This window comes from Lycorma delicatula, chromosome 1, assembly GCF_047948215.1.
Source record: "Lycorma delicatula isolate Av1 chromosome 1, ASM4794821v1, whole genome shotgun sequence".
NCBI lineage: Eukaryota > Metazoa > Arthropoda > Insecta > Hemiptera > Fulgoridae > Lycorma > Lycorma delicatula.
In genome coordinates, this window is record NC_134455.1 from 211,202,289 (window position 1) to 211,274,377 (window position 72,089).

Below are 72,089 nucleotides of genomic sequence, written 5' to 3' on the forward strand. Positions count from 1 at the left end.
GTTTGTGACAAAAGAAAGATAAAACTATCAAGTTTTTTTTACCGTGACAATAAAGTTCAACATGTGGACCTTTTGTCGCTCGTAGAATGTCCAACTGATATTCATTTTCACGCCAAGTGTTGGTCAACATTTCTTCGGTAATAATAGTAACAGCTTCAGTTATTCACTCTGTATAGAATCTGTCCTTAACATAACCCCAGAGAAAAAACTCTAAGGGTGTTATGTCTGGTCATCGTGGTGACCATAGAATGGGACCGTCACGCCCAATCTATCTGCCATGAAATGATTCATTCAGAAAATCTCAAACTTATAATCCCCAATGTAGTGGAACGCCATCCTGTTGAAAACCACCCCAGGTTGCAAGTCATTAAGTTGAGTTATAGCAAAGTGTTGCAGCATATCCAGGTAAATGTTAGCTGTTATTGATTGCTCAGTGGAAAAAAGGGACCAATGATTTTGTTGTGCAACTAACCGCACATTCACTTTAAGGGAGTATCTCATTTTTTCCCTGGTAAAGTACGCATTTCCTGAGCCCCATATACTCACATTATTTCTGTTTACTTTCCCTGAAGTGTGGAAAGTAGCCTCGTCTGAAAAACACACACGCTGCAGGTACTCATTGTCGTTATCAATCCGTTGCAAAATCTCGGTCGTAAAGGCAGCATGACAAGAGCTGTCATCTGACCGTAGATGTTGAAATATCTGAACTTTATACTCTTGCAACCTTAGTTTCTTGTGTAAAATTTTGTATACTGTTGACCGGGGAATCCCTAGTTCACGAGATACTCGACGGGTAGATTTGAAAGGGCTGTGTTGAAATGCTCGCTGCAGAACCTCAACCTTCTCTTCACTAACGGATGGCCGCCCTGTTCGCGGAAGGTCCACTAAATTTCCACTCTCCTTAAACTTTGCATACCACGCAACGATACTCTTGCTATCAGGTCCTGGTCGTCCACATTCCCTTCTAAAATTTATCTGTACAGAAAGTCGGTGATTTCGACTCGTGATACCACAACACACATTGCTCATTCTCCTGGATTGACGGTATTTTATAAAAATTGATCACAGTGCTCCCAACTCTCTACTTTGCCTCTACCCTTTTTTTTTTTGTTTTTTTTTCTCTCAGCTCCCCTGGGCCGGACCGACTTGTTGGTATTACGCCACCCAGGGGAGTCTTTAAACTCAAATAGGCCTCCCCACCTACCGGCATGGCAGGTCGGCCTACCGGTTAGCTCTTTTTGAGAGTATTGCCCTTTTGGACACCACGCCATACCTAGTGTGTCGTGACGTGGTGCCGGGTCTTTTCGGTATTCAGTGTGCTGTTAACTGACTGTTACCCATGGAGTCCTTGGTGGCTAATCAGTGCCAACACACCGCAGCATGTTGGACCTCACCAGCAAGGCTGTCCACCCAGTCCTATTCTAGCCAATACCTTGTCTTCTCTCATCGGAGTATTTCTGTAGTACGACTTGTCTAACAAAACTAGCAATATTATTCCAGTTTAACTCGCTTCTTAGCATGTATTCAATTGTTGTCTCTGGAGTTATACCTGTGAGTGCCTTACTCTGTCTAAGTGTGTCCCACCTATTGCACTCAAAAAAGGTGTGCTCAGCATCATCTATCTCGTTGCAGTAATTGCAAATTGGCTCTTCTCTCTTGCCTATTTTGTGCAGGTAGTTATTGAAGGAACCATGTCCTGTAAAAAACTGCGATAGGTGATGATCAACCTCACCAAATCTTCTCGACAACCATGGTTTGATGTTGGGGATGAGGGTTCTCGTCCATCGACCCACACCTTCCTGCGACCATCTTTCCTGCCAGATATTATAAACACCATCCCTGACTTCCCCTGGCTTGCCTTGTGCCCTCTCCACCCTCTTTTTTGCGATTAGGTCAATAGGAGGTGCACCCGATAACACGCACAGGACGGCATAGGACACAGTCCTGTATGTGGACACGACAACTAGGAGCATACACCTGTGCGTTTTCGCTAGTCTCTCCTTGTTGCGCCTGATGGCGATAGAGCACCACCAGGCCGGAACGGCATACATAAGCGAAGACACGACGGTGGTCGCCAGTAAGCGGCGCTTTGAGGTCCTGGGGGCAATCTGCGATGACATAATGATGTTTAAACTTTTTATCATCCTTTCTGCCTTGTTGCATACACTGTCTATGTGCTCAGTGTATCTACCGTTTATCTGGAGGATGACTCCTAAGTACTTGATGTTATTCCCTTCTTCTATAGCATGACCGTTGATAGAAATATTAAACGGTTCTAGCACTCTTCTACCCGTAAAGGCAATACACCGGCATTTTTCCGTAGACAGTTGCAGACCCCTGGACCTCAACCACTCCTGCATAGTGTCGATGGCCGCATACACCCTTTCCCGCACCTCCAAGACTGTCCTTCCCTCTACGAGGACTGCAAGGTCATCTGCATAAGCCAGGACCTGGAAGCCGACAGGAAACTCCTTCTGAAGGAGTTCATCTATGATCACCAGCCACAACAACGGTCCCAGAACAGAGCCATGCGGAACTCCACCGTGCATTTGAAAATGTACTGTTTCCTCCTGTGCTTCCACCAGACATCCTCTGTTGGACAAGTAACATTTAATTTGTCTACGTAGGTATGGGTTGAGGCCCCTAGCCGCAATTGCGTCATTAATGTGACCCCAACCAATAGCTCCGAACGCGTTTTTCATGTCTAGTGACAGCATCAGTGGAATTCTCCTGGTTCGCCAAGTGCCTCTCTTCACCTCGTCGGCCCATCCCGAAATTCGGCAGATGACCTGCACGGTGGATCGCCCCCGCATAAACCCGTAGTGGTTAGGACTGATTCCGGCTCCCTCTTCTAGTTTTTTGATGATGCGGCCAGCCAGCATTTTTTCTACTAGCTTCCCCATCATGTTAAGGAGGCTCAGGGGTCTATAGGTTATATCTTCCTCCGAATATTTAACTTAACTTTGCCACTACCTGCAACAAACCAATATAAAAAAACTTGATAATTTTTTTCTTTCTTTTTCAACAAACTGCACAGATGTAACTGTAATAGTTTTTTGTAATACATTTTTGTATCCATGTAAAGACTTCATGGACTTCCTTATTTTAAGTATTCTATTATATGGTAAGTTTAAACTAATTTTGTGGAATAAGTATGCTTTCATTTCCAATGAGTTTGCAAAAACCGAATCATAAAATTAGGTACTGTAATGGATAAAACAGATTTTATAAAATATTTAACTAACAAAGGATAGAGTTTAACTGATTGAACTCATAAAAAGACATTATTTTATCTTTTCAGACAATTTGAACATTTTTATTTTTGAACTGTCAGCACAAAATCGAAGAAACACTTCTTTGAACAGGAAAGGAACAGAAAGAAGTATTGTTTGTTCTTAAGCACAGATTCTTCGTTACCTAATGTATCTTTGAGGTAGTTATTTGTTTATGAAAAGACTAAAAACAAAATGAGTTGCATTAGCTCCCACAAATAAATCTATTCATGCCTTCAGTACTTAAAAAAAAAATAAAAATAAAATTTTCTTAGCGTATTAATGGAGCAGTAAAATGTGGTGTACTATTATATTGCATCTACACGAGTTGAACGATTTTATTTTAATTATTACAAAAAGTTCTGAATAGATTAGAAAACAAGAGGACTGTCCATACCAGGTAATCTCGTAAGCCATTATTAGAGGCCCAACCCTTCCATAAGAAGCAGGGTCCTTGGACATTCCAATCCTGTAGGGGGAAGACACCCACCTTGTGACGTTACCGCTCGCCACACCACTTCTTCCGTTCCGACCCGTGAGAGGCTTTACCGGAGGTCGTCTTTAGACCCTCTAACTGATTGCATCACACAATCATCAGCCAGGCCTCAGTCGGGATGCCACCGATGTAAAAACCTCGGCAGACATTTGCTTTAGTAAAATAAATATCAAATTGTGCCTTCACGTAGGCATCAAATGGACATCGTCACATAAAACCTAACATGATTCCCTCAAACTAACTGACCGAAACTGCGGAAGCGCGAACCCCACAAAATCAAGGCCAGATTTGAAAGTACCGTTCGTGACTGTGAATGCCTCAGAAAACAAACAAGTAGAAAGTTAAATCTGTAATACACTCATGCCAATCAAAATGATGTTTTACACAATATAGAAATTCAGATCTACACCCAAACAAATTGACCAATCAGGTCACCTAACAAGGGGAACGTAACCTCATTCTGGTCCCCGCAGAAGCCGTGGACAAACATAGCAAGTAGTACGGAAATGAGCATACGGCGCCAAAATCCAAGATGGCAAACAATTCGCCACCTAAGATTCCAAGATGGCGGACGTCTCCATGTTAGAATGACGTAACGAATTCAAGATGACGGTGGTCTGTCATCTTTGATTGTGACGTCAGTGACGCCGTAGCCTGTCAGTGATACCAACTTTTTTTGTGTTAGTGTTGCAAACCTGATTATTTATATGTATTAAATTATTGAAATAATATTTCGAAGGTTGGTAGCAAGTAGTAGGGAAATGGGGGTACGGGTGCCAAATCCAAAATGACGGACAGACCGCCATCTTGGATTCCAATATGGCGGCGCCCACCATCATGGAATTTACCGTTTTCCCAGTGGAAATTTCCCTTTTCCCTTTTTCCCCTGTTAGAATTTCTAATAATCATTACTATAAATCCGATAACCTTTGCACAGAATCAACATGTCTTTGTAACCGTCCAATGTGCGATTCTATCGTCTACCTTGAACTTTTAATCCAAAAACTTACGCTTACCTATTATACTCGCTCACAACAATCCAATCGATGATGCTCGGTACCTCGCATTCGACATCCTCCACATTAGACATCATATCAATCAGCGAAGGTGAACAAGAAGAAGAACCCGATACCCAAGAACTACAACCAGCAGTTAAGGTAATTTTTAACACAAACAATGCTAAAACACAGCAATAATTTTAAAAACAGGAAATAAAATAGACTATAATAAATTTGATTGGTCAAGTATATTTAATTACATAAAATACATATACATAGCTAAATTAGAATTTGCATTTCATCCTGAAAATAACTATGCATTTTATATAGACAACCTTGTGTTCTTAAAATCATTCATTACTTAGAATCAGCTTGTAAACAACTTGGTTTAAAATATAAAGTGTCGTACGTTGAAAAATGTGTTCATTTGAATTAACTTATTAGTATCAATGCCCTTCGTGCACAATACAAAAAAAACAAAGACAGATCCGATTATGAACAGTTTATTTTAAATCAATTAGAATTCAAAAATATTAATGATAGTATACAAGTCTCTCTCTCTCTCTCTTTATTTTTTGATCGTGGTAAATTTTTGTAGTAAACAACATAATTTTTAATTTATATTTTAATTTTGTACGAATGTTTTGTAGGCCTCTAGGGGAGAGATTTCACTCGCTAAAAAAAATCTCAACGCGCCACTGTTGCTAGCTCCTGGGTGGTGTGGAAATGCAACAACACTATAATCCATCATACGATAATGGAGGGCTGATTTGGTTTTTATTTTGAATTGTATAGGACTTTTTTTTCTTTATATTTCAGTTAGATGGTGGTGACGACAACGTTCGGGACCGCCGCTTGTATAACGGCTGCAGTGACGGTCTACGTGTTGCGCATGCGCGATCGCTTTGAATCCGGCGCTGCGATCGGTAGTGTGTGCCGTTTTCGCGCCTACCACTGTACCGGACGTTCAACACTGTCAACAATTGCGCGCCGCTACGTCAGCGCACACACGCGAACACACACGCAGTTGCGACTGCCATCGCCGCCTCCAGGTGAACGAGCCACGTCCGGGTACTGGAGTAACGAGTGACGCTTCCCGGTGCAACGGCCACGACGACCAGGATCATCCTCAAGGTTCGTCTAAATTTAAATTCACACACACACACAATGGTGAATGAATGTTTACGAGATATATTAGTGGAAGTTTACGAACACACACACACACACACAGAGGGAGAGATGATTTAGCACATTCCTATGTTTGTGATTAGTATTAAATTTGAATTTTCAAAAAAAAAAGAAAGGAAAGGATAAATTCCCCCGGAGAAAAGGGAAAACGGAAATTCCCTTAGGGAAAACGGGAACATCCAGGATGGCGGCCGCCGTCATATTGGAATCCAAGATTGCAGACTGTCCGCCATTTTGATTTGGCGCCCGTACCCCATTTCCCGACTACTTGCTACCAACCTTCGAAATATTACTTCAATAATTTAATATATATAAATAACCAGGTTGACAACACTGAACACAAAAAAAGTTGGTACCACTGTTATGGCTACGGCTCACTGCCGCTACAATCCAAGATGGCCGATCACCGCCATCTTGAATTCGGTACGTCATTCCAACATGGCGACGTCCGCCATCTTGGAATCCAAGATGGCGGAGTGTCCGCCAGTTTGGATTTTGGCGCCTTATGCCCAATCCGTACTACTCCCGCACCAACACCCGGTCCCATTGTGGAGTCTCGCGCGGCATTACCAAGTCACAATTAGAGCCGTCCCAGGCGAAACGAAGCCACGCCCTACGTCTCATGGGCTACCATACCCCGGCAGCGCGGACCCTCCCACAGCGGGAAATCGAATCACAAACAATACCAATATAACCGTGGCACGATGTCATCGAGCCTACCTCCAACCAATCCAATGCCTTGGCCGGAATCCTAGCCACCCGGGATCTTACCACGCCAAATACCTTGGTTAAACTTCCTCTGCAGACCTACACACCGCAAGGGCGCGAATAAAACCAGCCATATAGACCATTCCTCGTGGATCATCTAGTTAATACAGAGATCCAGAAAGGAATGTATTCTCTCAAGTTTCCTGACAGCTTGTGAACGTTCGACCTCGTATCAAGGACAGACGTAGAGGACGTGGATCACTGTATCGTCAATCCCACAATCCGGGCATTGACTCGAATCTGCCAAACGAAACCTAACCAAACTCGCCCGAAAGGCACCATGCCCGGAGGGAAACGGTGTGATATACTGATTTGGGGAGACCCATGTAATCGCATCTAAATCAGACACTATACTAAATATACCATGCGTGTAGCGACATGTGGGAGATTCGTCCCAAAGTCCTGCAAAAAACTGAATTGGACAAAACACTGCACTTGGAGGCAGAAGGAAATTAATTTTCTTTCTCATGCTTTTATCTCCTCTTCTATTTTTGTTTTTATTTTTATTTCACATTTGTATTTTAGAAATAATGATATTATGCCATTTATAAAAAGATTATAATAGAATGGAAAATAAAGAAATAATATTATGAGAGATGACAGATGAAATAATATTATGAGAGAAAAAATCAGAAAATTGCATTTTTAAATAAAATTTTTATTTAATTTATAGTATAAATCGTTTTTTTTATTACATCGTTTTATTTATGGAATACCTTGTGCCATTTTGAGGATGATAATACAGAGTTTGGCAGAAATAACTCCCTGATTTTCCATTGCTGCTGGCTGAATGCTAATAGCGCAGGGCGTGGTGTTGGTACGCCAATTTTTTTTTTTGCGGATGCTTGCTGTTGATGCTCACCACTCCACACCAGCATCGCACTTTTGTTATTGAAACGTATTTTAAAAATTGTGATTATGTTATCAACACGCAATGATTATTTCGCTCACCCTTTCGGCTAGGTCGACAGGCCGCGATAAGAACCCGATAAGAACATAATTCGGTTATGGGTGTCCAATTTTAGAGCTATCGGTTTAGCTTTGAAGAAAAAACCACCAGATAGGCCACGAAGCGTTCAAACACTCGAAATTAGTGAAGCAGTGAGATATGCAGTTACACAATCTCCTCGTCGCTCAGCTCTTAAACACGCCGACTTAAAGTTTCATCCTTACAAAATGGTGGTCGTACAACAACAGCTACATGAATGTGATTGGATTAGCCGTATTGCTTCTTGTCAGTCTAATCTGGAAAATGTTTCAGTGAACTCGATTGTGCTGTCAAGTGCGAAGCCCATTTTCATTTATCAAGTCGTGTTAACTAAGAAACTTTCGAAACTGGGCAGAAAATAATCCTCTACAGTATCATGAACGCCCTCTGTACTCTGAGCTTGTTACAGTTTGGTGCGCGGTGGCTGAATTTGGAATAATAGGGCCATACGTTTTTGAGGAATAACGGCAGTCAGTTACAGTAACTTGCGACAGTTATGTAAAAATGTTACCCAACTTCTTGCTTCCCAAATTTAATGAACTCCGATATCAAGCCAAAAATTTATGGTTTCAATAAGATGTAGCCACTGCTCACACAGCAAGACAATCAATGAATTTCCTGAGAGAAATATTTCCTGGACGTTTATGTCACAACGAGGAGGCATCCTATTGCCTGAACGATCACCCGATCTTTCAGCATGTGAATTTTTCTCTGGGAACATCTAAAGGCAGAAATCTTTAAACAGAAGCCAAGAACGCTTGGTTTGCCCAAGGCTCACTCGATTACTATCTCACACAGTTTCTAGCGGGCCATGGGGGACTTCAGAGAATACTTTTTTAGGTTTAAGATTAAGCTAGATCACTCAGTTAGTTTTCCGGTGTATGTAGACAAGGAAGATACAGCATATCACGTCTTCTTTCGCTGCCCCCCGATTTGAGGATGCCAGGAGGGAAATATTGAACCCCATAGATAAAAGGGAAATGTTCCTCTTAGAGGAAATGCAGCAGATCATGTTGGAAAGCGCAAATGGATGGCTGTAGCAAGGTTTGCTAGGAAGTTCATGGAGGAGCTGTACGTCTGGGAGCAGTCTCGCAGGGGTAGAAGAAGGGGTCGTTGGAGGGAGCAGGGAAGAACAGCCACCTGGCTGAGAGACAGGGGGGTTCCCCGTACTGTGGGGATCACCTGGGTGTGATCAGGTCGCTGCTCCCGAATCTGATGGTGACCCATGTGGTAAATATACTGCAATATTCAATTGTCTCTGAGGTGTTTGTTTACGTGATTGGATGTGACTGGCTTTGATGTGAGGTGTGGAGTGTGCAGTGTGAGTTATGTTTTCTGAGTGGTGATTGAATGTCATGGAGTGTGTGGTGAGATTTTAGTTTGATGTTTGGTATCTTGTGGGTGTGAGGTTGGTGTCTGTTGACTGTGGTGTCTGAATGTGTGTGAGGGCATATTTCCCTCTTCCTGAAGTAATGCACACAAGCTGTATCAGGAAGGATGGGTAGCCAGGGGTGGAGGTTTAGTCAGTAGTGCGCAGGAACACATATGCATTTAATAACATCTTGCGGGAGCTGTTAGCCAGCCTGACACTGCCCGGGTGCCCATAAATGGGGTTCCTTCACCTCTTTAAAAAAAAACTCTCAATCTTTTAAAAGGTTCTATCCATCAAAAAATCATTGCAAATGATACCATTGGAAATGACAAGAAAAGTAATACAGAATTTCTGGGAGCGGTTAAAGACCTGTACAGATAGTGAAGGTCGGTTTATAAACGACATAATTTTTAAAAATTAATAAAACGTATGTGAAAATAAATGGTAAACACCGTTCTTTTAGAATATATTTAATTTTTTTCATAATTTTCTTATAATGTCTATTTTATTTTTCCATTTCAAATCTGGAAGTTTTTCTGTTGGACTTTGAACTACTATACTAAACTCATGTATTAAAACTATTTTCCTGACAATACACAAAAATATTTTTACTCTTAATTTACTGAATAAAGTTGTTATATAATATTATATCTATATAATTACGCTATTTTATAAAATAAATCTTTCAGTTTATCATCATCATCATCATCATCAAGTTTGAGAAGTTCAACTTTAATTAGAAACATATCGCACAAACTAGATCGGAAAAGTGATACAATTTTAAACAGAAAGATTTTCATCAATGTTTGAACAATTTAATGTAAATGAAAACAAATAAAAACTTATCAATAACAGAAAATAATGAATAAAAAAGATAAAAATCACATACTTTGTGGTTTTTTTTCTAAAAATTATTAAATATCAAAATGGTAAAACTTGATAAATCTGCAAACGTTTCTTCAAAGTAGTTGCTCAGCCCCCATTCTGTTCAATGCATAATTTAGCTCGGCCAATCCATGCTATCCAGGCACATCTAATAGCATCATTATTATTCCTAATAGTAGTTCCAGCTTCTATTATATGATGTCTCAATTCTTCTTATGTGTCAACACAAGTGGAATAAACCAATGACTTCATCCAACCACAAAGGAAAAAAGTCCGTTGGCGTGAGATTGAGGTAGCCATTTTATTTTCAACCAATCCATTGCTTACTAAATGTGTTATTTAAGTGACTCGTTACATCATGACAGTAGTGACCAGGTGCGCCATCTCTGGAAAACCACATCTTCACTCAATCTGCAAGTGCAATATCTTCCAAGATTTCCATCACAATTGTTAACAAAAAATGCAAGTACTTCTCTCCATTGGGTATTGGCAGTAAAAAAAAGAAGAGCTTATGAGATTATCACAAAAAAAACCTCATATTAAATGAAAAAGTGCATTGGAAATGACTTGTAGCAGTCTCATGGAGATTTTCTTCTGCCCAAGTCTAAATGTTTTGATAATAATTTATAATTGCAATTTCTTCATGCATGAGTAATTAGAATATTACTTAGGAAATCAGGATGATGTTAACATTTTCTAATTAACCATTAACAGAATTTCATCCGTTTATCAAAATTAGGTGTTAATAACTCTTGTATAGAATGGGTATAATTGTTTCTCCTGTGCACTCACCACACAATTGATTGAGAAACATGAAAGCAATGTGACAACCCTCTGGTTCCAGAGTTGAGAGATACTTGTACCGCATTCAGTATAGCTTCTTCAGTGTTGACATTTCTCACAAAACATTCATCTATGTTCATATGAACTTTTTTCTTATTTTTAGCTGTAGAATTCATTTCCTGAGAATTTGCAATGCAATTTGGAGTCACCTTGTATATTGATGATGCCTAGACCCATCACATCACTTTCAATAATGATTTGAGAAGCTGAATACATGCAACTAACCATTTTAATACAAATAAATATATAGTTAAATTAAATTCACACATGATAATATATAATGTCAAGTGAATCCTCCAAAACATTAATAAAAATTAAAAATTTTTTTTACTTTAGAATTGTAAAAATATGTTATTGATTATATCACTTTTCTCAGTTTTAAAGTAATTACTACAACCAATATTAAAAGAATAATCAATATATCATGATTATAAACAGTCCTTGTTAATTTATAAATTTTATGTAATGTAATGCTGGTCAATTGAAATTATGTGATCCCTACATTACATTAAATTGTGCAAATTGTTACTCAATAATCAGTTGCTTGTAAGATATTTATCTGTTATGTTTATAAATGTGATATTAATCTATTTAATTTCTTTATTACTTTTCATCTATTATTAAAATATTGATATTTTTCAACACCGAATGGTATAGTTACTTTTTTTAATGTTCAACTAAATTTAATATTTTGTTTTTAAATGCTCTTATTTGTTAAGTAAACCTAGTGTTACCTATACACACATCATCTTGTAGATCACATTTTAATTGAAAAAAATTCACATTCTTTGTACTTACTTTCATTAACATGAATGGTTTGATATGCTAAATTCTCCTTTTTTTGTTTGTACTAAAGGTGAAAATACTTTGGAACACTCCTTATACAAATTTAAGGTAAAATAATATAACATTTTTATGTCAGTTTTGGTTGACGGACTAACCAGGTGAGCAGATTAAAACCAAATCCAGCCTGCTCCCACTTCACTTATTTGAGTGTCATCTTTATCGTTGTTATGTCGCTGCTCCTATTTGCCCCATTACTGGTTGTGTATATTACTAGTTTTGCATATTGTTATCAGTTGTAAACTGTTCAGTACAGTACAGTTTTCTTCTTTGCAGTAGTTATCTTTTTATAAAAGTTTTATTTGATTGAGAAAAGGGTTGCTACAGTGGAAGCTTATGTGTGTTCTGAATCCTATTAAGAAATACTCCAAATATTCACCAAAAAATTCCCCAATGCCAGTATCCTAGGAAAGAGCAGCATATACAATTTATTTTAAAAAATTCATATGACGAGGTAATTTCAAATGCAAGTAAGCAATCTTTCATTAAAATTCCAAAGGCATAGTCGATATCAAAGAAGAATTTTTGCCAATGCAAAAAATCTATACATAAGTTATCACAACAAAGTGTTGTAAAATACACATCTTACCATAAGATTCTTCATGATTTAAATCTAAAATATATTGTGTAACAACTTAAATGAACAAACAAACCGAAATGACCTATTATTGTGATTGGCTTCTCAAAAGTTTATTGATGGACAGATACACCTGATGCTGTATTTCATATCAGACGAGGCACAATTTTATTTATCTGAGCATATTAATTCATACAACACCAGATATTGGATGACTGATAATCCTTACCAGATGTTTGAACATCTACTTTACAATGAGAAAATCAATGTATGGTTTGCTGATAATCATATAGTGAGGTCAATATTTTTTAACTGAACTACAATACAGACGTGTAATATACAATTTTTGAAGATTTCTACATTCAATTAACAGATCATGATAAAAAGCTTCTTTCAACAAGATGAAGACCTGTCATACATCAAACAGTTCACTAGTGTGTGTTCATGAGGCTTTTACAAAAGAATGAACTGGTGGTGTCCTCCGTGTTCCCCAGATTAGCCTAGTTGGAATTTTTCCTGTGAGGCTGTTTGAAGAATAAAGTTTATGAATCAAATCTCCTTATTATTGGTGAACTGAAGATGAACATTCAATAAGAAATCGACAACTTTGACAACACACTTTGTGTCAATAGTAACTCTCAGTATGGTCACTTTATCACAATAGTGCACTGCTACTCGGAGGACTCACTTCGAACATATTTTATAAATATATATTCTTTTGTTAATGTAAATACAGAATTTACTTTAATTTACATTTTCATTTAATCATTCCATTCATAAAATGTTACATTGCTGCAACTGTGTTTAGTCTGTAGTGGTTTGATTTTAAGTTGCTCCCTGGTTTATATATATGTTTATTTGTTTGTTTGTGTGTGTGTGTGTGTGTGTGTGTGTGTGTGTGTGTGTGTGTGTGTGTGTGTGTGTGTGTGTGTGTATGTGTGTGCGCGCGTGTGTGTGTGTTTAAGTGAAATGATACTTAAAGTAATTATATTTAACAGCAACAGATTCAGAGAATACAGAACTCATTGTAATTGTAATTTTACTGCAGCCTTTCTTTATAATTGTTTTGTTCAAATCTGCCCAGTTTGGAATAGTTGACAGTATATTGCCAGACTGATTGTAATGTACTTTTGAACTTTACTGTACCTTTCCAACAAGTTTTATGATGTTTTTATAAGTTCACTGTAAAATAATATGTTTTAATGCAAACAAATTTGGCAGTGAAGTAATAATAATGAACAATTAATTATCAAACTAAATACTGTTAAAATTGTTCTTGTATCCTAAAACAAATTTTTACATATGCATAAAAGACAAGCATCTGCTTTTATATAAATAAAAATTTTTCTTTTAATACATTTAATAACTTATTTAAATAAATTATTGAGAGTTTTATTATTTTCAAATGTCAACAATCTTGTTATACTACATGAAACAATGTTATTGCTAACCTAAAAATTTGGTAAATCAGTTTAATAGATTCCTTTTTTTTACATGAGAAAATTCAAAAAAATAACAAAACCATCTATTATGAATGAAGAATTGTATCAAAATCAGTTACATGATTTCTGAAGTTGTAAAAACCAAATTAACAAACAGATAAAAAACATTAATTGAGTCATATATTTCCAAAAGCAGCCATCTTCTATATTTTCATAATCTTGTTTTATTATTTAATCACAAAGTCTTTACTAATGTGCACCCTAGAAAGTGAGCTTTTGTTTCAAGAGTGATCTTTCTCATACAAAAATGTGTGGCAATTAACTTTTAGTTTTAAAACTGGTCATTTTCAGTAGTTCATATTTCTGCCATTTCTTGCTCCATTGTAATCTAATTACAATAGCTACCTAATTAAGATTATGCTACCTAATTTTAAGATTATGGTACTTTGTACTGTGTGCTGTAACACATCAGAAATGTGATAAGTGTTGTTTTTGTGAAGAGTGCTCTAATATTTTTAATTCTTCAGTTTCAGGGATTTAGCTAGAAAAAATAAATGTGATCCTAGTAAATGGATTGAAAAAAGGAAAAATATTTTGCTGATGTTCTACCAAAGGTACTTAACTGTACGCACAAAGGCCTTTGGCTGTAAATTACTTACAAAACAGGACATCGATCATTTTCATTATTATTTTTATGAATCTGGAAATAAAATAAAACAGGTTGCTTTTTATTAAAGTACAATGGCAATATAAAACCAAATAGGTTAAGAAAGTCTGTTTGTGTGAGAGAAAATAAAAAAAATGTTTCTATCAAGTACTTTGTGAAACGGTATGATTTCAAAGAAAAAGTTCCAGTTTGTAGAACTGCATTCTTACGCATACTTAAAATAACAAAACACAAGAGTTCAAGGTGTAATTCAGAGGTTTAATGCTACTAGTTTCATGCCTTAAGAAAACCGTGGAGGTGGTAAAAGATCAAACCATTTTAAAATCAAATTAGATGCAGTTAAAAATTTGTTTCTAGTTTCCCAGCAGTAAAAAATCACTACTGTCAAAGTAAAACTTCTGAAAGGATTTATTTAGATTCAGAACTAAACAACTAAATGTACACAAAAAATTATAAACTAAATGATACTATACATAAATTAAATGAAAAAAATTAGTTATTTTATCTTTTGACTTTCAAAAGAATCAGTTATTATCAAAAATGTCTTACCAGAGTGCATATTAATCAATGAAGCTATATCAGTGCAATTTAGCAGGTGTTGTTGGGGGACTTACAATGCTAACAAACAAAAGAGAATGTGTTTATTTATCAATGAAAGGAGGACTGACTTCTTAAAAGTGAAGTAGTATTAGTTGTGCATGATTGTCTTTGCAAAGAGAATTTTTCAGAAACCATCACAACTGTCAGATTACTATCTGATGGTTTTGGAGGCCAGAATAAAAACAGTACTGTGGTTGCTCTTTTACTGGCTATCAGAAAGTGCTCCAGGACAGATTAAGGTAGTTGAATCGATTTTCCCCTATAGTTGAACATTCATTTTTGCTACTCGATTAGGTATTTGCAAGAATTGAAAAATATGTTAAGAAAAAAGATATTATTGTTAATCCAATCAATCATGTTTAAATGTTTTTGGACTTTTTGTGATACCTATGGCTGACATTTATTTGTATGGAAATCAGCTGCAGCAGCAGTTTTGAAAACTTCAGGAAAGTGACATTTTCTATTTATACCTTCAAAAAGGTTTCTTTATTAAAGGAAAAGCAATACGGATTTTAGAAATCAGAGGCGAAATACAATACAGAAACAACTTGTTATTGTCAAAAATCTGATGATCAGTGTTTAAAAAAGTGGGTTAGTTTCATTTAATTGAAATTATTATTTTTCTTTTATCAAACCTCACAACATTTACAGTATTATCATTTTGCTTTCAGAAAAGAGGCCCATATCAATGAACCCTAATTCTAAGAGGAAATGTTAAGGTCAATTACCTAAAACTGAATGATGTTGAAAAATTTTTAAGTAAACATTATGGATCAGGAAGAAAACAAATTGAGGAGCTTAATTTTTACAAAAATCCTCTATTGAAAGATAGTGAGACCAACAATTTTCCTGAAGTTTTTCATGAACATCGTGGAAATACTGATGAAAGTTTTTTCTACTCAATTTAAAATTTAAAAATAATATCCAAGAGTCAATTTTTATAGTATTTTAAAATGTTATTAGGTTTTTTTTTATTTAAGAGTTTTCATTTTTAAATCTCTTTTATTGCTAAGTATTTCAGTGGCAGGTATTTTTTTTTTCTATTGAACAGAAGATCACTAATTTAAATTATAAAATGTAGCAATATTAAAAAATTATTACTAGAAAAATTTACATTGATTTTACATTTAATATTTAGTTTTATTATGGACTGCAATAAATTTGTGTTTTGATAAAGAAGTGTTATTCCAAAACTAGCCAAATCCAACTGGCCATCTCCAAAATGTTTTTCATTGTACAACCTTTATAAGAAAATTTCAAATAATGATATTTTCAATAGAGTAAAAGAGTAAGAAAGCTTTCAAATAATGTCAAAAAATTGAAGTGATTACTTAAAATTAATTAGTTAAATGTTTTTTACATTTCCTGAAAAATTTCTGAAATTGGAGATGGCCAGCTTAGAAACTATATGACTCAATTAGTTGAATAGAAATCTCCTTTTTGAAATTAGCTAAAAAGTTTACATTAAACTAAAAGTGGAACATATCTCAAAATTAAATTTTCTTCTTCTACTTGTTTTTAATATTAATAAAGGATTCAAAGTATTTTTCTTTGAATTTGGCTAGCTTTTTGCATTTTTGTTACTTCTGTATTTATGGACATTTTAATTTTTATTTGTATTTGTTTATTTTTTTATAATTTTAATTGTTGATTTTTCAGCAGGTGAAAACTAATGAATCTAATAAAACTTATAAGAAGTTAATGTCAGATGTAAGTTGTAAAGACATTTTCTGTTTAAAGAATCTTATTAATTTTTTGTAAAAACTGAATTCTGAAAAGTGTGATGAACACTGTATTCATTTTGAATCTAAAATTGCAGGTCAACTGTTTTGAATTCTAGTGCATGAAAATTAATTTATCCTCCACCCCCACCCCCTACAAATACATATGCATGTAGGTACTTTATCCTCATTAATTTTATTTTTAGAGGATTTGGAACATAATAGTTTAGAGAAAGATTACACCAGTCAGTATTTTTTTGTAATGTTGCCATTGTTTTGTGACAATCATTAAATAACATCAAATTTAAATTTTCTTCACAGTTAAATTAACATATTTTTATTTTCTACAATAAAATATTGCTTGGTTTAGTATGAAATGAAAACAACAAATTCACGGTGGCAAATGTATCTTTTTTATTATTTTTTTCTAATTTTTTTGTATTTTTTTTAAAAAATGTAAACGTGATATGATTTTATATTTTTTTAAAAAAACATCAATGATATAAAAAAACAGATTACGAATCAAGTTTGAGCAAAAGCGGAAAACACTGTGGAAAACGATGACAGATACAGAAAGATAAAGAACTAAAAATACATAACAATAATAATAAAATAACTGGGAAATACAGGTCCGGTTTTGCTCAAACTTGTTTCATGAAACAACGATGATGGTGGAGATGAGTATGTACAATGAGGTGATACGCGCTTTTACGATGATCTTTGTATTTAGTATGGTACTCCGTAGGAGCCGGATGGACGAGATGGTGCACCATATGAACCAGATGGGTAGCCGCCAGCATATCCACCACCAGAACTAGCCTGTTCAAACTGAGCGACTTGGAGAGCTTGTTTCACTCCTTCGAGATCAATGCCGACAACTCTGCTTATGTAATGTTGTGGTACTCCGTAACTTGAACTTGGTACTCCGTAGCTTGAGCTTGGTACACCATAACTTGAGCTTGGGTAGCCGCCGCCACCACCGCCACCTCCACTGTATGATACTGAAGATGCTTCATCCTTCAAGATGATCTGTCTAACTTGTTCAAGAAGTCCTTGGTCAACATATTGCCCTTCATTAGTAGATGGTCCTGGAGCTACTTGTATATATCCTCCACCACCACCTCCTGAGTATCCACCGCCTCCATGGTAACCACCTCCACCTGAATAACCACCAGATGGTCTGGAGTAGCTGTAGCCACCTCCAACTGGGGGTTCAGCATAAACAAATGCCAGAGAGGCGACTAGACACTGAAACAAAGAGAAAAAAATTCATTTAATAACAAAATGTCACTTGATACCTACACCAACTACATTGTATTATGATCTACAGATTTATTTTCTGGAGCGATTTCTGTTAAATACTGAAAATAAAATGTAAAACTTTGATAGCTTTTTGGAAATTACATTATGTCAATAACAGACTATTACAGAAAATATCGACCTCTATGAAATGTTCGGGTTTTCTATACCGGTTCAGTTAACGGGGTATATTTCTGAAAAAAAGATAGTCAAATTAAAGCGATATTTGCAGATTAATAGCAATATTTTAGAGCAGCTTAATCCATAAGTGAACTGAAATCCTTAAAGTAACATCATTTTGTGTTAGTAAATGTACCTTTTAGTAAGTTTTGTCTGTGTATTAAACTAAATACGGTTTTAATTTTGTTGAACAACTACATATAACATTTTTAAACTGAAATAATTAAATAGTGATTTAATTATAAATGTTTTATTTCTTTGTTCACGAAAAATTTCTTGATAGTAGAGAACGACGCTCTTCCAAAAACCGACGTCAAAATAAAAATCCATAATCTAACTTATAAGGAATCAATCTCGGAACAATCATTTTAATTTAATTTAACGAAGCTGCTGATTTTGCCACTCTTTATTATAAAAATTTGTATGCAGAGAAATTGAAAAACTGATTTAAATTTGTAAACTTCAGTTACAAGTCAATAAAATCTATATTTAAAACAAATAAATAAAAAAGTAGGAAAAATAATAGATAAATATTTACTTAATATATTAATTCAATGATAAAAGAAAAAGAAATCTTTGATGAATGTTCACGTTTTTTTTATCTACATATCTGAAAGTGTTCATAAACGTTGTAAGTATATCTTCTACTTCACGATCTGGATTAAAAAGCTTTCTTCCTTGTTTATTTATTCATTCATCACGAAGTGATTCTTTAAATGGATTTTTTTTTAAATCAAAATTTTTTTATATACTGAGTAGATTAACTTATATAATTAATAATTTTTAACTGTAAATTATTATCATAAGCAAATACTACCAGTTTGCTAATAATAATAATAATCATGATGATAACCTGTACTACTACTATTATTTTGTTTCTTTTCAGTAAATTGAAATAGATAAATGAGATTAAAATAATTAAGCATCCGATGTTCTCGGACTAGGGGATTCAAGATTTCCTTTTTTGTGCTTTTGATAATAAAATAAATTAGCCTTGCTCATTTATGAATAGCTGAAGGTTACAAGTAAAATTCGGTCTAAATTTCTTAAGTACGCTTGTAGTTCTTCTGTAAAGTTGAAATCACGTATAAAAGATAAGAAAAAGAGAATATAATTAAACCGAAGAAGTTTATTTATTCTGTACAATTATTACTCTTGAATAAATATTAAGTTCGTTTATAGACGTACTAGAAAGTCATTATACATATATTTTTTACATATTTTAAAATGTATCATTTAAAACCAATTACTACTAGTTATGACCCCGGGAATTATCATGTTTCAAACAGTCGTTTAATATGCTTTCACCTTCACATACTACAAACTATTAAATGAGAAAGTAGGTATTGTACATCAGTACTGTTTTATAACGGTTGAAGTTATCACGTAAAACGAAAATTGTTCGTATCGTAATATGATACTCTTATTTTAAATTTATTCCGTTAATAAATCTGAATGATCTGCTAATAATCAATTCTGATAATTACTAAGTAAATTATCATCAATAGTAATAATTTACTTAGTAACCGGATGATTATTGTTAATTATTTTGACTTTGAAATTATTAAAAAATTCTTGTTCAAATCTTAATAAAGTTCAGTTAATGGATTTGAATGCACGAATAATCGGTTACTTAAGTCGTGCGTGTTAACGCTAATATTTCAGGAGTAATCTGTCCGTTATCAAACCAGATTATCAATTTATACTCCGTTGTGAAGTAAATCCGTCTTGAAATAAGAAAAAATCAGTCTAATAGCTTCACGCATTCGATATTTTTAATTTTTGGAAACCTTGTGAATAATTCAATCGTGACCAATATTAATGAATTTACTTCTGTTTATTATATTCTCTGCTATATTATATTACTTCTGCTGCACTCTTTGATATTTCTGATTTACTTCTCCTGCTTATGGTAGGTAGTACGTAGTATATATATGTAGATAATAATTAATCTTATCACGATTTATAATTTATAGGCTTTCAAAATAATTATATATTATTTTAAAATAAAGGGGTTAGTTAATAATAGAATTTTGAGATTATGTATATTCTAAGCCTACTATAGCGCAAGTGAAATGTAAAACTGTTGCGAATTATTTTGAATCGATTTGAACCAGTTGAGTTCAATGATCCGATACGATAATAATATGGCCAATAAAAATCAGCCGTGAAAAATTAATTGGTTTTGTTTCAATTTTTGATATTAAAAAGTTCCTTTATTAGAACGTTGTAAACACAAATATAAATTTGATTGTTACATAATAATAAGAACCGGATTTTACAAAGTTTATGTTATACCGAAAGCCTATTAATTATCTTGGAAAGAAAACATCATCCGATTTTAATAAGTAAACCCAAGAAGATTTCTTTTAACAAATAAAAATAAATAAGAAAGATTTAATAACTAAAACTTTTTTATGGAGGAAATTTCTTATACAATTCAAACTATTTTCTTACACTATTATTATTAATGAATGAAAGTTTATGTTACGTAATAGTATATAAAATAATAATGATAGCAGTAGTAATAATATTACATTAAAGAAGACGATCATTATGCAGGTTTAATGGGCTTACATTTATTAGAAAATTCTTACAGTGAAACTAGACATTATCAAATAAAAATAAAGTTGCATGCTGAACCGGTTTTCTGTATTCATTAATTGTATTACGTAACAAATATTATATTAAATGTTATTGGTTCATATATTTCGAAATAATAATCGTATATAGTTAAAGATGAAAGGAGCATCTTCAACACGTAACTTAACGTTAACAGTAAAAAAAAACAACGTGTAATGAATATATAACCTAACGTTGCCTATCTATGAGAGTAACAACATAATGTATTTTAAGTACACTTTAATATTACCTAACTGTATAAACAAAAATTACGTCAGTGAATAAAATCAAGTTATTATTAATATGTGTTCTTTAGAATCATAGGTTGTATTTTATTTCATCATAAAATACTACACTTAATTCTTTTATGGCGTCTACGGTTAATGTTATTTATTTTTGCAATAAACTATATACAGAAAATAATCTAAAATATGTAAGGGGAAGAATAAAACCTGTCGAAATAATAATTCATAATACAACCGGCCAAATAATATGTATCCGAGTCGCTAAATATTTTTTTCAAACTGAAAATAAACTTTTAAAAAAGATAAATTCAATCAATGTTTTCGGTCAGTCGTCGACCGATCGGAAAAGACTGAAAACAGAATATCTGTAGTTAAACCGAGGTAGACACAGTGTGTAGAAATCAATTTAATAATTTATTAAAATGAGGATCGCATTGAAAAAAGAAAGTATTGAGGTTAAAAGTTGAGTGAAAGGTCAAGGAAAAGAGAAGTGTACAATTAATTCGAATTCAGCGAATAAAGATTAGACCTAAAATCCTAGGAATATGAAGTAACTGTGATAAATTTGTTAATAGACAAAGGCCGACACAGTCTGACGTAATTTCAGCAAATAATTGTTTTGATGTATCTAAATTTGATGTCTAAATCATGAGATCTTAGAGATAGAATTTACGTATAATGTAATAAAAATTTAATGACTAATAATTATAATAATATATGTTTTATTTACCAATTTTTATTTTAAAGATTATAATTTATACTATTATATTTACAGCAAAAAATGATCGCTGGAATAGAGAAGAAAAATAAGAAATCAATTAGATATTGAACTTTCAAATTATTCATTTCAATATCTTTTATATAATAAATTCATTAATTGCAAATGCTTTAAAATTTTATAAAAAAGAGTAAGAAGTTTAGAATTTTTAAAAAGAGTAATGAAACTGTGAACAATTAAGTTTAAAAAAAAATAAATTAGGTATATTTCATCTAGTTTCCTTCTGTTTGTATTATAAACCGATAGAAGTTTTACTTCATACTTCCTACGATTTCTAAATCCCAAATAGAAGTGAAAATTGACTGACTTGTCGATATCATGATGACTAGAATTTTTATACTAATACACAAAGACTTCTTTCAGGAAAGAACATTGTTTGTTTTCATAACCGTCCTCGGAATTCAAACAAAAATAACTAAATTTTTTTAAGAGGTAAGGTTTGATTAAATTTTTTCATTGTTAAGGACCTATTATTTTTTTACACTTTCAATAAATGTATAGGTCTTTATTGATGTAAAATAGAAATATTCTGGGAGTGAAAGACGTAATTTTTTTCATTAGCTGAAACACTAAAATAATTTATTTAATTAAAGAATAAGGTAAGACTTTTCAAATGAAATGTAGTATTATTTCTTTCCTATTTTTTATTTAAGTAATTTACCACGTCTTAACGCTGTTTTTGACGATTATGTTGAGTAGTGCTCAAACATACGCTAAATGGAAATGATATTTTTAAAAACTGTTTAACTCACTCGGTACCATACCATGAAGATTTAAGTAATTAGTCCTCTTATGAGGACAGATACCCCACTTTGTTTCGGTGGAATAATCCTCATCTAACTTTCAAGTTCTCGTTAGAATGCTAATAATCGTATCTCTTATTATCGGCATAGTTGCGAAAAAATCACTAAAAACTGGGAATATTTTGAATTGAAAAATAAAAACTGTTAAATAATTATTTTTTCTCATTAATCATTTAACGCACTTATCTTTTCCTTTCTATTAATAAACGACTGCCCAAAAAGGTTTTTTATTTAAAAGGTATGTATTTAGGGTGTATGTATGTTTGTTTGTTGTTCCGTAGCAGCTCAACGGCTGAACCGGTTTAGATGTATGAACTTGTATTGGAATCCTTACGTTACCGGGAGTATCATAGGCTAAATAAATATGTATATATATATATATATATTTAAACTTTAAAAATTTTTTAAATCTATCAGATGAATGAATCCGTCTCTGAATAACTCGCATCTAACACTTCATTCTGAACGACTCGGAAACTCGCATCTCATACAGTTGTCTTACTAGTGTTTTTATGCGACTGCCAAAAAAGGAATGTAATGTATTTAGCGTGTATGTATTTTGTTTCACCGTAACAACTCAACGGCTGAACCGATTGTCACCCACACTCTTTAATTATCTTATATTAAAGAGCAAGGTTTGTAAGCAATGTTCTTTTTGGCAGTCATGTTTTTTAATTTTTAATACTTATCTCTTGTATTCTTATCATTTAATTACGGTATTCTTGCTACTTAAACCTAATGTATAATAATAAACACTGATTATTTCTCACATATCTGGAAGAATTTCAGGCAGAAAAATTCCATGTAAAGATTAAACTTTAATTTAAAAATAACCAGTTTTCTATCGATTATGAAGTTAACCGTTGCATTAAAAAGTAATTAGATAAAAATGCTTTAGTTTTTAGGAATTAAAAAAGTTTATTTTTGTTTAATAAATCACATTATAAAACATTTAAAATAAAATTTCTCTTTCATGTATTCCTATACAGAGATGTATGCGTAAAGGAGTAAAACCACAAGTAATGGATAATACAATTTAATTAAAACAAATTATATATGTATATATGTAAGTATGTATGTAAATAACAAACTGTGTTAGTTAAGTGGTTTTTACTATCAATGAGCATTAAATTAAACTTTAAGATGAAAAAACCAGTAAATAAATGAAATTTATTATTCATAAACCTTTATGTGCTTTACAATCTTTGTGTTTTAAGTGCTTTACAAGCAATAAATTACTACAAAATAGTTCTCAAATACAGTAACAACTTTCATTACTTAGCTTCAAGGATTTGAATACTAGATTGTGGATATCGGTGTTCTTTGGTGGTTGTGTTTCGATTAACCACAGGTCTCAAGTGCGGTCGGCCTGAGTCTGTACAAGACTACACCTCGCTAACATGTCATGAACAAGGGACGCGGCTGCCTACGGGCCCAAATCCAGAAATCTGTGGTGGATATCTAGAGACTTCCAGAATATTTATAAGAAAGGAATAAAAAATTTTAGCAGAGTATTCGTACTTTTACATTTATAATTCTTTTTTAATTATTGCAATTATTATTATTAAAATGGATAATAATTATATGCTACCTTTAGAATAAATATAAATATTGCGTCACAAACTGAATGTGTATTACGCAGTCTATACGTAAAGTACTGGTACACGTGATTATGATGAATACATACATAAAAAACTTGGTACAAAAAGTTGATAAATAACGTGGTTGTAGCATAATTATTATTAGTCTAGAAAATAACTTTTAGACTCAAAAGTAGCAGTGTTCTTGATTACATCGTTATCACTGACTTTCCTTACGTATTATTTTAATTAATCTGCTGGTCCATTCCTGTACTTTCTGCGTTATGAAAATAAATTATGTATTATGGAAATATTGTATGTGTGTCGTGTAACGGGCGGAAGGATCTATCTATAACTCGACTTTTATGTCGGCAGGAAAAGATATGTTGTAGAGAAGTTGAATATTTTTATCAACAATAACTACACACAGTAGTTAGGGATATGGCTGGAGCGCTCCTCTTCGGCTACTTATACACCAGTCCCAGCCTTGAATTAACAACAAGTTACAATTAAGTTATACATAATTGTAATATATATATATTTTGCTGATAGACAACAGACAGGGTGAAAATTGTTGATATAAAATTTCGTCAATTAAATGCAAAATTCTATATTGATTTTTTACGACGAAGCGAAATTTATTGACATAACTTAATTATGTTTTCCAAACATGTTGGAATGTAAACAGTCTTTCATTTACATCATAATAAGAAACATTTTTTTAAATATTTAAAAATAAATTCGTGGTACTACATAATTATTTTATTCTTATAATAATGGAAAATTAATATATGAATAAAAAAAAAATTAAGTTTACGTTATCGTATTTCCAGAACTATTAAAATTTAAATTACTTTATGTTCATAAAGTTTAAAAAAATTCATAAAATAAATAAAGAAAAGTAATGTATCATTATTTTTTTTAATTAAACACAATCCAGTTTCAAGTTTTCAGAAATTAGAACTTAATTTAAATCTTCAGTTTGTGTCAAAGTTAAATGAATTCTTTCGAAATAATTTTTTTTATAGAAAATCTTGCTATTGTGCAAGTTTATCGAAAATGCACAAGAGAATATTTTCTCTGTTCTTAAGTTCCAAAAAAAAAAATTAATTGTTATTACTTCTATTTAGTATTACTCGTATTTAACTTTTTAACATCATATTTTATTATTAATATACCGTACTAACATAGTAATATCGATTAATTTAAAATATAAGGAAGTAGAATTAATCAATAATTATAATTAGAATAAGTGTAATAATTCCCTATACACTGATTTTCAAAATTTATTGTTGGTTTAGCAAATAATTTTTGAAGTTTTAGAAAATTCAATTTAAAAAAAGAGTAAACTTCCTGATGGTTTCTTGTGTTACGTAAGTGTGAGTATACGAATAATATCCATTTGTGTTGTACATTTTTTCATAAATTTTGATTTTTTTTTCAAATTAATAAATCGATGTTAAATGTATATTAAGACCAGTTGATTTTTTTTTTTCTAAAATGACTACCAAAAATGTTAAAGGTTGAATTGAAAAAAATGTACAACGATATTTTATTGAAAATTATCTAACTGCTAAAAATGCGCATGCTTAATATTCTACGCAACAATAAATACATGAAATTTTTTCAAAATGTTACAACGTATTTAAGACGTCCAATATCAAAATTTAGCGAGAAAATAAAAATAAATTATTATTTTCGAGTAATTTTTTGAAAATTCTTTGAGTGTTAAAAAGTATGAGCAGTAGTAGAGTACTATAAAAACTAAAATTTATACAAAAAAAATTATGTCTAAATTTACGTACAACCTATTAACTTAAAATTACGGGAAAATATTCGTCATGGTGACATTCATAAACAGCATCTCTGAATTCGGTTTGGACTTGGTTAAAATGTTCGTGAACGTCATTTAATTACTCTTGAATTCAACTCCCAGTTTGGGTTTGGCATTATTTCACTTTGTCTTTACCTGATCCCAGGTGAAAATTTGTGTAGAGATTGTTTTAAAAATAAGTTTCTTTGATGGATTGAATTATCATTTTTCTTTCTGTGAGAGCAATTTTTTTAATTTATTTTAAGTATAAACATTTGCACTTCAAAGTTTGTAAGCCGTAACGAAATTTCTTTAGCTTGTAATATTTGAATGAAAAGTTATTAACAAAATGAAACACGATACCAAACGATATAAGTTAACGTTCTAGTAATATGTATTACATCAGAATTCCGTAACTTGAGAAAATTAGTACGTCAAGAACTACGATTTTCAATAAATAAAACGTTTACGTTTTTACGCATACAAAGTTTTAAAAATTCTTAATCAAAAAATAAGGATCATTGAGCAGATATAAAATTTTAGATTATACTTTGGATTTAATCATATTACAAGATATTAAATGGATAATTTATTTGTATCTTAATTATAAATAACTAAGCTCAAATTGCTTTCTCTTAAAAATTTCATGAAAGAAAATTAAGTGATTAAGTGAAATGGACTTTCTTGACGATCAAAAAGTCAAAAGGCGGTTTTAAGTTAATTATTCTGTTACAGTACTTCAAACTCACGACATCGTCTTGTTAGCTAAGTTACGTCAGTATTCTTGGACGCTTGACGAATGTATAATAATGATTATCGTGATAATCTGTGTGAATTAATTTTTTCACTTTCACATTAATACAATTCAGTATTTACGTTGGCCTTTTTTTAGATAAAAATGTGAAATTTTATACCCTCATTTTTATGCTAATTTAAGATTCATAAGCTAAATTCTCGTACGAATTGCTGTAAACGAATATTTAAACAGAGTTTCATCACACACACACTCAAGCACACACAAAATAAATATATTATATATATTTATTATATATAATATAATATATTATATATATATATATATATATATATATATAAGATTTTTAATAAAATCTCACAAAAGTAGTTTTTAACTTGCAAATATAAAATTTTAACTTATACTATAAGATTTTTAATAAAATCTCACAAAAGTAATTTTTAACTTGCAAATATAAAATGTTGACTTATACTTTGGATTTAATCATATTAAATGGATAATTTATTTGTATCTTAATTATAAATAACTATGCTCAAATTACTTTCTCTTAAAATGTTTTTTTAGTTTTTTCACAAAAATTTAAAAAAGTATTATAGTAGTAGTAAATCATCCGGAATACTGCGAAATTATTTTCATTTCTGCAAAATTAATTTACTATGTTTTTAAATAAATTTTACAAATTAAATTTGGTTTTACTCTAGTTGTGATAAATTAAATTAGTTTTTAAAAAATGATGAAGTGGGTTTTTGATGACTTATTTATAAAATACATATTTTTTTAAATATTTTTTAATTATTGATTTCAACGGTGTACCGGTACAAATCGTTTTAAGTAAACAAATTTTCATCAATTAATATTTTATTAAACACGTTTATAAATTATTTCGGTCTATCTAATTAAAATATCGTGTTTACACTGCTTAACTGAATATATATAGTTATCTTAGCATTCATTTCTCTTATATTTTTTATTCAACTACTTCAGTAGCAGGGTAAAGTGGTTGTAGTTGTGATGTATACGGAAAAAGGGAAAAATTTGAAATTGTTATGTAGTGCTCCGTGAAACAAGTTGAAGTAATGTTTTCTTTAAACCTCTGAAGAGAGTTTATTATTATTATTAACTCTCATTTAAGTTAATAAACCTAATAATGATTAGGTTGTTATTAAAAAGATGTATAGAATAATAGAATAAAATTGTAATGATATTTAAAAAATTTCAAATTGAATTAATAAAAGGTTTTGTTGTTTTTCATTTATAAAATGAGCTAATATCAAATAACTAATTTAATCACTAACGAATGTATATTGGGAAGAATATCATTACATTCTTCTGGCTAGTAAACTGATATTAAATGCTAAAATCGATATCAGTAGATTAATGCTGTTGAATTATATAGGGATGTACTTAACTGACTATCAATTAAACATTCAAACATTTAATTGCTCGTATCAGTAGTATGAATTTCGTGGGTTTTTGCATTTAATTTTTTCTGTCTATTCAAAAGAATACACAATAGAAGTTCCAAGTGGAATGAACAAAAATTATGCTTAAAAAATAGTTAAATTAATATATTGTAAAAGAACAAAAATCCATAATTTTTTTTTTAAATTTAAGTAAATATTTTCAGAATTTAAATAAAATAATGTAAATAATAAATCTACTATTATTATTTCTTACCAGTGAGACGGCCTTCATGTTGTCAGGGAGTGTTAAACCGTCACAGCCACCAGGGAGAATGTACTCACTCAGTATCAACAGTCTTTTTATATATAATGTCCTCTCTCCTTATTTCTACATCTTTCTCTCCTTTTCTTAACAATACAGTAGTAAGTAACCAGTTGTTTGCTCCCCTCTCTAAAGTTTCCCTTCTCCATTCCTTCTTCTTGTACATCTCTTTCGTCGAAAGGAAGTGGAGAAATTCGTATGCAGTACTTGTTTTAAGCATCGTCCTCCTATTACACGTTGCATTTTCCATACGTTCAATACATTATATATACATAACAGTTACGTATAAATAAATTACATGTATTATTAATTCGCGTAATAGAATATTTCTTATTTTACTACATTACACAAATATTTTAATCGAGAGAATCTTGTTTTTGTGTGTTACTTATTTACTTTCCAATCTAAAATATTTATATTTTAGTACATTACAGAAGAAAAGGTTTCCTCATTGACCTAATGGTAATTAATTATTCATGTAATTATTGAAAACATTAATATGATGAAAATCCTTAACGAAGTTTTAATTACGTACGTTTGTTGTTTAATTTTTTGCTTTTTTAAGTACATTATTAAATGTAACAGATATGTAAGAAAAAAATGAATTTGAACATTTAAAAAAAATGCTGTAATATATTTTTTTTTACATAAATCAGAGCTTTAGCCGGTAGGTAGAATTAATATATTGTAATATTGTATTAAAGTTGTATAAAAACAGAATTCTCTGTTACTTAAATGCATCAAAATTCAAGTTTATCCATATGATTTTGATAGTAATGCACATATAAATTTATATTTCTAATATTAAATTAATTGGTTCTGGCAAACAATGTATACATACGAGTATATTATATGCTTATATATAGCGAAATAACCACATTGTATAAAATTTGAAGAAATGATTCATATAAAACTTACACAGCAAAGAAGAGGATTACGGCCTCAGGCTTTAAGTAGCTAATAAGAAAAATGATAAATTTTGAAATATTAATTAATAACAAAAAGAGATGAAAAAAAAAATACAATAATATAAGCGAGTAAAATCAGTTAGTTGGATGTGCAAGGAAGTACAGAGTGATTTGCAGTTTGTGGTGACCGCGTATGCGTTTATCACTTCGATATAATGAAATGAATTTATGAAGTTAGTTGTGGGTTACTTTTTTAATTATAATCATAATTTATTTTTTAGGAGTATTTGATAATACCCAAATATAATGCATAAATATAAATATAAAAATCTGATGTGTACACCACATGACTTCCTTGTACGCCTTTTAGATTACATGTACACATTTCTTTCTGCACTACATTTAAACTTATTTCATTTGAAAGTGAGATACGCTCCTCCAATTCTTTAATAAAGTGGACAGTTACACAATTGCTGAAATATTAGTTTTTATTAACAACAAATATTTATACAATTATTAACATAAAATATTCAACAATCTTACATGAAATATTAGGAGAAAGTAAAAATCCTTTTATTACTCGTATTACTAGATCAGTGTTATTCGCATCTTCGTGAATTGCTGATTAACAAAAGTTTTAGATTTCTGGTGTGTCGTATAAACAAAAGTTAATAATTAAACTATTCCGTTTAGTGGACTCTTGTACCCTGGTTGCAATTGTTAATTTCGACCTAACGGTATAAAATATTCAGTTTTTATTATTTAATTATTTGGTGAATAATCAAAAATGAAAAAGAAACCATCATGCAGGAAAAAGAAAGATAACATGAAGAAATATGCCTCAAAAAACGATAAGAAGATGAGTATGAAGGAGAAGAAAATGTTAAGAACAAGGGAAGAATAAAAAAATAAGAAAAGATGATAAATATAAATAGGAAGAAAATGTTAAAACCAAGAAAATAATAAAAAGATTAAGAGAGGATGACGAATGTAAAGAGAGAAAAAATTTGAAAACTAGAGAACGTGTACACAAATTAAGATCAGAAGAATTATATCAAACCAAAGAGCGACAAAATGATTGGTAACAAAAAACAAATAAACAAGATAGAGGTCAACTCCGACTTCGGGAGAGTATTGTCTGACAATATCAGAAGAGTAATGAACTAAAGAATAAGAATATTTGCAATTTATTAAAGATCGGGCATGTATGCCTCAGCGTATATATTGTTCTTGTGAGGGTCTGTTTTTCAGTCACTCCGTAGTTAATTTTAATGTAGATAAAATTAAATAGAAATTCTGGAATAATCACATAAAATTAAACAGAAATTAAACTAGAAAATCCAAAAATAATACGATTCTATATTGTAATTTTCAATTAATATTAAATAATCCGATGTTTCACCAAATCTGTTACATATACGATAGATTATTAAATTACATTTACACATATTTAAAAGTATATAAAATTTTATTTCGTTGATAATTTTTTTCATTTTTTTTTTTTATTATCATTGAATTATTTTTTTGTAATTTTTTTACAATCACGGGTTAATAATTGATTAAATGTATTTAAATTAAAAAAAGAAAAGTTAAAAAAAACAAAAGGAGATGAAGTCTGACTCCAACCGATGTGCCCTTTAAGATCTAAATATTTCATTAATTAGAATTTTATTTTTTATTTCGATTGCAATCAAAAAGAGAGGTGCGCAACTAGATGTTACAACACTCCTAAATCCTAAATTTCAACATTCTACGGCTAATCGTTTTGGAGTTATGCGATATACACAAGTACATAAGTACGTACGTACACTTTCGTAGAGACGTTTGTTATTTAATAAAATAACAAAAAATTATTTTTTTCTATTATTCCTTCTGGACAGTGTAATAATCAGTTTCCCACAAGAATGAGTATGTTAATTTACTTTTTATGCCATTTTTTTTATCTTTCTTACGGCTGTAACACATTAAACCATCAGTGATACAAGTAACATTTGTTGAGGTATTTTCTCTGAGAGTAATGATGTTTATCATTCAGTAAATTCCGGTGGGAGAAAAGTGAAAGTGCCATTTTAACGTTGAATATCAGCTGCATTTCATGGGGTTTGAGATGCTGATACGCAGCAGCTGTTTATCAGTTAATTAAAAAAGGCTAAGGGAAATCATTAGGGGCATTATAGCTTACTCTTCCAAATAACTGTGGCTTGCTTATCTTGCGAATATTTTTGAATGATGTGCCTCGTATCAGGTCGTTTGTAACCGTTATATTAACATAAATTAACATAAATATAAATATAATTTTTTTATATGACTGTTTTTATTCATTCTTCCTTACTTTTCTGTTCGAGTCTAGTTGTTTGACGTGACCAATAGTTTTAATTATCTATTTTCTCTCCAACAGATTTTATCCCTTCAACTTCTTTCCATTATTGCGTTAACTAATCCTGGGTGCTTCAGTCTGTCACAACCTTCGATTTCTTTTTACGTTAACATTTTTTTAAAATTTTCTTGTCTCCAATTGATTTTAAAAGCTTGCATTCCCTCCACTAATTTTCAACAGTTTTTTCTAACGTCAGATCTCAAAAATCAGTACGTTTGTCTTTCTACCTTTGGTATAATTACCACGAAGCACCTTCTTCAAAAAAATCCCTGACATGCAAACTTTGATCCGATTAGCATACTTTTTCTTATGTAGTATATTGTTGAACTATGCAGCATAACTAAATAACCGGAAAGTAAAGATTATACAAAATTTACTTTCTAATTCCTTCTGTTTGGTTTGAACAAAGTTTGTCATATCCACATTGATTAACTAATATAATAATGTATTCATTCATCATCGGTTGCTCTGTCAACCCTAGGTCGAACTACAAACCTAAATCTTGACAGAAAAAATTTTTGTGGTGTAAATCTGATGAATGTTTTCAAACTTTCTCATATATCAACAAAAGTTACCGAAAAAATCCTAAGTTTACTATATACTTTCTTCGTGATTTGTGAACAAGGCTTGAAACTAGGATCTGTCGAAACTCACTGTCGTTGAGTATCAATAAAGGTGAAAGGTGTCAGCCTTTGTCTAAAGGATTCTACTTGTTTTGTATCTTTTGATTTGTTTAATGTACGAGGAAAAACAATGGTAAAATGCAGTTGTCAAACAGATGAAACATAATTGAAGATTTATTTCACAGTTTTTATTTGGTCATCTAAAGATATCAGCTAACGATTAAGAAAACTAATGAAAACGTTTCACTTTCTAAGGGAGTAATAAATACCCTATTAGTAAAACATATTTTTTTTTTTTAATTTGGTTAAATTTTTATTAAAAAATATATATACACGTATAAGAAAAAATGAAATATGTGTACACATGGTGACACACAGAATCGTAACGAAAACTTAATTACACTATTGTTTTTCTATGAAATATTAAAGAAAAACAGGGGTGAGTGTTATAGTAATTATTTTCAACCACGATAAAGGATAAAAAAAGTAAAATTATTGATAAAAAAGAACGTTTAGTTAGAGTGAATTCAGTTATAGAATTCCTGTCCTTTGATAAACTCGATTGTTTTAGATTGTTGGACCTGAAAAAATAATGACCGTCAATACAAAGCATAGTTGTTTTATTATTTTTTTTAATTAAAGAAATATCTTCGCTATGAGCTTAGAAAGTAAGAAAAGAAAATATTCGTATTTGACGTACTGTTCACTCTAACAAGATTAAGAACATTTTATACAAGAAAAGAAAATTTTTTAAAAGTTTTTTTAAAAAAAATAAATGTATATTTAATCACGATAAAGATTATGGTTAAAAACTAACTTTTATATAAATAAATTTTTATTTGTGATTGTAACATGTATAACCTATTTTTCTTTTGTCTGATTACTCTAATTATTGTAAATTCACTGCAGAACATAGCTTTCTCATAACCATATGACATAATCAACTACATAACCGTTGGGATAAAGAAAAAGTAATTATAAGAATAATAAAATGCACATATTTTATTTATTAACTTAATAACTATAGCATCGCACCAATTACAGTAACTTTTCTATGATAAGAATAAGAACTTAATCCTGTAGCGTGCCGAAAAATGCCAAGGTTGACCGAGGGATTCAAATTCGAACTTTCCGAAGGAAAGACAATGATTTTATTATTAAATATAATTACGATTTAATAATATAATTTTAAGAGTAGTCAAGCAGACAGAAATCTTGATGTTAATATGTAATTTCAAATAATAAAACATTTTGTTTTGTAACAATATTCGTACTTCAAGTAAGTTACATAAGTAACTTTTGTAATTATTATTTCGTAATTTTCTTGGTCCAATATTCAATGACTTGGTGAGTAAGCATAACAAGAGACATGGGTCTGTTACTGGTCCTGCTTTAGTATTTGAGTTATTAACTTTTAAAAAATACAGCTTATGAGGCCGTAGTGTGGTTTTATAATGTTGTACTTGTTAAATATATGTAGGCCTACAAATAATATTATTCAATTTTTCTCCTTTTTACTTCCCTGTACGAAATAAAGGAAGTATTGTGATCGCCAAAAATTTCGGTTTTCAGATTTCAACGGAAATATCCATTTTGACCATCCCTGAATCCATTTTGACTAGTTTCTGCGTGACGTCTGTACGTCTGTATATATCTCTCATAACTCAAAAAACGATTAGCCGTAGGATGTTGAAATTTTGGATTTAGGACTTTTGCAACATTTACTTGTGTACCTCCCCTTTTTATTGCAATCGACCGAACCAAAAGTGTCCAAAAAAGCCCAAAATCCAAAAATATCTGGATTTTGGACTTTTTCTTAACTACAGTAATAAGCCCTTATTGAAAGCTCTCAAAAGCACGAAAGGGTGCAACCAACTTTTTACCCATGTTTCTTGACTTAACTGAGAAGGTTTTTAAATATAATTCATCTCGAAAAATCTAAAAAAAAAGTATATATATATATGTACTAGCTGCGGAACTTTTCAACGATACATCATAAGTGGTACTTATTTTCAGTGGTTTCAGAGCTAAATGAAATTTTAATTAATAAATATTTGGATCTTACAAGGAGAAGGCACACTGGTTCGAATCCAACTTCATCTCCTTTTTTTAAATTTTAAATATATTTATTTATTAAATATTAATAACCTCTAATTGTAAAAACGTTCTACGATAATAAAATAAAAATTGAATAATCAATAATAACAATAAAAAATAACATGAAAAAATATCAGAGGTTATCAATGAAATAAAATTTCATGTACTTTTCATTTAAAAAAAATTTGTATATGTAATTTAATACACGTACAAGGAAGTCATATGGTTTGCACATCAGATTTTTTAAATTAGTGGGAGTTAGTTTCACCTATTTATTTGTAATTTTGTCTATTAAAACAAAAAATTGATTATTATATGGAATGATTATTTTTCTTAAAAATTTGTAGTTAATAAGTAATTCTTGTATTTCCTGATTATTCATATTTAATATTGCACAATTTCTCATTTTATTTTAACTGATAGTGAACATATTTAATTTCTACTATTAACTACTATTATATAAAAAGGAAGAGGATTTTTGTTTGTTCGGATAATCGAAAAAAACTATCGATCATTCGCAACTAACTTTTTAACCATGTTTCGTGAGTTAACCGGAAAAGTTTTTAGATATAATTTCATCTCGAAAACCAAAAAAAAAAAAAAAATATATATATATATACGAGATTTGTAATTAAAGTAATGAGACTGGTTCAGAAAAAACTTTAATTTACAATTCAATTATACATGGAATCTATCACCTTCGAAATAGTTCCCTTCGGAAGCCACACAACACTTCAAACGGTGTAGCAGTGTTGGAACTCAGAAACCGGAATATTCTTCACATGGTCGGTTACATTTTTTTAATGTTTTCTGCTGTTACAAAATAATGTCCTTTGAGGTGTTTTTTTAAAAGTCGGGAACAGGAAAAAGTCGCAAGGACTCAAGTCAAGTGAATAAGGTGGTTAAGGAACTACAGGAATGTTTTTCTTTGCCAAAAATTCATTGATTGAGAGTGAAATATGACAACATGCATTGACGTGATGCAGCATCCAGTTGTCTTTGATGGCTAAACTCATGCGGGCAACAATAACAGACTTTCGCAGTCTTTCAATAATTTTTCGGTAAATATATTGATTACAGTCTGTCCTGTAGGCAAAAACTCCTTATGGACAATGCCATTACTATCGAAGAAACAAATTAGCATGGTTTTGATTTGCTCATTTTTTTCTTTTTTGGGACGTGGTGAGTTTGAAGTGTGTCACTCCTTGCTCTGGCGTATTGTTTCTGGGTCGTAATCAAATATTCAAGATTCATCACCAATATTAACATTTTTTAGAAAATCAGTTTCAATTCGCTGTAGAAGATTGCGGCACACTTCCACCTTGTTGTTTTTCTGTTCAACAGTGAGGTTTTTTGGGACCAATTTTGCACAAATTTTTTTCAAAACAATTCGTTTGTCAAAATTTGATGTACTGTGGTGTGGTTGAAATTCAATTGTTCTGCAATCATTCTGACAGTTAATCGCCGGTCGTACCATATCAAGTCTCTGATTTGCTCACTTTTTGACGATCTTCCAGAGCGTGGATCGTCGGCAACTGATTCCCGACTATCTGAAAATGCTTTAAAACCCTAAAAACTTGGGCTCGTGACAAAGCGTCACCTCCATTTGCTCTTTCAATTTTTGAAAAAAATTTCAGTAGCATTCTCACCGAGTTTAACACAAAACTTGATTGCGCAACATTGCTCATAATTAGTATCGCTCATTTTGTAACGCACAACAAAAACTCGTTTCACGAAAAGTTTGTTTACGTCTGCTGTGGGAGAGTAAACTAAAAATATTAATACCTAATAAAAATCAGCTGTTCTTATAACCATATGTTCTGATAAACAAATGGTTTATCAGAACATATAACCATATGCTGTTCTGATAAACATATGTTTATCAGTAACTTTACAGTGTTCCCACTTTGGCTGCCAAAAAATGCTAGTCTAGCTGCAGAGAGCGTGTCGTAGGTAGGCCTACGAGACGTCCTCCGCAGCTAGGCTTTCCGGACGAGCGGCGTCTCGGATGGGATAATTAGGTGTCCAAAATCGATTAGCTCTTGTGTAAAATATTTTTTTTTTATGATAAAAGATATAACGAAAGTTAAATTAAAAATTTAACTCTAGAAATTGATACCAATGAGTCGGGATTTTCCGCTAGTTATTGGTACATTCCTGTGCCTACATTTTGGTTATAGTTCATTATTTTGTGATGTAAAACAATCATATAAATGAAAAAAATATTTTATTAATATAATTTCGCATAATATCAATATATATTTGCGATATATCGATATATAATAATATAACAAGAATACACCTGACCACCACGAGACATGTACTAACGAATCTGGATTTTCTTCTAGTGATCGGTACATTCCATGCTAATCTAAGGGTGACTGTCTCACACACACACAGACAGACATACATACAAATGCCCTTTAGTAGGATAGGATATATATGTAGTAGAGGATATATATATATATATGTGTCTGTCTCTCTCTCTCTCTGTGTGTGTGTAGTAGTAGTAGTAGTAGTAGTAGTAGTAGTAGTAGTGGTAGTAGTAGTAGCAGTAGCAGTAGCAGTAGCAGTAGCAGCAGCAACAGCAGCAGCAGTGGAGATTTGCCGGTTGAAGCACAAACTTTAATGAATTGTGAACTACGAGTCTCTACATTGTGTGAGCTGGGCTGAATGATTCGAATCAGTCGAATAAATAATATTACAAAACATAATAGAATTAAATTTACGTTAAATAAAATAATATTAAATAAATTCTGTTTTACAATAATGGGCTTCCCATGGGGACTGCGTGTGAGGCTGGAGTGAGGTATGCGAGAACCTCGTGGGAGGCTAGAACAATCATCATCAACTGGCAACGGAGTGCCTCTGAGGCCCTGTTTTGGGAGGTACAATGTGATGCTCTTATAATATCTCTGCAAACAATTTTCCGATTTTCAAAATTAAATGGGTTATTTGTTAGTTGGTTTAAAGCTAACTTTTGCATGATCAGGTACACTCTCGATTTACCAGATCACATTTATTCGGAAAGGGTTATCTAAAAATGAAAGACTATTTATTAAAACGTGTAAATAATAAATAATCCGTTACGGTACTGCACTTCTTATTCGGGCCGCTAGGTGCCAAGCTGTTAAATTCCCATTCTCCTTTCTTATCGTGAGCCAGTCCCAAGATATTTTTTAATAAAGATATTTTCAGTAAAGGTCTACTGAAATTGAAGACAAAACATATCGTGAATGAATCATAATCGACGCCAAGCAAAAACTACTGATGATAAATTGATGAAAATTTGTATACATGTTGTTACGGTGTAACTGCACACAAAGAAAGAATTTTTTTTGAAATTCAGAGTTTAAAGGGGTGAAATGCAGTAACAATGAAATTTACTATTTTTTTTTTTTTTTAATTTCTCGGTAACAAATAAAGATATCAGCTTAATTTTTTGGCGTTGTAATCTTCATGTAAATAGCTAAAAACCAATTTCTAGATTTTTTTGAAATCCCGAGTTGCAAGGGTTAAAATGGACTTTTGACTTTTTTTTGAAACTGCTACCTTTTTAATTTCTCCGTTTTTATTTTTCAACCTGATTTTTTTATGTGTGTGTGTATGTAAATAAACCAATTTCTAAATTTTTGAAATTCGACCTTGAAGATGGTAAAGAAAGGTAAAGAAATGTTGATCGATGATTAAAATTTTTCCAATCCCGACTATACTGAATAAGATATTCAATAGATTTCAGCTTGCAAATACTCTTCAGATAAATACTTACAAACCATTTCCGGGGTTTTTTGAATTCCGAATTTTTTAAGGGGTGCCAAGGTATACCGTGCTGTGGCTCAACCAATCCAGCCACTGCCATAGTTACTGTATGTGTGACTAGCTGCACCTGCATCTGGTTTCTTGACTAAAAACATAAAACAAAAAGATTGACCGCTACGGAAAGCGCGGGCGAAGCTGCGACGGGCGGCTAGTAACTTAAATATAACTAGACCTATGTGTATTCTTTTGTAATAGCTTGTTGACAAATATATGATTTGTTTGCTTCTGAAATATTTTCAGCGTAACGATAACAATGTATTCCGGAAAATTTTCAATTCTGCATTTGTAAAAGTAAATATAAATTAATAAATTTTATCTATTAGAATAAATACTTGACACTAGTCTCAGAAATATGCATAATAGAATTTCCTACAGATAACCACTGTCACAAATGGATCACTGGATTCATATAACACATTATATTGAGCATCTCTCATTATTTTGTGAGAGATATCATTCGTTTATTATCTCGAAACAAAAATTAGTTGTTTACGGCTCCTCAAAAGACTAAGCATCTATTTAATCCTTCAAACCGAAATTTTTATTAAACATTAATATCATGTTCATTTTCAGTTTTGATACAATATTTATATAGTATTAAAAATCAAAATAAAAACTGCGACTTATAAAATTTACCCCGATAATTTTGTAATAAATTATTCGTTATTTTTTCAGGTTAGATATATAAGAAACCTCCAAGATGTAACGGGTATAGTAAATTACCTGGCTTCATAAATCCAGATCAAGAACGAAAAAGTTAACCTTTACGAAATTTTTAACCGAGAAGCTGTATAATTTTAGAATGTATAACATTTTTCCGTGTGAATCAGTGATCAATTTATCATTTCCGGTTACTTTAACGTATTTACAAGCTTTATTTAATTAAAACTTCATTTTTAAAAGTTATGATGTTCATTATGAGTAACTTCAAACTTCGTCCTTCTGCGAACGTTTTCCAGATCTTCGATGAAACCCACTAGTTTAAACGCGAGAATGCGGTTTAAAACAAAATAACTTTCGCTTGGCTTCAATTAATAAATTGCAGTAATCTCTAAAATATTCTTATTGATTTTTATCTTACAACGTTTAAGTATTGAACCGTTACTCTACTTACCTTAATACTTAATCTACTTAAGTATTGAAATGTTGATTAATAGTAATTCTATTTATGCTGGAGTTTAGGATACAGTTTTTCTATCATGAACTGACCACCGCATTATAGGTAATTAATAGCCTAAAGAAATTATAACCGAGGATGTTTTGACCATTTATTAAATCATAATTAATTTTTAAAAGAAATTGGAGTACGTAGACAAATGATATTCGATTGCTAGTCGTCGAAAACCAACAATTAACAACGTATTCCTTAATTTTTAAAAATAATTTCTAGAACATTGTGCATTTTAGTCTGTCGTGGACTATTTTAATCGCAAAACTCTAAAAAAATTACGGAATTTCTGAAGTAACCAACTTAGTATTTTATCAAAAAAATAAAAACTGATTTGAGATAGGAGATAAATTTTGCAGTCATATGATTAGAATAACTTTAACTCACATTTAAATATTAATTCAAATATGCATAAAAATAATTTTGATAACAGATGACGTTTTAATGTAGCTACATTATATATATTTAAACGTGATATACATGAGATTATTTTCTCTTATTGCAGGAAGTTAGATTTTTTAGTAGAAAATTCGCATTTATCATAGTGTCGGGATTAGAATGGCAGAGTTAAATGAGATGAGTAATAGTGTAACTAAAGCATCTTGTAGAAAACCAAAAGCTATTAAATCCATTAACAAAAAATGCCCATAGAAAACTTAATGTTTCCAAGACGCTCTTACAAAAACGTACAATGCTGGGTCGGTCACCAAAACATAAATAAACATCCTATTAAATATCAACAATAAATAATCCATATTAAAAAAATGCCATAAATATCCATTCTTACTTCCGTGTACGAAGTAAAGGAAGTATTGTGATCGCGAAAAATTTCGGTTTCCAGATTTCAACGGAAATATCTATTTTGACCATCCCTGAATCCATTTTGACTAGTTTCGGCGTGATGTCTGTACGTACTATGTATATATCTCGCATAACTCCAAAACGATTAGCTGTAGGATGTTGAAATGTTGGATTTAGGACTGTTGTAACATGTAGTCGTGCATCTCCCATTTTGACTGCAATCGACTGAACTAAAAGTATCCAAAAAATACCCAAAATCCAAAAATAGCTGGATTTTGGATTTTTTTTTAACTGCAGTAATAAACCCTCATTGAAATTTTTAAAGAAATATCATAAGTGGTACTTATTTTCATTGGTTCCAGAGTTATAGTCAAATAAAATTTTAATTAATGAAATATTTGGATTTTGTAATTCAATAATAAAAAAAAAAAAATATCAGAAGTTTTTAATGAAGTAAAATTTTATGTACTTTTCATTAAAAAAAAAAAAAACAAAAAAAACGTTTAAATGTAATTTAATAGGCGTACAAGGAAGTCATGTGTTTTCCACAGCAGATTTTTTTCAATAAATTGTTTAATTGTTTATTTGTATTTTATACTTTATTTTAAAATGTTTATTGTTCACTTAGTTTCTCTATATTAGTATTTTATTTCATTTATAAATGAAATAACTAAAGAAATGTTTGGCTAAAGAAATCTTCAATATTTGAAATGTTTGACTAAAGTAATCTACAACGGAAAGCTGTATTCGTGTGGAAGGTGAATACAGCTTCCCCTTGTAGATTTCTTGAAATTTTTATTTTTTCAGAATATATGTATGTATACAAATTAACGTAATTATCAGAACTAAGAATTAATTTAACTGCGGTTTCAAAATATAAACTATGTAGACGTTCAGAGGGAAACATAATTCCTATTTCATAAGAACTGTAAATATTATTTTAGTATTAATAAAACATTAAATAATTAATCATTATTGATACTGGTCAGTGATTTTTATTTAAGAATGTACCTTATACAAGTTGCTATTACTGGCTGGTGATTAAAAAAAGTACAAAGAAAAATTGTATATTTGTTTCCGTATTACAACCTTAGTGGAGTAGCGGGAGGAATAAGAAATATGAATAATATCTACAAAAATAATAATAATAATAAATAAATAATAATAATAACAAAAATAAGTGAAAGTAAAAATGTATGTTATTCCTGAATTTTAAGGAGGTAATGCAATAAAATTAATTTAGCAAGCATTTTAGCGTTAATGACAACCCTTACGCTCCATGAACGAACTTAAAGAGAAGAATGTGATATAATCAAGGTTCATATAGCTGACCGAATTTGTGTAAGTAATTTTTTTTAATAGAATTAAGTAATTTTGAAAATTAGCTTTCAAGGTAAAACAAAACTATAAATAATTATTATTCAAGAGAAATTGTGACACGAGAGGGTTGCCTTGCCCTCTTCACCAGTTTCCCCTTGCTCTTTTCACCAGTTTAGCCTTACATCATTTCTGAACAACGAACAGATATGCTCGTGATCAAGTTTTGATCCTCTATCTCTATAGGCAACCTCTGTTCTTTAAATTTTAATCTGACATTTCTATTGACTTCATAAGTTCTTACTTATTAAAATATTAAAACCAATTTTAATATTTTTGGTCTGTTTATATCGCAAATAATGATTTATAAATATATTTTATCATTGAAGAACATTCAAGAAAACCTATATTTTATTTAAATTAAGAAAAATTCTTAATCATATTGTAACATCCATATTTGTACAAATATAATCAATGAGTATTAAAAAAAGAAACCTTGAACGAAAGAAATCATGAATATGCATATGAAAGATGTGTATATCACGTGTATTATTTGTACGTTTATTCCGATAATCGTTGATCTAATTAATTATAGTTGAAAAATAAATTCAATTAAAATTGACATAGTGGCTTCTTTTATTTATTTATTAATTTTTTTTTTTGGGAGGGGGCGAAAAACGCTTTCATGTTATCAACGCCCGGAATAAATATATAACAAAAAAGACAACTAAAATTAGACTAAAAACTAAAAATTTAAACAAACAAAACTTACAACTAATATCATAACTAAACTATCACTTAAAACTGATATTACAGCCATAATCTTAAAACAAGATCTGTTTGTTTGAAATTAATGCAAACATAAAAATTATAAATTTAACTAAACATAAATATAATATAACGTGATCCGAGACGAGTGTAAAGATCTGAGAAGATTCCCTTCGCAGATAACAGAAATATTAAAGAACTAACATAACAATCATGACAATTATAAGAAAAATAATTACATTAAAAACTGTTCAACACCATGCAAATATGTACACGAGTAAAAAATTAAAAATAGAATCAATAATGACTGTTTGTTTCACAAGAAAAATTCAATATTAAATTTAAATTCTGTGTAGAATCCTAATACGTTGTAAAAATAACAAAATCCGGTCTAAAATCTCCTTATCATTGACCAGGATTTGGCGAATGTTTCAATATATGCAATCCAAAAGGATGTGGCGTACAGTCAAGCGGCAGTCGTATCGTACACATAGTAGTGCGTTTTCTGCTGACATCAGGCATTTTCCACTCTGGTCTCCTTAAGTGCGTCCAGAGTTCCTATGTAGTGTCTATTTTCAGTAATTTTTTGGCTGCTGGTCGTGTGTGTACCTTACAGCAGTATCAAATCTTCGCTGACAATCAGACTGTGGACACAGTTAGCGCTTTATTATTTTAGGCTTATTATTTGTTACTTCTATGGAGGTAAAAGGGTTGCATTCATACGACGCGTATCCACCTCATCGCCACTAAAAGGTGGCAACGACTCCTGGTCGTAAGACTCTGTAACAAGCAAGGGATTTTCCCTAGTCCTGCTTGCGCTATTTTCAGTGCGGGAGCCGTAATCTGTGGTTTCGTGCCATACGTTTACGTATTGTATCCAATCGATCCAGTAGCGGCTAAGAGGTACAAAGAGTGACAGGGGAATACAGAATGTCCCCAGCTGCCCGTGCTCGCTGCGGGAAGTCGTCACATTTGTGGGTTTGCCCAGAGTTTCTACTAGGAGGAAGACAGCGAGAGTCTTGTTAGTTCTTGCTAGGTTAGGGAATCTTCGGCCATGTCCGAGTTCCAGGAGGTCCGCAAGTCTAGGTGGAAGTGGAAGCCGGAGCCTGTGCCATCTAGCTCCTCTGAGGACGAGGTCAGCGAAATGGACACGGGTGCACCCACCCGGGTCAAACCCACCCCGACGGTAGAGGCATTTAGAAAAGCGAAGGGCAGACCTGGCAGTTCTGCTCCGCTGGCTGACGTAGTTCAGGAGGACCTAGACTACTTGTGTGAGATTCTGACACTTCCCGGCGGCGTCAGCGTGGGAACTAGGAAGACAATCCTTCCCCGTCTCGCCAAACTCAGAGAGGCATTTTCAGCGATGGCAGAAGGTTTCGGGGCTTTGGCCTCTAAGCCCAACAAGGTCAAAGTACAGCCCAAGGTAGTCCAGGCCCTAGCGCAGCCCAGGCGCTACGCTGACGTGCTGAAGACCAAGCGCGAGGCCAACAAGGCAGCTAAAAAGTCAGAGGTCCTGTTTGTAAACCGGGTGGAGGGCTCGAAGACTATATCACGTAGTTGTTAAGCTTGTCGTGAATGGCTTGAACCTCGTCGCTGTTAGTTCGTACTTTCAGTACTGGGATCTCACTGAGCAGCATTTGGAAAGATGGGATAGAATTGTTAGGTTAGTGGCAGGTCCTCCTATTCTTATAGGAGCTGATGCGAACGCCAAATAGCGATTTGGCGATTTGTGGGATCACGGACGATGGCGGTGAATTAATCGAAGGTTTCATTGCGCAGCATCAGTTTAATGTTTTCAATGTAGCCAGCGCGTTGACTACCTTCGCCGATGCAGTTGGTTTGCGGAGGGTCTCCCATGGTACCGACATTAATGTTACCATTGGTAAGGATATCCCTGGTAGGATTCTGAAATGATCAGTAGTCGATGATTGCTAAAGCGATCACCGACTAATAGATTTGATTGGGTAGGTGGGCTGCGCAATGTCTTTAGGACGGACGTTCCTGTTCAGCAGGCGCGCTTTCTGCACAGGCGGGCGGAATCGCCAAAGTTTTCTAACATTCTTGCGGCCAGGCTGCGAGTATTCTCTCGGAGTCTGGACGAGGTCCCATTAGACGACCTGGCAGAGAATTTATCTTCTGCAGTAGTAGAAGCCACTGAATACTCTATCCCAAGAAGTAAATGTCGAGAGAGAGTAGCTGGATGGTGTACTCGGGAATTAACTGCGATGAAGCGGACTGTGAACCGGCTCAGGAGAGCCGCACAGCGTGCGGGTGATCCTGATCGGCGTACAGTCTTGATTGCGGATTATCGTCGGAAGAGGAACGAGTATTTTCATAAGGCTAGCTCTTCTAAATGTGATTCCTGGCGCACTTTTGTGCAAGAGAAGAGGAATAAAGACGCGTGGGGTGTTGTGTATCGAGTTCTTGGTCATAAGAGGAAAAAAAGGCATTATTCTGTCGGCTCTCTCCCCCAGGATGGTGTTGTTATAGATAAAGATCTTGTCCTCACTCATCTGATGGACGATCTACTTTCAGATGATACCGAGGTTGGTGAGACCTCGTATCATCAACGTGTCCGAAGGGAAGTTGTAGGTTTGCGCTCTGAGATTATGTCTTCAGAAATTACTGAGGCGGAAGTCCGTCAAGTAATTTGTAGCTTGTTGGTCCTCTGACTAGGGTTTTCAATAGGTTGATTTTTTCTGGGCACTTCCCAGCGTGCTGGAAACGTGATGTGTTGAAATTTTTCTTCAAAGGTAGCGACAAGGATCCCACTGTAAGTTCCTCTTACGGTTCTCTGATGCTCTTGCCTGTAGTACGTAAGGTTTTCGAGAATATCTTGTGTTTCCGCATTAATAGTAGGTTAACTTTTAATGATATGCTGATGGACGACCAGTCTGGTTTCCGCCACGGCAAGGGCACAAATGACGCGCTGCTTAGGGTCATGGATTTGGCGTCAACCAGCGAGTGCAAGTATGTACTCGGCGTCTTTTTGGACATATCCGGGGGTTCAACAACTTGTAGTGGTCCTCTGCCTTGTTTCAACTGCAGCAGCGTGGTTGCATGCTAAATGAGATCAGAACTCTCTCGAGTTACTTCAGCGATAGAACTGTCGTCCTTCGTGACGGCAGTTTGGAAGTAGGAAAGACCCTGTCTAAAGGTTGTCCAAAGGGCAGTGTTCTAGGTCCACTCGTTTGGGTCGTTGAGTTCGATTCTCTCATGCGATGGCGGTTGCCTAGTGGCTGTCGCATCGTGGCTTATGCCGTCGATGGGCTGCTGCTGGTCGAGGGCAATTTGCGAGCTGAGATAGAGCTCAGAGCGATACAGACATGTTAAGATTGTGGAGTCTTCAGCATAAGATTGTTTTCAGTGCCGAGAAAACCACTATGATTTACTTGAAGGGTCGTCTAGCTGCAACCTGTCATCCACGGGTTGTGATGGACGGCCTTCCAGTTAGGTATGTTATCGTTCAGAAGTATCTGGGTGTTATCCTTGATGAGAGGCTTCTCTTAAAGAAGCATCTCCAGTTTGTAGCGAAGAAGGCCAGTGATGCTTTCTTCGGTGTCCGTAAAGGCATTCATCCCGATTTTGGGTTGAACTGTCGTACCATGCATATACTTTACAAAGGTGTCTGTGAGGCCATAATGTTGTACGCTGCGCCCGTCTGGGCTCATCGTTTACAATTCCAATGTTATAGGGATATTCTTTTGCGAGCCCAGCGTCTTCTACTGTTATCTGTTGCCGGTAGCTACAGAACTGTCTCGCGAGAGGCAGTCACTGTGATCACCGGCATAAAACCTCTTGACATTTAGCCTCCCAGAAGGGAGGCCTTCTAACGTCAGGGCATATGCGAGAAATTGAAGACCAAGGTTTTGACTCTTGACAAGCTAGGTGGAACGATTCTTCTACTGGTTGATACACGCATGCTATTTTTCCAAATGTTAGGGAGTTGCGAGCGATTAGCTGGGTTTCCCCCTGTTGACATATTATTCAGTTTCTTTCGGGATATGGTGCTTTTAGGGATAGTTTGGTAAGTTTAGATTGGTTGACTCCGGCTTGTGTCCGGACTGTTAGGGTCGATGACACGGTGGACCGTGTCCTGTATGTCTGTCCCCTGTACGAAGCTGAGCGTATCAGAGTTGTTAGGGAACTTGAGAGAGTAAACTCCTTTTTTGATCTGCGAGTCAACTGAAGGACTCGCAGAGATTAGGCAGTTGTTGCTGGCTTCCTTCAATTAGTCGCCCTGCGCAGGACGGCCGAGGGGATCTAGTAGAGTAGGAACCCGGGTCACTAGGGTCCGCCTGGACAGTTTGACTGGCCGAAGGTAGGCGCTTTAGCAGCGAGCCAAGGTTATTTACATTTGAGGTGACAAAATTATATAAGCTGTCGGCGGAACGGTGACTGCACTGCCGATGGACATGGGATACCATGCGGCTGTAGAGTGTAGCGGCATCTCAACGATGGTTTATCAGGTGAATGTCACGTGGGACTCTGTGATGGAGCCGAATGGAAGTAGGAGGTCTTTCCACCTCTCCCTAGTAGACCAGACCGGAGACCATAATTTAACCTAAGTCTGGGATTTGAACTAAGCTGAGTTCACTAAGGGAACTAGGACTAAATTTCGTTGTTGCGATCAACATCATTGGTGGTACGTTGTGTTTAATTGCCTCAATTTACCTGATATTCACGAAATTGGCTCATAATAAGTAGAACTAGGCGCGGGGTTTGCGCTTCCGCGAGCTCGGTTAGATAGTTCAGAGGGATACGATGTAGGAAATTCAAGATGTCCGGACGAAGTCTACAGCGAAGGCAAAAGCTGAGTTAATAAATCGCCAATGCAAATGTCTACTAAGGCATTTACATCCGTGGCATCCCAACGAGGCCAGGCTTATTACTATGAGATGTAAAAAGTCAGAAGGCGATAGACGACTCCCGTTAAAGACCAAGAGGGCTATGAACGTGGGGGGGGAGGTGGTGTGGCGACTGGAACGTCACTAGGCGGGTGTCTTCCCCTAAGGGGTTGGGATGACATCAGTCATCTGTGAATAGTTCTGGTATATCCTAATCGCAATCGGTGGAGGACCATTTTCCCTCGGAAAATTTTTTTGTATGAGGAATCCCATGGAAACACATGGGATTCAAACTTCAACACGTCAAAAATAGTATTTTTGATGTGTCGAAATTTATTATCTACTATAGTAGTCCAGTCACCTTGCAACTTTACTCGAAGAGTATGTTTTAAACGATTAATAAATTCGGAAGTAGTAACATGAGTGGTGAAGAACGGTTGATTACATGCGTCTTTAGTAGCGGGATATGCACGTTCATATCCGGAATTCCCACTTGGCTACGGATCCAGCAGAAACGCTCTTGTGTGTTGCGATGGTTCAACTTAGCGATTACATACAAAATTCCGGGGACGATATTATGTTTAGAATAAAAGTTATCTAATGCTTGGAGTGCACTACACGAGTTACTGCAGATAAGGGTATGAAAGTAAATCGGGTTAATGTATCCAAGGCCTTATTTATAAAGTACAGTTCATCCGTAAAGATACTTGTAATACTAGGTAGATCAGGCATATAGGTTCTATCATTTACAACAGTTGCGCATCCAACGGTATCATTCTATTTTGATCTATCCGTGTATACTACAGCGTCTGGGTTTGTCTTGTAGAGAAATTGATAAAACATTTGGTGAAAGACAAAAGGAGTTTTTTATTTTTTTATTGTAAATGATATCAAATTAAAATTTGTAGGGTTGATTTTCCATGGAGGATACGAACAGGGACAGGTTGGACAAATAGAAGGTGTGTCAAAATTTAAAAGGTGAAGTAAACGCCGGGTGCGAATACCCGTAGGTGCTGTATAACGCGGATGGTCATCATACTGTTGTAAATGAGTCATCATACTGTTGCAAGGACTGAGCGAAATATCGGGTGATTCGGTTATCCTTTAAAACGGGTAGATTAAGATGCTAAAATCTGGTTCCGTCTATTCCAAAGTGATGGCTCACCACAGTTAACATGTATGTTACGACAGGGCTTGATCTAAAGACACCTGCAGCAAGACGAAGGAAAGCATGATGTACAGCATCTACAATTTTAAGCGCGTCCGTTTTAAGCATCCAGCATTTTGTGTTTGACAAGTCGTCAAACAGACGAGGGAGTAAACTCGGTGAACATAAAGAAACGTCGATGTTGGACAATGTACCAGACGATAATGTCATGAATGAGCATGATCCATCAATCAGTAGACAAAGTTTCAAGTTTTGTTGTTTACGCCATTTTAGCGTAAAGTTTCCGTTATTTTCTACGAATTCCAAGCTAGGGTGGCTCCCGTTGTCTTGTTACAGGAATGTTAAATTTCGCTTTGTTTCGAATTTCTGTGTTTGTCAAAACTACCTGTTTTTATTATTTGTTCTTGTGTTCGACCCTCCCTCCGTCATCCTCAGTGACCGCGTCCATTCTTCTATCGAATTATTTTTGACTACCTTTTTCATACACCCGTTATTCTTTCGTCCCCTTACTAATACATGCACACATCTCTTGTCTTTTACACACACTCTCTCCTGTCCACTACCTGGATCTGGTTACCCCCTATTTCTTTCGCCATCTTTTCGGCAGAGTAGATCGAACATCTCACCAGTGCAGTCGCCTATGGCCATACTCTCCTGCAAACTTTGTGGTAACATTCTCATTCAAGCAGAATCTCAAAACTCGTCACTACACATCTGAGATTCTACGCATCATTCTACCACCAAACCACATCACACCTCTGTATTCCTGATACACCAGTGCGGACTACGCCCAGGATTACATATGTATTCATATGTACTTGCTTTTACGAGTTCATCTCTTGCTAATATTTGTGTGTGATACAGGCAAGTGCAAATTATTCATTATTATTCATATTAAACGTTTATGTTATCCTTGTTCATGTGTAGCCCATTTTATGGGTTATTAAATGTAAACTATCGTTCTTATCAAATCTACTTTTAATTTAAATACTACTTCAGAATTATAAAACTTATGTGCGATATATTTCATATATTATTATTGATAACTATTATTATATTTCGTGTTGTTCATCAAAAGTTCGTGTTCAAACGTCAGTTACTCAGAGCAACTTACCTTTACTTGAAAGGTTTATTGCAATCAACTCTATCATTTAATCTAATTTAACTTGTTAATCGCCGAGATTAATTCTTATCTATTCATGCACTGAATTCATATTCTCTTAAATTAATCTAAAGAAAATTACTCCGGATATGAAGTTATGTTTTTGTGCTTCTTTGTAACTCAATACTTTCAAGAAAACTTACTATTAGAATAAATTCTATTTATATTATTAATTATTTTAATGTGTTTATATTGTGATTTAACGCCTTCTATACTCAAATTATTGTAAACAACTCTCTTATTTTCCGACTCTGTTACACTGTGTATTTATAAAGGTTTATTCATGTATTTTTGTATTTAACAGCATTATTCATTTGTTAATTCAGCTGATATATTAAGTAGTATTAAGTCATGCTAATTTCATAATTTCCTGTTATGTTTTAAGATTATAATTATAACATAAATTTATTTGGTACTCTTTCAATAAAGTCCAATTTCTTTTGGCAAATACTAGCTGTGTGTTTTTTGTTAACTTTACCCAACACTTGTCTTACTCAGTTTATTATATTTCCTCTAGTGGAGCAGACTGATCAGCCCAATGAAATATAGTAGGCATTAAAGTCTCCTATTAATGACGGCGATGGAATTTGTGTGAGGAGATTTGATGTAACTAAAACATTGATCTCAGAGTTCGGTGAGAGATACAAATTGCAGATATGTAATGTGAAGGGGACAGAGATTTTTATAACAACAGCGGGAATGAGAGTAGCTAAGGAAACCACTTATCCTTTTAGCCGACACCTCATTCCGCATGAAAATATCAACTCCACTACTCTCTCTACTGTCTACGGGACAGTTCTATCTCTCACAGAAACAGCCCCTGAGTGTTACTGCATCTTGTTGTAGAAGATGCGTTTCTTGGAAGTACATTATTAATGGTTTTTGTACGCGCATCAATACTCAACATCTTCAATACGGGACCGAAGACCTTGTAAGTTCCACTGGATAATGTTCATAAATAAAGGTAACTGCCGTAGTTACAGAATTACAAATAAATATATAGAAAAATTAATTGTAGGTGTCCGGCTTTTATTTTTAGAATTTTTAATTTTAATAAACTGCGATGCCCTCGGGTCGGGTGGTTCTTCAACCATGTCCTCCAGTATACGAGGTCATGGAAGGGAAGATTTTGAACAATAGGCAGTCGCAGGCGACAACCCAGAGGTGGTGGTTGTGTGAGCTCCCTTAACAAGGAGCTTATTAGATGGCTTACCGCGAGCTGTATTTACTTAAAATGTCCGTAAAGGCAAAACTTTGAGAACAGGAGCTTTCTGAGGGATCTCATTGTTGATTTCTTTAGCTGCAACTACTGACGTCTTGTTCATCTTAGTTAGCTCAAAATAGTGGCTGTAAGTGAAGCAACTTGTTCAAATGATATCCTGCAGCTTTCTCAACTCGCTGCAGGATCCACATTGATTACTTGCATTTGCAGGAGCTTGTCTTGATGTGACGGCGGAAAAAAATACGTATTGTTTAACCAGGTTCCGGGAGTTAAGCGTCTTTTTGTATTCTCTTCGGTGCAGTCGGAAAAGATAGCTTCTGCTCGGTAGAGATTTTGAGAATTACCTTCTCTTCTTAAAGGTTTGGCAATCTCGGGAGCGAGCTGTATATGATCCACTGCAGTTAGCACATCATTCTTCTTCTTGGCATTTAGTGTCATTGTGGCCTTCTTTAGCAAATCGAGCACATATTTCAGTTTTCGAGCAAGATGTTGTAGTATGGCCATATTCTTGACATTTCAAAATCACCTTGGGTTTGGGATGAAAGGTCGTACTCCAACTGCTGTGTAAATGTATATGTTGTAATTTTTGTAGTGTTTGTAGTGCAGTATACGTTTGTGGTGTAAAAGGTTCAGCAGCTCAGTGTGTAGTAGGAAGAAAAGCTGCATAGGCTAGGGCCGTGGGGACATCAACCCCCTTATTCTTAAGAGTAAGACTTCCAGTCTGGGTCTTTCTATTTTGGTGTTGAAAAACTTTCTTTCACTTATTAAACATATACTTACTAATTGAAAGAAATGTCAGTAGAATAGTCTGTTTAACTGTTTTGATGACAAGAAGTAAACAATTCATATGATAATTTTAGAGACTGAATTATGATAGTACTGCAAAGGCATGTTTATAACTTCAAACGCAAATTTATTTAAAAATAACCGGTTTTTTATCACTTTTTTCAAAGATTATTCGGCTGATTATTTTATTATTCCATAAACAAGGAATGTCTTAATACGTTAGGCAACTTTTACATAATATTTATTTCATTAACGGTAACTGGAAGATTAAAATTGAATAAAAATCAATCTGTGACGTAATAACATTACGTCACATTAATATACATCTCTTCAAAATATGGTTGTTTTCAAGATTGCAAAATATTTTAAACTCGGATTTCAAAGATTAGCACTCTACTTGACATTTTATTTATTGTTGCAAAAAATTAAACGCATATTTTCATGTTTCTATTTTACTCATGGTAATTTTTTTGTTAATATTAATATTATTGACATGTTTATTCTGTTTTTTGTACCGTATGTTTTAGGTTTTCAAAATGATAGGTTTCAACGAATGTTTTTTCACTTATCTCACACTTTTTTTTAAGATGGTCTTTAGGTTAAGAATAGTTATTTTATTCAATTAAAAAATATATATCAGAAAATTAAGGGATTTCATTCAATCCCTTCTGCACATCTATGTATCAGAAAATTTACTGACATCCAAGTGTTTTCCAGTAATATTTTTTAGTATAATATCAAAAAAGAATGAAGATGTCCATGACTGTAATACAGAAAAGTAGGTCAAACAACATAACAGTAAAACAAACCATAAATATAGGGGTTAAATCAATAACAAAAGTTTTTAAACCGGGAAATGAATGTAAAAATAAAAACAGGTTTTAAATACCACATAATTAATTTTTAATATATAATAAATTTTATTCAAAACTTTAGTTTATATGGATTAAAATATATTAATCAATTTGCCATGACGATTACCAACTGCGATACGTCATAGGCCGCGAATAAGCCTACACAATTATATTTACTTAAAAAAGAAATGTTTGGCCTCCACGATTCAGAGTTTTCATTAGGTTATTCCACTTTTGTTACTTATAATAAAAAGGAAAAAATTAGCTTTACGCAGTTTTTAATGTCTTTTTTTGTTAACGTTTTACAGGATTGAAATCGAGTTAAGGGAAAAGTAATAATAAAAAAATAATAATAATAAAAAATAGCACTATTCTTTCAATTTTCTTCTGTTTATTTTAATCATAATTTTAGTACAGGAATAAAATTGCGTATTTCAACAATAAAGAGATTAAGGAATAAAATAAGACCATTCTTAATGTTTTACTATACTGTATTCTAAAGCGAATAATTAGGCGTAAAACTCATCGGCCATCTATTACATAACTCTTGCTCGTAGAAGGACCGTAAATTATTTGCTCTGCTTCAACTCGCAAGAGGATTTATTAATTCATAATCAAAATTATTATTTTTTATTATGTTTTTTATAGTTGTCTTCAACAACTCACTAGTGTAATAAACGTGTACTAATATGGTTTAATATACCATACTGGTAGACGTTTATTACGACCATATTTCATAATTTTCGACCTAAATGATCTCTTGTTTTTATTGGCTACGAGAAATTCGACACACCTACCGAAAGGTGAATAATATCCAGCCGATATTGTCCCGCCGTGTTAAATATGGTATAAAAAGGCTACGTAAAATGTGGTCGTATTTTATACCATATTTTATTCAGATAGGTCGGTTGATTTATAAAACGTCGAAATAAAACATTTTATACTAATGTTTTTTTTTTGTCTTCAGTCATTTGACTGGTTTGATGCAGCTCTCCAAGATTCCCTATCTAGTGCTAGTCGTTTCATTTCAGTATACCCTCTACATCCTACATCCCTAACAATTTGTTTTACATATTCCAAACGTGGCCTGCCTACACAATTTTTCCCTTCTACCTGTCCTTCCAATATTAAAGCGACTATTCCAGGATGCCTTAGTATGTGGCCTATAAGTCTGTCTCTTCTTTTAACTATATTTTTCCAAATGCTTCTTTCTTTATCTATTTGCCGCAATACCTCTTCATTTGTCACTTTATCCACCCATCTGATTTTTAACATTCTCCTATAGCACCGCATTTCAAAAGCTTCTAATCTTTTCTTCTCAGATACTCCGATCGTCCAAGTTTCACTTCCATATAAAGCGACACTCCAAACATACACTTTCAAAAATCTTTTCCTGACATTTAAATTAATTTTTGATGTAAACAAATTATATTTCTTACTGAAGGCTCGTTTAGCTTGTGCTATTCGGCATTTTATATCGCTCCTGCTTCGACCATCTTTAGTAATTCTACTTCCCAAATAACAAAATTCTTCTACCTCCATAATCTTTTCTCCTCCTATTTTCACATTCAGTGGTCCATCTTTGTTATTTCTACTACATTTCATTACTTTTGTTTTGTTCTTGTTTATTTTCATGCGATAGTTCTTGCGTAGGACTTCATCTATGCCGTTCATTGTTTCTTCTAATTCCTTTTTATTCTCGGCTAGAATTACTATATCATCAGCAAATCGTAGCATCTTTATCTTTTCACCTTGTACTGTTACTCCGAATCTAAGTTGTTCTTTAACATCATTAACTGCTAGTTCCATGTAAAGATTAAAAAGTAATGGTGATAGGGAACATCCTTGTCGGACTCCCTTTCTTATTATGGCTTCTTTCTTATGTTCTTCAATTGTTACTGTTGCTGTTTGGTTCCTGTACATGTTAGCAATTGTTCTTCTATCTCTGTATTTGAACCCTATTTTTTTTAAAATGCTGAACATTTTATTCCAGTCTACGTTATCGAATGCCTTTTCTAGGTTTATAAACGCCAAGTATGTTGGTTTGTTTTTCTTTAATCTTCCTTCTACTGTTAATCTGAGGCCTAAAATTGCTTTCCTTGTCCCTATACTTTTCCTGAAACCAAATTGGTCTTCTCCTAACACTTCTTTCACTCTTCTGTATAGAATTCTTGTTAAGATTTTTGATGCATGACTAGTTATACTAATTGTTCTGTATTCTTCACATTTATCTGCCCCTGCTTTCTTTGGTATCATTACTATAACACTTTTTTTGAAGTCTGACGGAAATTCCCCTTTTTCATAAATATTACACACCAGTTTGTATAATCTATCAATCGCTTCCTCACCTGCACTGCGCAGTAATTCTACAGGTATTCCGTCTATTCCAGGATCCTTTCTGCCATTTAAATCTTTTAATGCTCTCTTAAATTCAGATCTCAGTATTGTTTCTCCCATTTCATCCTCCTCAACTTCCTCTTCTTCCTCTATAACACCATTTTCTAATTCATTTCCTCCGTATAACTCTTCAATATATTCCACCCATCTATCGACTTTACCTTTCGTATTATATATTGGTGTACCATCTTTGTTTAACACATTACTAGATTTTAATTTATGTACCCCAAAATTTTCCTTAACTTTCCTGTTTGCTCGGTCTATTTTACCAATGTTCATTTCTCTTTCCACTTCTGAACACTTTTCTTTAATCCACTCTTCTGTCGCCAGTTTGCACTTCCTGTTTATAGCATTTCTTAATTTCCGATAGTTCCTTTTACTTTCTTCATCACTAGCATTCTTATATTTTCTACGTTCATCCATCAGCTGCAATATATCGTCTGAAACCCAAGGTTTTCTACCAGTTCTCTTTATTCTGCCTAAGTTTGCTTCTGCTGATTTAATAATTTCCTTTTTAACATTCTCCCATTCTTCTTCTACATTTTCTACCTTATCTTTTTTACTCAGACCTCTTGCGATGTCCTCCTCAAAAATCTTCTTTATCTCCTCTTCCTCAAGCTTCTCTAAATTCCACCGATTCATCTGACACCTTTTCTTCAGGTTTTTAAACCCCAATCTACATTTCAAATTATGGTCGCTATCAATGTCTGCTCCAGGGTAAGTTTTGTAATCAACGAGTTGATTTATAAACCTTTGCTTAACCATGATATAATCTATCTGATACCTTGCAGTATCGCCTGGCTTTTTCCAAGTGTATATTCTTCTATTATGATTTTTAAATTGGGTGTTGGCAATTACTAAATTATACTTTGTGCAAAACTCTATAAGTCTGTCCCCTCTTTCATTCCTTTTTCCCAGCCCGTATTCACCCACTATATTTCCTTCCTTGCCTTTTCCAATGCTTGCATTCCAATCTTCAACTATTATTAAATTTTCATCTCCTTTTACGTGTTTAATTGCTTCATCAATCTCTTCGTATACACACTCTACCTCATCATCATCATGGGCGCTTGTAGGCATATAGACGTTAACAATCGTTGTCGGTTTAGGTTTTGATTTTATCCTTATTACAATGATTCTATCGCTGTGCGTCTTGAAATACTCCACTCTCCTCCCTATCTTCTTGTTCATCACGAAACCTACTCCTGCCTTCCCATTATTTGACGCTAATAGTATACTAATGTTAACAGTGATTAACTTTTTATATATATATTTAAATATTGATTAGTATATTAGTTTTAATGATATCTATTGCTACAGGCATAATTAAATTTAAAAAATACAACTTCTTTCATGATCAGAAGGCTTACGCATGATTATTTTTATAATTTGAGAAAAAAAGGGTTAAATTTATACAAATTATATATCGTTAGCTGCTTATCCCTTCCTTATAAATATCTTCACATGTTTAATTAATTAATCTTTCAGTATTTAGTATTTTTTTTTTTATATTAGGATCTAGATAAACTTGTTTAATTAAATGCGTATTTTAAATAATGATTCAAGTAATTTGTTGTAAGCAATTAAGTGATAGTATTCTTAATTTTTTAAATTTAAAATTATACGTTTTTTCTTCGGTATTTTGTATTAAAGAAATCAGCTGGAAATTACGAAAAACTAAACCTGTGTAGAATAATTCTTTGTTCTGAATTGACCTACGTTCAACTATTTTTTCTAAAGTTCAACAGCCTTTTATTCTGAAAAAATGTTTATACTATAAACTTTATTCACATCGGTCGTTTGATTTATAAAATATCGAGGATAAAAAATTTTATACTAAAGATGCCTTTGTGGCTCAATTGATTTCTAAGCAGTAATTTGTAAGTTCGATTTTCTGATTTGTACTTAATATTTTGTTTTTATCTCATTTATATGAACATCCTAATACACGCGGAAATCTGATATTGCAGTGTCCTGCATTCTTGAGCGACGAAAGAAGGAAAATGAATTTCTCGTAGCCAATGAAAACACGAGAGCATTTCGGCCAAAAATTGTGAAATATCCGGAAAAAGAAGAAAACCTTGCATCGCCTACATGGAATGTACGTCAGTTTGGATACTCGATTACTACAGAAATGCGTCAGATGAAAACCCTGGAAAACTCCATGGGTTAAATTTATCGGTAAGGATGAATTTAAATCTAGTCTGAGTCGGACAATTTCTTTACCGATATAGCTTTTTTTGTTAAAGAACGACAATAGCACAGCGGCTACCAGAAGTATACGTTGAAAATTAACATTTCAAAGATACATCACAAATTCACGAAAAGAAACAATTATTCTCTCTATGAAATTGAGAATGTGGACCAGACACGGGTGATTTATGAAATGCCATCAACTACTGAAAGTGTAGCTGTAAAGAGTGTTCAGAACTGCCGGTTACGAAAGACAACGTTGCTCGGTGATGCTGACAGTACTTTCGGACGGGAAAAAATTACCCCCTATGTAATTTTTAAAAGAAAACACCTACCGAAAGGTGAATAATTTCCAGCCGATATTGACCTTCCAGCGCAAGAAAAGGATGGATGAATTAATGAATTAGTACTAAACTGGTTTAAATGAGTCTGATAGTCTGTGTCAACCATGCGCTTTACGAAACTTTCCATACTTGTAATGGAGAGTTTGTCATATTACCGATGTTGTATAACGAAGACTGACTTGCTGGAAAGTGTGATCAGGTTATTGTCCTACTGGTGGAATGACATCTATTCTTCAAATTCTAGATATCTGCGTAAACCGATCACTTAAAACCTGACCCGATCACTAAACGGTACATAAAATGGATGCCCAACACGAAAAACGAGACTACGTCATTTGAATAAATTAAAAAACCGTCTTTGATACAGCTTTGTGAATGGATTATTGCGGCTTGGTCAGAAATATCGGATGAGTTGATAGAAGAATCTTTCAAGAAATGTTGTATTTCGAATGGTTTCGATGGAAGTTAGGACGATTATCTGTACGAAGATAATTACGATTACGATTAAGATTATCTGATTACGAAAATAATTATAGATCTACGGATGACGGAAACTCGAGCACTGATGACAGTAAATACCAACTATAATTTCTGTGCTCTTTATTAAATATTTACAATATAGACTAATTTACTAATATTACGCAAATAAATGCTGATCTAAGTGCAATCTTCTATAGTGATTTTTTTAAAAATAACAAAAATTTTTACATATTGTTTAATTTTATATATTTCAGTTTTCCAAGACTGGGAACGCGTAGTACGTGAAAGTATACGGTAAATTCGTATATTTTACTGGAGATTTGGGCTTTTCACACAGTAATTTATATGCAGGCAGTTAAGTGCGATTGTTTTTATGTTTTTGTATGCATATGTGGTAAGAAATATTAAAAAGGTCAACCGGATAGTTGATTTTTCTCAGTAGTTTTATAAGTGACATAATAGAGTCTTTAAAAATCAAGATTTTAAAGCAGTCGTAACATGTTATTTTATTTCCTACATTGCTAGTTTAACAATCAGTATTTCATAAAACCCTAATAATTTCTGTGAATAAAGCTGTTGTAAAGAGTTTCGCAACAGTACATCCTTAGCTGTTTTATCAGCATAAATTTAAATAAAGAATTTTATAAACGGTATTGTATTACATTAACTGTTTTTCAGTCGCAGTAGAATAAATTTGATACTTCTATCTAATTATGTATTGTAATTTCTTTAACCAGTAATTTTTAGAAGTGTTTATTCCCGGTGAGTTATTCAATTTTGAATAAGTTAATACGTTAATAAGCTACGTACATTCTAGTCAGTTATATGTGCATTTGAAAAATGTTTAAATATATTATTTAAGAAATAGTCTAATTTTATTAAGTTAAACAGAACGCAATTTATAATATTTTAAGATGAAATATTCAGCCGATTTACTAGTCATAGTTTCATAATCTCATAAGTACTTTAGTATGAAATAGTCTATTACAGTATATCCCATAATTCTATGCGATGCAGAAAACGAGAATGAATTTCCGTTAAACATAAAATGAAGGTAAAAGTGATAGTAAATTTGCAGGTAATTAATTTAAAAATTTATTTGCATTGGTACATTACTAGAAAAACATTTTCTTTCCTTCTATTATGTTTCATTTACTTCTCTTAGCCTATATAACAATAAACGACTCACTGCGACATAAAATTCAATAAATTATACATTATTTACGTTGTTGTAAGACTTGCTATAAATATTTAATGGTAATTTGAAAAATGTAAGTGGCATTTTAAGTTCTTAATCAAGGTCTCACAGTTAAATAATTACTTAAAACAGAATAATATTGATTATTGTATATTTCATTATGTGAAGTGTTTTAGCAAGATGTCTAATTATTTTTAAGTCTGTAAAATTCTTTTATTAATTCTACTTTGATCTAAATTTATTTTGTTCTAAAAGTGGTATATGTAGTTAATGTAGTAAGTAACAAAATAAATACCTTCCATACCAGAAGAACAAAGATTCTATGCAGAATTTACAAACGAAAGTACGCCGAGCTAATGCAAATTAAATTACGTATTATACGTTTGAAAAAGTAAAAATATTAAGCCTTCTACATTTTGTTATAATCGACTCATTAAATTCAAGTTTGTTCAATACGATCTGAACAAGAATTTAATAGTGTAATGTCGTGGAATGTTATGTACAGGCGAGTAAATTTCTAATTCTACCCGCAAATATTCACTATGGTGTCATTAACTATTTCTGCAGCAACTGGTGTGAGAACTAGTGTTTAACAGTGCTGTAGCTAAAAGTATTTATTCTGATTAAAATTCTCTTTAAAAATATTGGATGTTGTGAATTATAACATAACTGATAAACCTGTTAAAGAAAAAGTTTGCTGAAGAAGAAATTATGAAAATATTAGGAAGCTGTATGAAAAGTGATTGGCTAGGGAGTGTTAATACGTCAAATGCTTTTCTGTTCGTTATAAAACAAAATAATGGACAAAGCATCTTTTAATTGAACTCATAAGCACACGCTGATAGAAATATAAATACGGCTAAAAATGAGTTTACAAGCAGGAAGTTCATGAAATATTTGTTAAAAAAATATTTGAAAGTACTGTTGTCACTACCGTCTCTCCCGTTAAAGCTCATCATAGCTAGGAACGGGGGGAAGTGTGGCGACAGGAAGCGTCACAAGGCGCGTGTCTTCCTCTACGGTGTTGGAATTTCACTACTGTTTGATAAGGTGATTTGAATTATGATAGTTTAGTCACAACAGAAAGTCGGGAGCAGCTCATTAGGGTTTCAACAATTCGATACTGTCAAAAGTGATTCCCGTATGGTAATGCAAGATTTCGTCTCGGTGTTTGAAATAAAATAAACATAACGAAATCTTTTAGTAATTCCAACAATAGTTTTTAACTATTAAATATATTATATTAAATGGATAATTCCTTTCTTCTAAATTTTTAGTATTTATATATAGGTAACCATACATTCTTTACCTTCCTCTTCAAATTTCACAAGATCTCACAATCCACAGTTACTCTTTACGAAAAAATGAATTAAATAAGAATTCTACACCGATAATTGACTAGTGTGTGCAGAAAACGTTTTATTTTTACTTTTTATTCGCGGGTTATCAGTGCGTACCCTACTATGTAGTCTGTATATACGCTTTACAGGTTCCATTTGAAACTGATAATTATCTGGGTCCAATATTAATTTTTTTACATTATTAAATACTCGAACAACAATAATGCGAGAAGTTTTAAGATTATTGTTACTTGACAATGTGATAAAAAACACATCAGCATTGATCACATACTTTATTACATTAGATCTACGTATCAATCCTATAAATTCTAGAAAGTTTAAAACTTTAGTTCATTTGTGGCTTTAGATAGTAAGTACAATAGGTTGGTTAAAATAGTGAAGTACTAGGCACTCGCTAATTAATTTTTTACACAATAGTGTCCATCGTACCCGTATTTCTAGGAAATTGAAATTTTTTTGAAAAATATCCACTTCAATTCATTCACTCTCTAAAGGACTAAAATAGGGTGATCTGGATAAACGAATAATGCTGATTATTCCATTTCAAAATAATCAGATGTTGTAGATAAAGAATTAAAATTTTGATTATAACCACCTTTATGGTGGTTAAAGATAATCCAGTCTTTAGAAATAAAATACAATTATTTGAAACTTTTAGAGTGGATTTTACGCTAACTTTGAAATAGTAATTACTCAGAAGGATGCTTTCAGAAAAAACTAGAAATTCTGATCTTTTTCAAATTCTGTCTGGTCCGTAAGGATATAACAAGGAGATTACTCACAATAATTGACATGAAATACGTTTAAAAAATATTAATATCGCATTGGCTACGTAATTATGAAATACATTCACTCATTTACTGCAGTTATTTTTCAAAATAAGAGTTCTAGAACGTTTATGTTTTATCGGATTTTCGTATGATAAATCCGTTAGGTCTCCTCAACGCATCCGTTAGAAACCTTTTGCCCATTTTCACCCTTAAAAATGAGAAATTTCTTCATATTGCGGTCATCTTGCCCTCCCAAAATCATCTCACGTAGATAGAGGTTCTAAGCTCTTAGAAAAAGGAGACCCTTTTCAATTAATACGCTTACTTTTATTTTGAAATATAGATTTATTTTATTCAAAAATACCTGTAACGTATCATTTGTTATAGGCCTAATAACAATCATCTTATATTTCTCATTATGTCGTGCTAAATTCTAAATTGATTTTATTAAAAAAAAAACGTAATTTTAAAAACTTAAATAAATTACAGAAAACAATTCCATTACGATGGTGTAATACGAGGAAATTTATTTCAGTATTTTTAAGTAATAAATTTGCGATAGTTAAACAAACATTGAATTCTAAAACTAAAAACAGCCTTTCTCTTTGTAGGCCTTTATTATTTCTATTATATGGTCGAAGATTAACGTGTTATTTTTCAGTTTTCTATAAAACGTAGTTTTCCACAACGGTTTCAACTGTTTTTAGAATCTACAAACAAGAAATATGCCACCAGCGAATAAAATAATTGAAACAAAGGAAACAACTTATACTTCACTTAATAAACTCAAGAAAGCACATCAGTATAACGAATAAAACAGTTATTTTATTATCTAGTTCGTGTGTTAAATTTTTTTAAGGTGTAAAATAATTTAAATGTCCTTTCACGGTTAAAATTCATACTAGAGAACGGTAATAGGTTTATTCAATTGAAATGCAAACGGCCGTGACTGTGGTTGTTACGCAACTTGTATTTTCTGTTATGTCGATAAAATTAATTTTGAAATTTATATTCTATAGGTATTTAGTACTGCATGTGTGACTGAAGATTGCTCACTGTTTATATACGTTTAACTATGCATACGTGCTTAAATAATAAATGTATGATCTCACAAGCTTGTGTCAACGTTCATTCTTATTACACTACTTTTATATTCCAAAAAATAGCGCATAGTATTATGCATTTTTTAAATATAAAAGCAGTTTTACTTTATTGTCAATTACGAATGCGATTAATTATTATATTAAGTGAGTATTTCTCATATATTATATTTTAAGCTTTATTTAAAGAAAAAGATTATTTTATTTTAAATAAATGATAAAAATTGGAAATTCTGACGACTCTATAACGAAGTCATTAATCTGTAACCACTACATTTAAGCGTCAGTTGACTAATGGTTAAACTTTCTGAGCTGAAGCAAGTTAAACTAATGAGTATTTAAGATCAACCTTGTTCCAGCATTTTTCGAAAGCAACTTGAAGTAATTATAATAAAAGAAAAAAAATCACCTGCTTTATATAGACTCGAATGTCTAAAAATTCATGTTCCTCAACTTACACGTATTTATTTAAGTACATCCTCTCTTTATATGCATACCATCTCTCAATAATAAAGTTGTACAGTTTGTACGTCCGCCATATATTTTAATAACTAACGGCTAGTCGGATAAGCTGAAACTATAAGTGTTTTATTACAAAATTTCATTCATTTCTCAAGTTATTTTGAATAACAAAATTAATTCAAAAAGGATGAATAATACAACAAAAAATATGTGACCATCTGGAATAAAAATACTTGAATAGAAAACAGAATTAATTAAATCAGTGCCCACCGATCTGTCGATGGCGAGCTACCAAGATAGGTGGATCGCAGCGGGTGGATAACTAGTGCTTGATGGCGTATTCTTGTAAAGTGAATAATTTTATTAAATGAAAATAAGATGATAGAGTTAAATATGGTTTACGACTTATCAAATACGTAGAAACAAAAAGCGCTCATGGTACAGGAGCACTATCCCCCATTTCGGCCACCTTCTTGAAAAAATGATGTAAAGACCTTTTTACTTCCTTGTACGAAGAAAAAGTATTGTGATCGCGATAAATTTCAGTTTCAGATTTCAACGGAAATATCCATTTTGACCATCTCTGAATCCATTTTGACTAGTTCGGCGTGACATCTGTACGAACGTACGTACATACATAAGTATGTACGTACTTATGTATGTATGTATCTTGCATAACTCAAGAACGATTAGCCGTAGAATGTTGAAACTTTGGATTTAGGACTGTTGTAACATCTAGTTGTGCATCTTTCATTTTGATCGCAATCGACTGGATAAAAAGTGTCCAAAAAGCTCAAAATCCAAAACATTTGGGTTTTGGAATTTTTCTGTTAAAATTGCAGTAATAAGCTCTCATTGAGAACTTTTCAACTATATATCATAAGTGGTACTTATTTTCATTGGTTCCAAAGTTATAGACAAATAAAATTTTAATTAATGAAATACTTGGATCTACAAGGGGATGGCGCATCCGTTCGAATCCCACTTCCTCTCCTTTTTTTTTGAACTTTTTTTAATTTAAATATATTGCTTTATTAATAATTTATTAACCTCTGAATGCAAAACAATTTTTGCAGTAAATAATAGTTCAATAATAACAATAAAAAAAAAGTATGTAAAAATGTCAGAAGTTATTAATGAAATAAAATTTTATCTACTTTTCATTTAAAAAAAAAAATGTGTATATGTAATTTAATAGGCGTACAAGGAAGTCATATGGTGCTCATATCAGATTTTTTAGTAAGCTAAAAAAAATATGGTGAAAAGTTTTTAAAATTTTACGCGTATAAAAGTGTTGTATTTAAAAAGTAACAATTTTTTTACGATGAAAAACTAAAACCATATTTTTAGTCTAGTAAGGTAATGTTTTCGTATGTTATTTATTTTTACATCTACTACTCATTCGGCTTAAGAAGAATATAAAAGGTTTTTAGTTGTATCTACGTAATTACTTCTGATTCTGTTTTTTTTTTAAAGTTACTAATTTTGATATATTAGTAACTTTTATTTTTACATAGGTAGCCCACTATATTAAATTAAACTGGGCAGCAAGCTGAGCTATTTGGAGAATTTGGCAATCACTTTAATAAATTAAGAAAAGTAAAATAAAGAAATAAAACTGATTCCATTCCAGTTTGATTTTCCATTACAGAAGATTTAAAATCTTCTATTCCATTCTAAATTCAACAGAACACATTTTTAATTGTTTATAGTTTTATGCTTTGCATCTCTATTTTTCTTTTTAGCCTCCGGAAACACCGTAAGGTATTACTTCAGAGGATGAATGAGGATGATATGTATTAATGTAAATAAAGTACAGTTTTGTAGTCTCAGATTGATTATTCCTGAAACGTGTGTTTAATTGAAACCGAATCACCAAAGGTATCCACGATCTAGTATCCAAATCCGTATAAAAGTAATCCGTATAACTGCCTTTACTAGGATTTGAATCTTAGAACTCTCGATTTCGAAATTAGCTGATTTGCGATGACAAGTTCACCGCTAGACCAATCAGGTGGGTTAAGTTTTGCATTTAAAAAGTATAGAGTTTAAAAAATCCATAATTTGATTAATTTAACAAATTCTAGTCCACCTATTTTTTGATATACCCTAATTACACGAAAATAAATTTTGGTGTATTAGGTGGAATAAGCTTCTTATAGTTATAATAAAAAATATGATCTCTTCAAATATTATTTTATTTTGTGATCAGATTACAGTAACAATCAATTTCTTTTATAATTCCACGTTTTTTACTTCCTTCTTATAATCAGATAAATTCTCTATAAGTAATATGAACGTTTTATTATTTTTTAAAGAAAAGTACAAATGGAATTGACGGTAATTTTTTAGGACACAGTTTTATATTTTCTCTTTTATTTATGTTGTATTTATTCGTCTTTATTGATGCTAATGAAAGGGTTATATGCAACATAATGATTATTATATTAGGAAGAGTAAATTATAAACAACAGGAAGAGATTATACTTCTAAAAGTTAATATTGTTTGCCCTACGTGGCTCTGAATGCAACTTTCTTGCACATTTAACAACTGTTTTACGATCAAAATATGAACGCCAGCGAAACAGAAAACCTAACATAATAGTAATATTATAACGATGCTATCACTCTATAACAGTAAGCTGGATGTTTTCTTATTTGATTCATCAAATTATAAACTAAAGCCACAATAGGGTTATATCAGTTTTAATTATTTAGCGTTAAAATATTTCTTTGCTGTTAATTATTAAATGAGAATCTCTTATTTATATTTGTACGGCAAATTTTTACATACAACTATATTAAAGTTTTGATTAACATTTTGTAAAACCATTTTTTGTAAATAATCTGTGTCTAATAGTTTTCTTCATAGAAATAAAAAGAGATGTTTCCCTTTCCATTTCAAATTTCTCTTTTCTGTCATATTGCTCAATTTATTCACAATCTCAATCGTAGAAATTTAAAAAAAGAAGATATTTTATAAATCAATTTTTAATTTTACACAGTTTTCATCTTTCAAATTATTTACGTTTTCTTTACGTTTTATATATATATATATATATATATATATATATATATATATAAATATAACAAAATATTGTTGTATAACAGCAAAGAAATCTGAATATGATCACGCAATGAATTCGATTTCAATGTGGAATCTCTATCTTTTAACTGCTGTAAAATATTTACCATTATCAAGTCAAAACTAATGTCGCCGCACCGTGAGGTTCACGATTTCATTTTCGGTCTTTTCTTTCTTTATAAAATTTTTGAATAAGTAGGCTGCTAAATAACTATCCTAGATATATTAACCTGGGTGATTATGCTGCAGTTCAAAATGAAAAATGAGACCTGATTTTAGAATCTTTAATCTCGTTTATAAAATCGAGAAAAAAATCGATAATGACTCGTTTTAAACCATTATAATTTTCTGGATTTGATCATATTCATTACACATTATGAAATAAATTTTGAAACTTTACAACTATTAAAAAAGAAACACAGTAATCAATTTTATTTTTTTTTTTTGTGTAGGTATTGGTGGAAATGATGAAGCACAGGACATTTAAACGTAAAAATGTTATCCTTGGGGGCAGATACTTTTGTATATATTAATTCAACAAGTTTATCGTTTAAGGACAAGGAGTTTAGGAGTTTTGTTATTTAGGATAACAAAATAGATATTTCTTTTCCCCACATATATACGTGGAGAGATGAAACACCACATCCTTCTCTTTAAAGGGTAAAGGAAAGATATTTTGTTGTTCATGATGGTTTTGTCTAAAACCGTGCAGTGAATATAGTGAAAAGAAACTAAGATGGATGTACTGTACGCGCATTAGTTTTGAGAAGAGGAGGAAAAATAACAGAACGCGTAGTGAGAGGCCAATATCTGTACACACCAAGAGAGAAGAGAGTGGTGGTTAAACAGGTAATAGTAATGTTAGTCATAGCTCTCTAAAAATATTCCTCATACTGAATACATTTATATACTTACTCTTTCGGATGTGTTTATGAGTGTTTTAATTTCTACATTAACCCATACAATTTATATACAACATGATGTTTGTTTCCAACTATAAAAAAAAAAAAATAGTTTCTCTTTTTGAGGGCGATCAACCAGATGGATTATTTTTTACACCAAAAACCACACCCAACAAGATGCTGTACTGCAGGTAATCTACGAACTATGCAATTTTAAATAAATGTTAAACCAAAGTTTACTAGTACGGCATACCAAAACAAAAAATAGAGAGTTGCAAAGGGAACATATTAATTAATAGAAGAATGATTTAAATAAAACGGATGTAAAATTCCGTGATATAAATAAAAGTAAGCAAATATTTAATATAGATAAGTAATACTTTGTATAGTACCGTAAATTAATTGTAATTGAAGTAGGATTTTCTTCCGTAGAAAATCGATCTGCTATTGAATAATACATTCAAATTTTAAAGATTTTATGAATTTTGATCGCGTCATCGTCTAAAGATATCAGCAGTTTCTGTATGTAATTGAAATACATGAGACAATACCGTATAGATTACAGAATGTGGCAGTTATCCAAAGGACACATCGGAGCAACAGGAGATGACATGAAGAATCCATGTCTTACATAGTGTACCCCAAACACTAACGACAAAGGATCACTTCTTCAAGGCGACTATTTCGTACCGATGATTTTCGTTGTCAACAATTGTCATTCATTCATTTCATCAAGCGGTCTTCATAATGGTTGTTATACACCATTAAAAAATTTAGAAAAGAGTAAGGGTTTAAAAAATCATGTACCAAATATTTACGAATTTGTAAAGATGAACTGCAACATGTAATTCAAAAGTATTCATCTTTTATTGTACACAGTTCATATTTTTTGATTATATGAGTTGTTATAATACACATAAACATAATGATAAATTTATTATCATGCAAAAATTGGCGAACATGATTATCATGTGATAAGTTGAAAGTTTACATTTTTCTTTTTTTCTATTTTGTATTATATCTACAAAAAAGAAGATGTCACTTGTATTTACATACTACTATAAAATGAATAAAAAAGTAATTTATAATGCCCAGTTTTAGTATCGCTTTTTTCTTCCTTGTACGAAGTAAACGAAGTATTGTGATCGCGAAAAATTTCGGTTTTCATATTTCAACGGAAATATTCATTTTGATCATCCATGAATCCATTTTGACTAGTTTCAGCGTGACGAATCAGGTTCGTCAAACATTCGGTTCGAATCAGACTTCATCTCCATTTTTTTTTTCTTTTTTTTTTTTTTTTTAATTTAAATATATTTATTTAAGATTTATTATTAATTAGTGACCTCCGATGGTAAAAAAAAAACTTTTACGATAAATAAATAATTCAACAATATTAATAAAAATTTTTTTTGAAAAAATATCAGAAGTTATTAATGTAATAAAATTTTATGTACTTTTCACTTAAAAAAAGTGTGCATATGTAATTAAATAGGCGTACAAGGAAGTGATGTAGTGTCCACATCAGATTTTTTCATAAATTTAAACAGATGTCTCCTATAAATAAAATTCTGCTATTTTAATCAGAAATTAATCATTTTAGGTAATAATTATTGATGCAATAATTATAAATTATTATTCTTCAAAAATTATTTTGAAATAAATCATGCTATTGTTAACGATGTTATTTAAATTTAAACTTTTTTTATCTACTTCTTTGTACGAAGTAAAGGAAGTATTGTGATTGCGAAAAATTTCGGTTTTAAAATTTCGGCGTCACGTCTGTACGTACGTACGCATGTGTGCATGTATTGAGCATAACTCAAAAACGATTAGCCGTAGGATGTTGAAATTTTGGATTTACGACTATTTTAACATCTAGTTGTGCACCTCCCCTTTTGATCGCAATCGGCTAAAACAAAAGTGTCCAAATAAGCCTAAAATTCAAAACATTTGGATTTTGAACTTTTTCTGAACTGCAGTTATAAGCCCTCATTGAGAGATTTTTAACGATATATCATAAGTGGTACTTACTTTCATCGGTTCCAGGATTATAGCCAAATAAAATTTTAATTAATGATATATTTGGATGTTACAAGGGAAAGACACATCGGTTCGAATCCCACTTCTTCTCCTTTTTTTTTACTTAATTTAATTTTTTAAATTTTAATTATTAATTATTATAATTATTAACTATTATTTTTATTTTAATTTTTTTTAATTTAAATATATTGCTTTATTAATAATTATTAACCTTTGAATGTAAAATAAATTTTAGAATAAATAATTATTCAATAATATCAATAAAACAAATATATATGAAAAAATATCAGAAGTTATTAATGGAAAAAATTTTATGTACTTTACATTTTTTTTTTAAATGTGTATATATAATTTAATATGAGCACAAGGAAGTCATGTACTATCCACATTAGATTTTTTCTTTTTGTTTTATTTCAGGAACTAATAAACCTTGTCCAGATGTATTTATGTTAATCTTCCGAAACTGATCACTTTCAATAAAGAGTAAACAAGCAGAGTGACTGAAGCGTGACGGTTTTAATTTCTTATTACAGACTGCTCGTGACGTGTTAATTTTAAAATGCACACAACGCCCTTATTAGATGATTGGCACTTAATACTTCTTGAACGTGGTCGGCCAGCTAATCACGTTATAGTTTAACTCGGAGGCAACATTATAGTTATTTGATAACTGCGCTGAATAAATCCTTTATGTGTTATGAATAAAATACAGTGCGATAATTAAAATGTAATTTCATTATAACGATAATACATTTACCCTTAAAAGTATAATGGTATATAATTTTATTATAAAGTATTGTTTTAATAAAAGAATTCGGGAAAAAATAATTTTCACAATCATAGATCTTTCTATTCACATCTTTCAGAATAGATTAAAAATGTGATTAAAAAAGACAGTGAGAAGCACCTATCACAAGGGTTATGTAGACCCACGCATAAGAACCGAATGGTCAATGATTTTGACTCACAAAAGTAGTCACGCATCGACGTTAAAGCCAATAATTAATGTATGTCCAAAAACAAAATAAGATTATTCATTCACCAGAATTTGGTTTTCAGGCACTATCTTGTTATTCCTTACAAAAACAAGTTTTCACTCACATTTCATTAAATATAGTATAAAAGTTTGAAAAATAAATTATTATTAACTACGTTTCATAAACGACTGAGTTTTATGAAGTCGTGTAACTTAAAGTTTACGAAGTCTAAATAGTTTTATGAAGTCTAAGTACCGACTTAAAATTTTCAAGTTCTAGTTAAAAAAAAGATAATTAGTTGTGGGTACAACCTTATAACTTCATGGAAAGGTTTTTTCTTTTGAAAATGAATGCTTAATTCAGTATTTTTGAAAGTTAAGATCCAATTTTGGAGAAAATTTATTTTTCTTCAAAAAGTAGGTATTACACTGTATATTACACTTTGATGCAGTATTGAATTCATTAGCGAATTGTATACGTAGATTGTCTACCTAATTCTACATATGATTATTTTTTTACTGCTGACATAAGCATTACAGTTACGGATGTTAAATGAATTTTGTTAAATAAAGAAGTGTAAAATCCAATCTTTGATACAATCCGGAGACATTATTGTCGGCTGTTATACCGGCTGAGATACGGAAGCAACTTTATTATAAGCAACTCAACACTTGAAGAAGTCACAGCTTATAACAGAGTGATATGGAAGCTTAAACAGCTAAAACTTCCCAAACACAAAAAAAAAATATAATAGCGTAACTAAGAATTTTCCACTTCCTTTCATTTCTCATATTTGGTATGAATTTATGCACTTTAGTAATGTACGTGTCTACAGCAGTGATTGTGATTGTATATTTTCAATAAAAAATGTGAATTGCTCGCTATTTATTATAAAAAGTAATTACAGTATTATATGTTTTCAATTTGTATGTCTGCGATCGTGCTGATAGATTTATGAGTGGCGGAACAATTGAATTCAAACAATGGTAGTACATGAACAAGTAATTGAATGTGGCCGACCGAATGTTGATGAAGTTACAGTTACAGTTAATATTATTGCGTTATCAAACAGTTACACTACATTATTATTTAACTTTATGGTAGTTTTTCATTACTGTGTTTGCGATTACCAGCCGTGTTTTGTCAAACTGTCATCTCTGATGTAACACTAGACGCCTGCGCCTGACCTGATTTTCTGATATTCATTATTTGTATTTTTTTTTTCATTTACTCCATACTAAATATTACTTCTCATTATTTGACTTTCAATTTCAAATTATAATATATATATATTCTTCTATATTAAAAGAAGAAAAATTTGAGAGAGTTTGTCATCGTAATCGAAATCAAATTCCTAATGTTGATCTAGTTAATTCTTCTAAAGTGTTATTAAAGAATTATATTCGTTAATTTTTTAAAAATATATTCTCTAACTTGTTAACTTGTAAAACTAATTTATCATAACAAGAAGTTTATTACAGCGTGAACAAAATTTCTTTTGTAAAAGTCACGTGTATATTTGCGCAAAATAAGCCAAAAGAAACAAAAAAATTCTTAATTATATCTTTCATTTTTAGAAATACTGGTATTAATAAGGAAGGCTATACCTTAAAACCTAGATTAAGTATAAAGTGGTTTTATGATTAAACACCAATATTAAAAAAAAAATCTTATTTGTACAGAAGTTATTAGGAATCGTTAAATAATGAGTATTATTCAACATTTGTATAAAACTTATCAAGTTTTAATAGTCTTTGGGCAAATGAAAATGTTACTATTAACAACGTAAAGTACCTTTCGTCTACTGCAGTACTATTAACAGTCAATCATTCCTACACAAAAACAAATATTTGCTTCCACATATACTTATTGCCTTAATAGCAGAAAATTTATTATAAGTATAATCATATGTTTGTTCTTTTATTATTGAATATACTCTTCATTATTTCTGGTTTTAATTGTAAGGTCTGTTTTAAGAGCAAAACAATATCTTCTTGAAATATCTTCTTCATGGTTCATTATGCAATCAATGAACCATGAAATAATCAATTTCTGTCAGCCGTTTACCTTAATATAAAAGCCCAAAAATAGCAAAGCGATTACTGAATTTGGTTATTGTAGTTCATACTGGGTTAACGTACTGTAAGTTTGACGACGTAACAGAACTAGAAACACACTCCAGTTACTTATCTGTTTGTGTCTATGTTTGTTTTCTTCTTTAGTTTGACCTCCATCAAACTAAACAAGTAGCATAGGTGGCATTTGTTGCGTTTAGTTTTAATAAATCTACATTATAGTCCATCGATCATAGAAGTTATGTTCAGATAAATACGTCTGTAAATTAAAAAATTTCTAGACTTTGAGGAAGAAAATAAATCAAAACCAGAACCTTTTTTTTAGA

General features: G+C 32.1%; 1 protein-coding gene across 1 annotated transcript; it reads right to left on the bottom strand.

Moving 5' to 3' along the window:
• Nucleotides 1-17,057: 17,057 nt before the first annotated feature.
• On the bottom strand, nucleotides 17,058-28,458 carry LOC142327959 (uncharacterized). The gene is made up of 2 exons (XM_075371386.1): nucleotides 28,412-28,458; nucleotides 17,058-17,908 (listed from the first exon to the last, which is right to left on the bottom strand). The coding sequence occupies exons 1-2, from the start codon at nucleotides 28,427-28,429 to the stop codon at nucleotides 17,387-17,389; spliced, it is 540 nt and encodes a 179-aa protein (XP_075227501.1). The 5' UTR covers nucleotides 28,430-28,458; the 3' UTR covers nucleotides 17,058-17,386.
• Nucleotides 28,459-72,089: the final 43,631 nt, after the last annotated feature.